The sequence below is a fragment of the Podarcis filfolensis genome, assembly GCF_964270895.1.
Source record: "Podarcis filfolensis genome assembly, chromosome: 8".
Lineage (NCBI taxonomy): Eukaryota > Metazoa > Chordata > Lepidosauria > Squamata > Lacertidae > Podarcis > Podarcis filfolensis.
This window is the reverse complement of record NC_139611.1, coordinates 4630594-4702682: the sequence shown is the minus strand read 5'-3', so window position 1 is coordinate 4702682 and position 72089 is coordinate 4630594. Positions and strand designations below refer to the sequence as shown.

The 72089-nt window shown below is 46.2% G+C and overlaps 1 protein-coding gene across 1 annotated transcript; it reads right to left on the bottom strand.

Annotated features, from left to right (window-relative positions):
• Nucleotides 1–23654: 23654 nt before the first annotated feature.
• Nucleotides 23655–71828, bottom strand: TGFA (transforming growth factor alpha). Its single transcript, XM_083629749.1, has 6 exons — nucleotides 71457–71828; nucleotides 52872–52925; nucleotides 35455–35572; nucleotides 34332–34481; nucleotides 29973–30082; nucleotides 23655–26736 (listed from the first exon to the last, which is right to left on the bottom strand). The coding sequence occupies exons 1-6, from the start codon at nucleotides 71497–71499 to the stop codon at nucleotides 26729–26731; spliced, it is 483 nt and encodes a 160-aa protein (XP_083485875.1). The 5' UTR covers nucleotides 71500–71828; the 3' UTR covers nucleotides 23655–26728.
• Nucleotides 71829–72089: the final 261 nt, after the last annotated feature.

Sequence of the window (72089 nt, the reverse complement as noted above, 5' to 3'; positions counted from 1 at the left end):
GAGCGGTTCCAACTGTTCTGGTGGCTGACCACAGTCATTTTCTTGAAGAATGTGCTTGCTTTTCCTCCTGACAGGGCAGCCATGCTTGCTCCTGACCTGTGGAGCTTACTTGTGTATTGATTTAAAAAAAAAAAACTTATAAGGTGCCTTTCAGTACAAAACCGAATAACATAAATATAATGAAATTCGGAATAAGGACAATCTGAACCCATAAATGCAGCTGGCGTAAAATCAGTCATGTCAGTAAAAGCCAGCAGAGCAGTAAAACCACAACGTATAGCCAGCTCCCAACTATATAAGTGTTATGAGTTTGGGGTGTTAAAATGTTTGCCAGAACCCTCTAGATCCAGCAAGTGTTAGAATTTGATCAAGGCATCTAATATTTGGAGTTGGCAGGCTAGCCTCCTAGTGACCTGAAAGCTTGGATGATGAGCCATTAAAGGGGACTAAGAGGTTTGGTGCAAGTTGGCATATGGGTAGGGCCCCCTCCCTCAATAGATAAAAGTCAGAATTTAGAGCAGAGTGTTTTGGGGAGCAGTGATGTGACCTAGAAGTAAAGCAGCAAGGTAGAGAGAGTCAGAGAACAAAGTTTGATGTCTCTTTGAATCCAAAGATGCAGTTACGGAAGAAACATTATTGGGGTGTTAATGCTGTGAACCCCTCCATCGTATTCTCAGGGTGTATATATGCATAAATAAACCATATATCACAAAGACACAACAGCCTCCGCTGTGCCTCATTCCCCAAAGGGAACACAAACCCTGGCAAGCACCTGGAACCCTGGAAGTGAGCTGCAAATATATACCTCAACTTTTCCTGCAAACTGTCTTAAACTTGTTACAAAACACTGCAAATAAAAATCAACACATTGCTGTTAAACAACTCGCAATACAGCCCTGTTGTTGTTGTTGTTGTTGTTGCTGCTGCTGCTTTAAGTTCTTACTACTATTTAATATCGTCCAAGAACTATTACCTCTTTAGTCCCAGAGAGAGATTCTGATAAGCACTTTGCTTCTCTGGCATGTTGGTATCTTCTTTCTGCTGTGAGAGGTAGCCAGATTCTCAGCAGTGAGTCATCAATTAACATAAGTACTGACACAAAGACTCTGCTCCCTCTTTGCATCTTCAGCTACACCCAAGCACCTTCTCTGCAAGGAAACAGATCCCTGCAAAATGCAAACCTTTTTCCAATACAAACCTCCATACACCACTGCAAACACAATGCATACAAACACAATATTTAATGCACATTCAACTTGTAGCTTTACACTCCCATGGTCGAGTCTGGCCTGAAAGTGGCAGGGCAGAACTGCCCTGTTCTGCTTTGCAGGCATCTGACTCTCCATCAGGGGGTGACTTGTGGCTGGGGAACAGCTGCCCGCATCTGATGGGGCAGGCAAGCAGTGGTCCAGTGCCAGGCCTCCTACTTTGCAGAGGGCAGTCGGAGTCCAGCTTAATGACAAGGAACTCTGGGAAGCGAGAGTGTGGGCAGCAGGTCTTAAAGTTTCCCTTCCAAAGTTAGCAAAACTCGGCAGTGGCGTAGCATGGGTTGTCAGCACCCGGGGCAAGGCAAGTAATTTGCGCCCCCTAACCCGTGGATTTGCGCCCCCTAGCCCGTTGATTTGCCCTAACCTCAGATGTTGCGCCCGGTGCGGCTGGCCCCCCCTGCACCCCCCACGCTACGCCACTGAAACTCGGACAGAAGCTTGAGCAAGCACACAGCTACTCACAAGCAGGGAGGGTGGAGGAACTTGATTCAGTTCACACTTGCAGCCGAATCGATCAAACCTGAGCTTTCTGAAACAAGATGATAACTGGAGTACAGAACCATCCTTCAAAATTTGCACTCACCCGAAATTTGTGATGCGGTACTCCAACCAAAAATGTATATATCAAGGAGGAAAGTGTATATTTGTGAAAACAGCATACAAACAAAAGACGTTGCTTGCGGAAAGTGGGTAGAGGATCGTTTCTCCCCAACTCTCATAACTCTAGAACTCATGGAAAGTCTCCTATTTAAGAGAGTAACAAGTTCCCGCCCTCCTAACATTAGAAGAGGAGCTGAATGGTGGGAGATTTGACACAGACGAAAGAGAGGACTTCTTTGTGCAGCACATAGTTAAACTATGGGACTCAGAAATCCATACAGAAATGCTGAAGAATTTTCATGGGTTTTTAAAATTAAAAAAATAGCAACTTGCTTCAGAAACGTGGAGAGCTGAATTTAATATTGGAAAAATGAAAAGCTTAGAAGAATGAAATAGACAGTTCTTTAATCTTCAGCCACGACCTTCCCTGCTACAGTGAGAGGTATTGCAGCTCTATTTAAATTAAAGCAACAACTTAAAATATCCACATAGCCATTAGCATATGCTATTTTTGTGTGATGCTCTTCCCCAACCAGCTGTCGCATGAGGCTGGCAGGAATTGCGCTCCAAAACATCTGGAGGACACAGGTTTGGGGGAGGCTGCCTGCTGATGCGCCCCTAATACCAGAAGGCCCCTTTGCAGCGATTCTGGTCTCGAAGCACAGCTGCACCAGATGTGTTTTCCATATGGCTTCTGCTAAAATGTCCTTTCTGGAGCAAAATGCGGAAGTTTCCACAAACTGGAATACTTTCCTTCTGCTTCATCCTGCAGCTCTTGGAGGTCAGTGTGACCACATTTGACATCTCCCCGGGATTGCAGAAGGACTCTGGGGCGCAGCCCTCTTGATGAGCCGATGTTTACTCCTTCTTATTACTATTTATTATTTATTAAATTTGTATAGCACCCTTTGCCAGAAGAGCACAGGTTAGTCCACAGCATATTAATACACGACGAGAACACAAAATACATAACAAAATGAAAACAAAGAAACCAAAAACTGCCCTCTTAAGAAACACATACAGTGGTACCTTGGTAGTCAAACGGATTAGTTGTCAAAGAAATCGGCTCCCGAACGTTGCAAACCCAGAAGTGAGTGTTCCAGTTTGTGAATGTTTTTTGGAAGCTGAATGTCCAACACGGCTTCCGTGGCTTCCAATTGGAAGCCGCACCTTGGTTTTCAAACCGTTTCAGGAATCGAACAGACTCCCAGAACAGATTAAATTCGAGAGCCAAGGTACTCCTGTACTATTAAATTTGATTAATTAATTTAATTATGATTAATTACTTAATCGATTAAATATATTGATCAGATAGAAAAGGGGTTTCCTTTCACCCCCTAAAGGAAGTCATTCCTGCAGAATGTGTCCCGGCCACCAAGGGCTGGATGAGATCTACTCTGCCCACCAAATGCCCTGGGAGAACCCCAGAGAGAACAAGCTGAATGAAGAAGAAGGTCATTAGCAGGTTTTGTGCAGAGGACCTTTGAACCAAGGGGAAAGGATTGTCTTCATACTTCCACCAGGAACAGTGGAAGTTGGTGCTCAGTGGTTCTGGTAGGATTGCTAGGGGGGGGCTGTGTGTGTGTGTGTGTGTGTGTGTGTGTGTGTCTGACCTCAAAATGGATTGCAACAGGCAACACAGTAAGCCTGTACTGTATGCAGGGATTACGGTCTGGAGATCATGCCTAAAGCCAAAATAGCATATAGTAAAAACACACTGGGTGCAATGGTGGGTGGGATCACCAAAGTATTTTCCCCCAGATGCCTCTGCCCCTTTTAAAAGAATTGCACCCCCCCAAATGCATGAAGTTGAATGTGTACAAATTAAATTTGTGTAAATTGCAGGTTTACTGTATATAAACACTCTCATATATAAAGAGAGCCAGTGGTGGTGCAGAGGTTAAAGTGTCAGACCAGGAACTGGGTTCGATTTCCCACTCGTCACGAAGTTCACTGGGTGATTTTGGGCACCAGTTGCTGCCTCTCAGCCTAACCCACCTCACAGGGTTCTTGTAGATTTTACATGAAGAGGAAGATAACCATGTACACCACTTTGAGCTCTTTAAAGGAAAAGGTGGGGGATAAATGCAAATGAATGAATGAAATAAGTGTGCAAAATTGCATTCATTAGCAGAAATGTACAAAAATAGAATTGCAAATACATTTTTTGCTGTGTTGCAAAAAAAGGTACGAACTGAATTTAAGTCCAGAAAACTGAAAACCTGAGAAAATCTGAGACTGACAAATTTGCCCATCTCTAGGACTATGCAGACTTTTTTTGGTCTGACTCAATAAAGGGATTCTTATTTTGCACCAAATGTCTCCTGAGATCAGACCACGCGGAGAGGTCATGTGAGAAGCCCCAGACACAGGTAACAGGGTGTGAAAGGCAGGGATTTTTTTCCCATGCCCTCTCTCTCTCTGTCTCTCTCTCTGTCTCTCTCTCTCTCTCTCTCTCTCTCTCTCTCTCTGGGGTGCAGATTAGTGCATTCTGTTGGACACCAGCTTCTTTGCAACACCCCTGCCAATAGTGGCCACTTTGTGGAGCCTCGCAGGCCTCTTCCCTTCCCTGCAGAGCAAATTAGCATCCCAGGGAACTAAGGTCTTTTGTTCCAATGGGCTGGAGCTGTAATTTGCTTTTAAGCTTCAAGGCTTTCCTCGACCTCTTTCCTGTCCCAGAGGGGTAGCGAGGAATAAGCAGGCCCATTCTTGATAAAGGGTTTGTCTTGGCAGGTCCCCATTTCCAAGGTGCAAGATCCTGTCCGATTACTAAGCACACGTCAAATGGAGAAGAACGGGCTCGATTGTCGGAAGAGCCAACAGCACTTTCCACTGGGGAGTGAAGAGGCTGGGAGAACCACCATCCCCAACGTGGCGCCCTCTGGATGTTGTTAGGGACTCAACTCCCCTTAGCTCTTGTCAGCTGGTCTTTGTGTGTTTCCCCCCCACAGCATTTACAGTGGCAGCATATTGGAGACTGGCAGAAAAGAAATACTTCTGTAATGAGGATCAATAGAAAATTGCCTCGTTTGCAGGAAAGGCCTCCACTTCTAGGAAAATGCATTTGGAATTGATCTTTGCTTGTTTTAGGGCATGCATAGACTGCTTGATAAAAAAATAAAAATTTCCATGTGGTGTGCAAATAAAATTAAAGATAGAATGCAGCTGAAATTCACATTCCACTAGAAACAAATACAGTGGTACCTCGGGTTAAGAACTTAATTCGTTCCGCCACCGATGGGTTGGAGTTTCTCCGAGATCTGTTTGTTAACACCAAAGACTACCAAAAAGACCGGCAGAGGGGACATGAAAGAGATTTAAGAGCCTCGGACTTAAGATCACCGGGTTGATGGTTTTTTGAGATTGATGGAACTATTGTAAGGGGCCGAAACCGGGGAGGGGAGTGGGTGAAAGAAAATTGGGAATCTAAAATGTATATATTATAATTTGTTTTTCTTTTTATCTTTTAAGGAGAGATGGGAAAATCGTGGAATGGAATTTTTTCTGACCTTAGGGGAAACGTTTTAAGAATAAGCTCAGACATATAAGTTTTAATGAGAAATAAGATTAAATAAAGTAAAAGTGGATGATTAATTGGGGAAAGAAAGAATGGGAAATTATAGTATAAAAAGATAAGATATAAGGATAAAAACAAAGTGAAGGATTTGCTGAAATATATATATGAATTAGAATACAAAGAGGGGAGGTGTGAGGAAGTCAAGGAGACAAGTTAAGAAAGGGAGTTATATTAAGGTTTGATCTGTTTTTTGTCTTTTATGTTTTTTGGACTGTGTCTTTTTTATTTTTTATTTTTTCCTTTTTTAGTTGTGTTTGCTTCTTTTATTTTTCTAGTTTTATTTTTTTCTTGGATATGCTTTGTCTTTACATATTGTGTTTTCTTTTGTAACCTTTAAAATTTGAATAAATATTTTTTTTTTTTTAAAAAAAGAACTTAATTCGTTCCGGAGGTCCATTCTTCACCTGAAACTGTTCTTAACCTGAAGCACCACTTTGGCTAATGGGGCTTCCGGTGCCGCCGTGCGATTTCTGTTCTCATCCTGAAGCAAAGTTCTTAACCCGAGGTACTATTTCTGGGTTAGCGGAGTCTGTAACCTGAAGTGTCTGTAACCTGAAGCATCTGTAACCCGAGTTACCACTGTATAGTGTTGCACGACACCCCAGTCTCTAACCAGTGCAAGATTCCAGGGCTTCCAGGCTCTTACCCAGGGTTCAGGTTTCCTTTGGAATGAGGGAGAACAGAGACTGTGGTGTCTTTATGATATATGGTTTATTTACACATATATACAACCTGTGGAAGGGAACAGAGCATTAACACCTCAAGAGGGTCTTGCTTCTCCCGTAGTCACAGCCTTGGATACCAACAGAAATCAGGCATAGCTCTGCCTCCCAGCTGCCCGGCCTGCAGCCTGCCAGCTTCTAGTTTCCAGCTCCTATAACTCACCTCTGAACTCTGGCCATTGTCTTTCTAACTACCAACCAATTGAGGGAGGGGCCCCCACTCATTTGTTTTCTAGCACAAAGCCACTTCCTTTGTTACCTTAATGGCCCATAGTTAGAGGGCCATTAGCTCACCAGGAAACTAGTCTGGCTATTCCAGAAATTTAATCTGTGCTGGATCCAGGAATTAGAAGACAGCTCAGGAATACAGTCTATGCTCTGCAAACACATAACACTACCTCCCCCTGCAAGCACAAGATGTACAAACATCTGCCCCCAGATGTACAAGCGAACAACGGTTTGTTTGTTTTTAATGCTTCGTGTGTCCATGTCCAATTGTGCCCCTTTCTAATAGTTATTTATTGGTGTGCGGTTTTCTTTTTTTTGTAAATCTGTCCCTATTTTCATCTAAGGAATGTTGGAAGGTATGTTTCCATACCCCGGACAAACACCCACGTAAGGTGTGACCGTACTTATACATATAACTATCATGGTTAAAAACAAACGGGATAAAAGATAAGATATATCTGAGAGAGAGAGAAAGGACTTTGCATTTTCTATTTTTTTGTTTTTACTCTTTTCTTTTCTTTAGTTTGTTTTTTATTGCATTATGAAAAGGTTTTTAATACGTAAAATTTCAAAACAAAAAAACAAACATTAACTGTGTAGATTCTGAGTTTTATGGATATCAGTTCACTTTGATATTTACCTATTGAACTCCAACAATCTCCTCTCCTCCCAAGCAGCCATCCTGGGACACAGAGAGAGGTCTCTTGGCCTGGGCTCCACCACCAGATTATCTGGTTTGCACCTCACACAAGGAGAGCCCTGAACCTGAATCCCCATCCCTGCTAGTCCTTGAGGGGGGGGGCAATTTCTTTTATTTGGCCAACATCTTATTCACCATGGCAGAAGGACCACTCTCTAGCTTCTGCACTGAGGGTCTTTGGGGCCCTGTGGATTGAGCGTCAGCCCCCGGGCACATGGAAGCGTGGGAAAATGTCCTGAATTATTTCAAAGTGCAGGATTTTTAGAATTCAAAATTCTGAGCATGTGGGAGGTTATTGTATGCATTCAGAATGCAATTTCAGGGTGCCTAGAAAGGTACAGAATCCTCGTCTCCTCTTGGGCACCCCAGAAATGATAATAATAATAATAATAATAATAATAATAATAATAATAATAATAATAATAATATATTTATTCCCCCTCCCATCTGGCGGGGTTTCCCCAGCCACTCTGGGTGACTCCCAACAGAATTAATGATAATAATAATAAAAAGTGATTAAAACATCAGACATTAAAAGCTTTCTTAAACAAGGCTGCTTTCAGATGTCTTCTAAAAGTCAGATAGTTGTTTATTTCCTTGACATCTGATGGGAGGGCGTTCCACAGGCCGCGTGCCATTACCAAGAAGGCCCTCTGTCTGGTTCCCTGTAACCTCACTTCTCGCAGTGAGGGAACCGCCAGAAGGCCCTCGGAGCTGGACCTCGGTGTCCAGGCTGAACAATGGGGGTGGAGACACTTCTTCAGGTATACTGAAATCCTTCTGTCCTTAAAATGATGACGACTTGATCTCAGTTGGGCGTGTGAAGATGCTAACAGAGGTCACTTCTGCTTGGTGTTTGCTCTTGACATTCTGAAGATTAGCTGTGATTCCTGCATTGCGGGGGTCGGACTCGCTCACTCTTTGGGTCCCTTCCATCTCTGCAATTTTACGAGACGCACAGAACGTCTCCAGGTCTAGGAAGGAGAGAGCTGCCGCTGGCAGAGCTAAGAAGTCGGGATATTGTGTCGGATGATCCTCCCCTGTCTGGCATTTAAAAGTGAATGGGCTTCGTTCCTGAGCGAGGTGACCCATCTGCCACCCCAAGGGGGGTCTGGGAGCCCTCAATTGGTTTAGGGGGGAAAGATGCCTTGTAAGCAGATGAAAAGAAGCTGTAGCCGCTGGGTAAGCTGCCAGCCTTGCGTTCGGCCCATTAATTTGGCACATTGTCTGCAAGATCCTGGCTAAGACGGCCAGGCAAAGACTCTTTATATCCGCTTAGTCACCCACACGCCATCTGTCACAAGCGGCTGGGGGCTGAAAGAGCAAAGTGGGGGTGGGAAATATGCACTCGCCCCATCCTCCAACATGGTCTCGAAGTGGCTCTTGGAACGCTTTCTCCGTTCTGTTATTTGAATGTAGCACCTACCCCGGTTAGAACAGTGGGTCCCTAACTTTTTTCAGCCACTGCCCACTTGGTTCCATGAACTCATCCCCAGTGCCCCATTCAGAATAAGGGTTTGCACAACCCACGAAGGAAGATAATAGCACAATACCATTCAAAACAGCATCAATTAATTGCAGGTTTGTTTATTTATTTGTTTATTTGTTTATTATTAATGTTGCAATACATATATGAAGGGGACGCGGGTGGCGCTGTGGGTCAAACCACAGAGCCTAGGACTTGCCGATCAGAAGGTCGGCGGTTCGAACCCCCGCAACGGGGTGAGCTCCCGCTGCTCACTCCCTGCTCCTGCCAACCTAGCAGTTCGAAAGCACCTCAAAGTGCAAGTAGATAAATAGGTACCACTCCGGCGGGAAGGTAAATGGCGTTTCCATGCGCTGCTCTGGTTTGCCAGAAGCGGCTTAGTCATGCTGGCCACATGGCCCGGAAGCAGTACGACGGCTCCCTCGGCCAATAAAGCGAGATGAGCGCCGCAACCCCAGAGTCAGCCACAACTGGACCTAATGGTCAGGGGTCCCTTTACCTTTAACTTTATGTATATGAAATCTTTACATAATGATACATATACATTATATTTGTAAATTCACATTTTCACATTTCATTATGTACCAACATTTATCCATTTCTTATTTCCTGTGTCTTCCCTCCACCTGTGCGTGACTTCCTTATTATTATTGTATAACTTTATTATTGAGATTGTATTTTTGTATCTTAATAATTAAACATTCAGTCTTATATATCTGCTTAGCTTAGCTTAACTTTGTGAAACCAGTCTATACATATTAATTAATTGCAGGTTTATTCAGCATTCGGTTTAAACTACTTAGCTTACCGTAATTCAACAAAATCGAGGAACGTGATCTTCCAGTGACACTAGCTTTATTATTGTTATTGATGTTCTGTTGCGAGCCGCCCAGGGTGGCTGGGGATTCCCAGCCAGACAGGCGGGGTATAAATAATGTTGTTGTTGTTCTTACAGTGGTACCTTGATTCTCAAACTTAATCCGTTCTGGAAGTCTGTTCCAAAACCAAAGCATTCCAAAACCAAGGTGCGCTTTCCCATAGAAAGTAATGGAAAATGGATTAATCCATTCCAGACTTTTAAAACAACTCCTAAAACAGCAATTTAACATAAATTTTACTATCTAATGAGACCACTGATCCATAGAATGAAAGCAATAAACAATGTACTGCAGTCACACAATCAATCAATCAGCAGCTGAACTGGGTTCCACACAGTCACAAAAACAAAACAAAAAAGCTGCAAAAACAAAAATGCAAAATAAATAGCAAAATCAGACAGACCTCAGCGTAACACTCAAATACAAAATTGTGGCACTCAAAATGGAAGTGTAACACTCAAAGCGGAGCATGTTCGGCTTCTGAAAAAAGTTCGCAAACCAGAACACTTACTTCTGGGTTTGCAGGGTTGGGTTCCAAGTTGTTTGAGTACCAAGGCATTTGAGAACCAAGGTACCATAGTATTATTATTATTATTATTATTATTATTATTATTATTATTATTAAGTCTGATATCCATTGACACTTCCAGCACCCTCCTGCTGCTCCCTGGAGGGTGGGGGTGGGGTGCTGCTGCCTCCTTTGGGAACCATTAGACCATGGAACTCCCTCCCACAGGAGGCAGGGATGGCCACCAAGTTGGCTTTAAAAGAGGATTGGACAAATTCATGGGGGAGGAGAGGGCTGCCAATGGCTGCAAGCCAGAATGGCTAAGTTCTGCCTCCACAATTGGAGGCAGCAAAGAGGTATCAGTTGCTGGAAACCACAGGAGGGGAGAGGACTCTTGTGCTTGGATCCTGCTTGCAGGTTTCCCATGGGCTGGCCCCTGTGAGAACAGCAATGATGCACTAGCTGGGCCACTGGCCTGATCCAGCAGACGCTTCTCATGTACTTAGTGTTGGACTAAGACCTGGGAGTCCGGGGCTTGAATCTCCACTCAGTCATGAAACTCAGAAGGTGCTCTTGGGCTGGTAACTCATTCTCAGCCTAACCTGCCTCCCAGGGCTGTTGTGGGGAGTATATGAGGAAGGGGAGATCCTTGAGCTCCTTGGAGGAAAAGGTGGGATTGAAATAAATAAATAAAATCCCCTTTTCCCATTCCCCCCCCCCCCCGACCTGGCTACTTGTAAAAATTGTGGTTGTTTAGAGCAAAGCATCGCCTGTCACCTGACAACCAGGTCACTCGGGGCCTGCCGGTTGCAAAGACAAGGCTGTTATTCTGTCCGTCAAAGTGCGCAATCGAGGCCTGGATTAATTTCAGGAGATTAACGTCATACACACACAGGGCTTGTTAACTTTCATCTGACACTGTTTGGACTGGGGTGGGGGCAAGGACAGGAGGTCCTTTGAAGGGGATTCCAGGCACCAGTTTCATTTAGTGTTTCTTGCTCCCTTCCCTCTGGGCTGTTTTTGCAAAAGACAGGTTTGCCAGTGTCAACACAGGGGGCAGGGTTCCTGCGCCAGGTCCTGGTGGAGACACTTCCCAAGCCTGGAGCCCTGCAGAGGTTTTGGACTACAACTCCCATCAGCCCCAGCCAGGACCACCATTTTCAAGGCTATGCTCACTGCCATAAGTACAGTCATACCTCGGGTTACAGACGCTTCAGGTTGCGTTTTTTTGGGTTACGGACACGCCAAAACCCGGAAGTATCGGAACAGGTTACTTCTGGGTTTCGGCGGTCGCGCATGCGCAGAAGCGCTAAATCGTGCTTTGCGCATGCGCAGAAGTGCCGAGTCGCAACCCACACATGCGCAGACGCGCCGCTGCGGGTTGCAAACGTGCATCCCGCACGGATCACGTTCACAACCTGAGCGTCCACTATAACCCTCTTTTCAAAATGAACTCTGTCCCAGTCAAATGCTGTGCCCACAAAACCATTATTATGTACTGACTGCCCATTACACCATGTGTCAAAAAACAGAATTTCTACTATTATCTTCCATTTACAGCCCACTGCTCCTCAAAGGGGTGCGCATGGTTTCCCCCAATCCCAGCTTTATCCTCCTCACAACAACCCTTTGAGGTAGGCTAGGCTGAGAGAGAGTAATTAGCCCAAGACTTCACAGCGGAGTCCCTCAAGCTGGAGCTGTGTTTTCCTGACAATTGGAACTTAAGAGACGAAGCAGAAATGTCCCTCGTTTCATTTGTCACCTTCCACATTTGTATCCCACCCTTCCTCTTAAAAGCTCAGGGCACCCAGGAAATGACTAATCCGGGGCCAGGGGCAGGAGCGGGGAAGGAGGAATCAAGTAATTAATGGGCTGGTAGCTGGAAGAAGCAGGCCTTTTCTGCCTCCGGCTTATTGGAGAAAGGCCCATCGCAACTCTCACAGCAAGATTTCTTGCATGATCTATATTATGAATGCAGAGCACATGGCTCTGAGCCTCTAAGAACCAGACCAGGAGCGGGGAGTAACTCACTTTGCTCCCATTAGCATTAGCAACCCCTCATTGGGCTTTCATGGACCACTTTGTCTAGGCAGGGCCGGTCCAAGGGGCTTTGCTGCCTGAAGCAAAAGGCAAGAAATTGCCTCTTCCCCTTCCACGTACAAAAACTCAGCAGATTGTTGAATGTTATTTCAGCACCCTCCATTGCACCTCAAGGGCATAGCACCTGCACAGAGCTTTCTCCATGCACTGCCCCTCAATATTTGCCGCCTGAGGGAGCTGCCTCACTCTGCCTCATGGCAGAGCCGGCTCAGAGTCTGTGCCTTCCACTGACCACCACCTCAATGGCCACTTTCAAGTAGAATCTAGTGCTGGACTTTGGCGTGGGCCACTTTGGTGCAGCCCCCATCCAGTCAGGCCTCCCTGCATATCTTCCTTTGAGGGTTTAAGCCTGTGACATTTGATTTATAACAGGCGTTCCCAAACTGTGGCCCACACACCACCACGGCCCCATGAGCATCATTCTGGTGGCCCACAGTATGCTCACCATGGTACTTTATTTTTATATTTATAGGACTTATACGACTACGGTTTTTTTATTTAAAAACTATGTTCAAAATTGTGGGTCATCTTATACACGGACACAATCTCCCCCCACTTTCTCAATTTGGAGTCCCCCAAAATAGGGGGCGTCTTATACATGGGGGTGTGTTATACATGGAAAAATACGGCATATTATTATTACTGTATTATTGTTATTATTATTAGGCAGTGACTGGCTCAAGTTCACTGAGTGAATTTTAAGGCTGAGCGAGAATTTGAACCCTGGTCTCCCAGGTTTGAGTTCAAAAAAAGCCACACCCCCGCCTGCTCTCCGCCCCCGGTAGTGGAGTATGCAGCTTTGCCACCGCCCCCTCCTTGAGTATTTTCGCTTGCCCTTGAACTCTGGCCACGCCTCTTGCTTGGCTGGATGGTGGATAGAGAGGGGTGAGTGAATTAGTGTAGAAACTAGAATATAGTGGATACTCGGGTTGTGAACGTGATCTGTGCAGGAGGCACGTTCGCAACCCACAGCATTCGCAACCCACAGCACCGCGCCTGCACACACACGGGTTGTGATTCGGCACTCCTGTGCATGCGCAAAACTCGATTTAGCGCTTCTGCATATGCGCGAGCGTGAGCACCGGAACCCGGAAGTAACCCATTCCGGTACTTCCAGGTTTGGAGCGGTGCGCAACCCGAAAACGCACAACCTGAAGCGTCTGTAACCCGAGGTATGACTGTACTGTCCAAAGGTAACCTGAATCTCAGCTGCCCTGCCCACCTTTACGCCCAAAGGGAATGCAGCCTTTGGATTGGAAAAGGTAGCCTTGCCTCCCTCTGGCTATAAATCTTTCACTTGTTCTAGTTCCTGGGCGCCTTCAGGAAGCCTTAGCCCTCTGTGCAAACAACCGTGTGTTGTCTGAGCTGAATGAATGCTCCCGGTGAGAGAAGGTGAATGAGTCCTGGGAACTGCCTCAGCCCTGCCATTGAGCAGCTTTCTAACCCAAGACTTCCCTTCCCACTAGGCAAACACAGATAACACCTGCAAACTGCAAAAGCGCCATCCATTGATAGGAATGGCCACAGCAAGCGATGTAAGCATGCCAGAGAGGTTAGGTTGCTGTTTCCCAGCTGTCAGATAGCTATTCCTCTCCTTTCTTGTCCTTCGAGTCCATTGGTTCGGATCCTTTCCTCTGGAGCAGCAGAAAACAAGCTCGCTCCATCTTCCGTCAGAAACTAAACCTTACGAGGGAGCAGGGTACGTTTAGCCTGGAAAAGAGGAGATACGATCTTAAGGGCTGTCACATGGAAGAGGAGACATGCTTGTTTTCTCCTGCTCTGGAGGGCAGGACTCGAACCCATGGCTTCAAGTGACAAAAAAGGAGATTCCGACTAAACATTCAAAATAACTTTCTGACAGTGAGAGCTGTTTGGCAGTGGAACAGACACCCACAATAAGTGGTGGACTCTCCCCTGGGGATTTTTAAGCAGAGGCTACCTGTCAGGGAAGCTTTAGCTGAGATTCTTGCATTGCGGGGGGGGGTTGGACTAGATGACCCTCGGGTCCCTTCCAGCTCTAAGATTCTATGATTTGAAGGTGGCTCTCATATCACCTCTCAGTCGTCTTCTCCAACCTAAACATCCCCAACCGATCCTCCTCTTAAGGCCTTTCCTGGGAGTGGACTATCCAAGCCCTTGATATGATGCGATATTATCCGGCAGCAGCCTTCCCCTTGGCCAAGATGCTTCTGTAATGTTTACTCATGAGTAAATCTTTTTCAGCAAAGATCCCGACTCCCCAGCCATATCAAGGGAAGCAGGCTTTGTGCTTTATGTCTTGCAGGTTGATTCCAGGACGATTCTCATCCTGAAGCAAAGTTCTTAACCCGAGGTACTACAGTGGTACCTCAGGTTACCACTGTGGGTTACAGACTCTGCTAACCCAGAAATAGTACCTCGGGTTAAGAACTTTGCTTCAGGATGAGAACAGAAATCATGCGGCGGCAGCATGGCGGCAGCAGGAGGCCCCATTAACTAAAGTGATGCTTCAGGTCAAGAACCGTTTCAGGTTAAGAACAGACCTCCGGAACGAATTAAGTTCTTAACCCGAGGGACCACTGTATTTCTGGGTTAGCGGAGTCTGTAACCTGAAGTGTCTGTAACCCGAGGTACCACTGTACATTCCCTTGAACTCCTTGGAGGGAAAGGTGGCATATACAGGAAATATAATAAGTAAAGCGGGCAGCCAGGTTCTAGGCAGGCAAGCTCCAAACGAGGGTGAAAGAGAAATCACTGCTCTTTTCCAGGGCCGAGATAAACATCTCTGTTATGTGTGCTATCAAGTGGGTAGGAAAGAGTCAACGATTGAAGGGAGAGCAGAATTTTAATGGCTTCAGCCTCAGCCCCACCCTGGCTGCCTCTGAGCGCCGCTTCTGCTGATCACCTGGCCTTCTGCTTGTAAAACCCAATCTGGGAGCCTCCCAGGGCTGCAGCTGGTCATACCCGAAAGTCTGGAACCTGCAAGGGCTTCTCAGAAGGCTGGACCTGATCTCTTGCCTTCCATCACCACCGCCCAGCAGGGGCTGTCCCTCCCTCTGCCTCCGGACCTCGGTCCTCTCTTAGGGATTTCTGGATTTCTATCAGCCCTTCCACAAATTTGCCCCCAGTGCCCCCTGCCTTATAAAAAGGATTATTCAGAACAGCGGCTTGCACGGCCGCTAAGGAAGATAATAATGTGATGACATTCAAAACATTAACAATCAACTGCACACTTGTTTGGAAACCCAACTCAAACCGCTTCATTTAATTAGTTCAGCAGTATGGAGGAACTTGATCTAGGGCTGCCAGCGTTTCAAAGTCCGGTGGTCATTTGCCCCTCCAGCACCAGGGCCGGCCCATCAATGAGCAGCTGCCTCGGGTGGCACAGTCCTAGGGGCATCCCTGCCAGTGCCAGAGAAGCGAGGAGAAGGGGCTGTGGGGGCTTCTGGGTTCCAGAGAGATCTCACAGGGTTCTGGTGAGACCCCGGCTTGCTCACACGGTGGCCCCTCAGGTGGGATAGCGGGACGGGTTGGCCCTGCCCAGCGACCCTCTGCTGCTGCCCCCTTGCCTCTTAGCACACCCACCCCACCTTGGGAGCCCCTGATTTAAATCAACACCTTCATTTGACACCTCTCAAAGGTTTGGAGTGGACCCACAAGGACACAAAGTGAGCCCTGAAGCAGGATTAGGGCTGAAGACCTATTGAGCCTGGCATCCAGTGTCCCATGAGGACCCAGCCTGATGCCCCACCAGGAAGCCCACAGGCAGGGAGGGGGAAGAGAGCAAGAGCCCCCCCCCCCCCGCTGCTGCCCCACCACCACCACTGGCACTCAGTTGCAGCCAAAGAATTGCCATAAAATGCCTCCTGGCCACTTCCAGAGAGCCACAGCCATATAAAGCCTCTTTAAAAGGCATCCCTAACCCCACCCTCAACTCTGAAGCTCTCTTGGGGGGGGTGTCTTTCTGCTGCCCGGAGCAGTAAAGCCTTTGCCTGCCTCCACTTAGAAGCATAGGATTGTAAATAATAATAATAATAATGATGATGATGATGATGATGATGATGATGATGATTTATTTATACCCCGCCCATCTGGCTGGGTTTCTCCAGCCACTCTGGGCAGCTTCCAATGGAATATTAAAATACAATAACCTATTAAACATTAAAAGCTTCCCTAAACAGGGCTGCCTTCAGATGTCTTCTAAAAACCTGGTAGCTGTTGTTCTCTTTGACATCTGGCGGGAGGGCATTCCACAGGGCGGGTGCCACTACCGAGAAGGCCCTCTGCCTGGTTCCCTGTAACTTGGCTTCTCGCAGTAAGGGAACCGCCAGAAGGCCCTCGGCGCTGGACCTCAGTGTCTGGGCAGAACGATGGGGGTGGAGACGCTCCTTCAGGTATAGAGCTAGAAGGGAGCCCAAGGGTCATCTAGTCCAACCCCCTGAAATGCAAGAATCACAGCTAATTCTCCCCAGACATCTTCCCTTCCTGTGGCCATCAGGCATCCATGGGGCAGGGGCAGTTTTGGGGCAAGGGAGACAGGGACTAGCCATTTGGAAACGGCCAGGGGTCCACCCCACTTCTTGGACTTGCTCTGCTGTTTAATTTCATCGCCCGGATTTTCTGAACCCCAAATGGAACCAGCGTGGAGTATGTCCCACAAGCCTGGGAAAAGGAGAAAGGCTTGGTTTTAGTTAGGGCTCACCCAGGACGCCATTCCAGAAATTGTCATCACTGCCGAGCTGAGAAGATGCAATGCAATTACAGGGGGTGGGGAGATTGCCCTGCACATTTGCAAATAATTTAAAAGAGAAAATAAATTAAATTAAATGTTGCACTATGGTCCATGCAAGCACTCTGCCTGTGCGGAGGGGGGGGGGTTGTGGGGAGGGCACTGGCTGACTCCAGAGCTGCTTTCAGATTAGGTTTGCCAACTGACCAGACAAAAACACGAATCCTGCTCTTCTTCTCCTGTGCCTTTTAGCAGTTCCTTGATGCGCAGAAATCAGCGTGTGGCGCTTTTCATGACAGATCAACCAGAGGTCGACAGGATCACCTGCCAATATCTGCACATCAAGCAGCTGTGAAATGCACAGGCCGGTTGGAAATTTGCCAACCCTGATCCAGATTAATTCTCCAGACATCCAAGTTGTATGACCCAGATTTTTTTTTGTCTTGAATAGGCTTAGAATCTACCAGCTGCGCTATAATGGGCATTGCCTGCCTCTAATATATTGTGGCTGCATTTATCTTTAAGAGGGATAAACTCAGCAACTCTTCTGATGAGATTATATATTATATGTGCACATATATAATGCAGCCGTATATCTCTTTTTATCTTGTGCTTCTGCCCACCCACCCTAATGCTCTAGAAAGAGAATATTGCGTTTTGTACAATTGGGCTTTGAAATGACAATTGCAGGCATTGCTGTTCTAGTACATCTGTATCTCTTGGGATAACAGAACTCCATGTGAGGACTGGAGAAGGCACGAAGGGCATCTGTGCCAGACAGAACGTCTGTCCCAAGCGCTTTGGTGGTGCTGAGCTCTCCGGTCCTTGGCAGAGACCCCCTCACACAGAAGTTCATTTCCAGAAAAAAGATTGCCTGCTTGTCTCCCTCCTACTGTCCTGGAGACAAAGACTGCCCACCAGATAAGGAGGCTTCAAGGCTAATCTCTTGGCTCTTTTGCATAATATGCAGAGTGAATTCTGTGCATGATTTGACTGTGTGAAAAGGAAATGAGCTCTGCACCTGCTCAGGGGCACTTTCAGATATCTCCTGCAGGGTTTACACCAGTGGTAGGCAACCTAAGGCCCAGGGGCCAGATCCGGCCCAATCGCCTTCTAAATCCAGCCGGGAAGCAGCATGTTTTTACATGAGTGGAATGTGCCCTTTTATTTAAAATGCACCTCTGGGTTATTTGTGGGGCATAGGAATTTGTTCATTTTTTTCCTTCAAAATATAGTCCACCCCCCCCCCCAAGGTCTGAGGGACAGTGGACCGCCCCCCTGCTGAAAAAGGTTGCTGACCCCTGGTTTACACAGAGTGGTGCCAGCTATCTTGAATTAAGCCCTGGGCTCACATCTTGCCCATTGGCTGGTTCTGCCCACCAGTTGCAAGGGATCTTTTGTCTGATCCAGCAGGGCTTTCCTGATGTTCTTTTTATCTTTTGAAGACTTTGTAGGATTTCCCTTTTAGAAGGCCAGGGGCTCCCTCTCTTCTGCTCTGTTTTCCTGGACTCTGCAGAGTAGTGGGGTGTATTTTATGCAACAAACGTCTCCTGATATGTTGGGCTGGGGCAGGTTTTGGGGCAAGGACACAGCCAGGTGGAATTAGGAGGCCAGCAGACCAAACAGCTGTTGTTGGTTTAAATTTTGTTATTCAATGTCTATTTTGGTGCATATTTTATTTTCTATTTTTAAAATGTTTAATCTGCTTTTAATATGGGGTTTTTGCATTCCAGGCCAGGCTTTAATTCTTGTTTTTCACAATACACAGATTTGGAATGAATGGCAACAATTTTTATTTCTCCTGACCTTTATAAAGAGCATTCTGCAGTGGCTTTTCAAAAAGGCTGACTATAGCTAAATGAAAACAAGCCTAGTGAAGTCCTTTATTGAACCAACTGGAGAATATTATTATTATTTTGACGCAAACAATGTAATCTGATTAGGATCTGTTATTCAATACATAACAGGATCCTTTAGCAAGGAGGTCTCTGGTAATGCACCAAACTTGAGAGTTGCCAGGTCACCAGGAAAAATATGGCCTTGTGTGCTGCTGTCCCTTGAAGTGCTGCTTGATGGTCAGAACTCAACAGAACAATTTTTTCACAGCATGGTAGTCACCTGCTAATAATGTCTGCAGACCAAACTGCCGCTGTAAAAAGTACAGGGGCAGTGGGCCTAAAAACATTGGCAATCTTAAATTTGTTGGCCTTCTTTCCTTAACTTCTGTGACCCTTGTCAAATTAAACTGGGATCTGGAAAAGTTGAGGACTGAAGCTTTTTCTCCTTGTCCCTTCTCCTTTTCCTGAGAAGAGAATAATTAATAACTCCTATTGCTTTTATTGACCTTTCATCCGCAGGAGAGTTTCCGCAATGCTTGCAAATTTGCTGCCACCCTCTCAATGCAGCTGGGATGTAGGCTGAGACCCTACTTGTCCACAGAGTGTCTCTCCAGAGTGGTGCATTCTCTAGTTATCTCCCGCTTGGACTACTGCAATGCGCTCTACATGGGGCTGCCTTTGAAGCTGACCTGGAAACTACAACTAATCCAGAATGTGGCAGCTAGACAGGTGACTGGGAGCGGCCGCTGAGACCACATAACACTGGTCTTGAAATATCTGCATTGGCTCTTTCAAGCACAATTTAAGTTGTTGGTGCTGACCTTTAAAGCCCTAAACGCCCTTGGCCCAGGATACAATGAAGGAGCATCTCCACCCCCATCATTCTGCCCGGACACTGAGGTCCAGCTCAAAGGGCCTTCTGGAGGTTCCCTCACTGTGAGAAGCGAAGATACAGGGAACCAGGCAGAGGGCCTTCTCAGTAGTGGCGTCCACCCTGTGGAACACCTTCCCATCAGGTGTCAAAGAAATAAACAACTATATGACATTTAGAAGACATATGAAGGCAGCCCTGTTTAGGGAAGTTTTTAATGACTGATGTTTTACTGTATTTTTAATCTTTGTTGGAAGCTGCCCAGAGTGGCTGGGGAAACACAGCCAGGTGGGCAGGGTATTAATAAATTGTTGTTGTTGTTATACATCCCTTTCACGGGCATTGGGCTTTACAAGAATGTACAAATGATCTGAGTCCCGTGAACTTGCTGCAGAAGATGGATAGGGCCGGATGTTTCAGGAACAGCAGCAGGTAGGGAACAGGCCAATTACAATGTGGTCCATCCCTTGTTATTCATTCTCATCTTCCCACAATCTGCACTTTGGAGAACACCCTGAGGAATGAGGTTACATGCCAGAACTATCTTGATGAATAATGACTGATGGGCTTCTGTTTCTCAAGGACATGTTTTGTCACGAATTGTACTTAGTTTCCTGTGATGGAGCCTAAGAGGGAGAATTTTCGGTTCATGTCACTTAGCGACAGTTCCAAAAGCTGGTTGCAAGAAGCCACAACAGTAAAACAGGCACATAGCACTGTTTCACAGTGGCGTAGCGTGGGTTGTCAGCACCCGGGGCAAGGCAAGTAATTTGCGCCCCCTAACCCGTGGATTTTAGTAGGGGCAGAGAGCTGCGAGTGCGAGCGCACCCCCAGATGTTGCGCCCAGTGTGGCCGGCCCCCCCTGCACCCCCCATGCTACGCCACTGCTGTTTCAGTAGTAGAAATCAACAATCTATGCTGACATTCTGTGTGTTCATTGACACCTGGAAGCACAGATCATCTCTGAGACTGTAGGAATATAATTATTGTTTATATACCGCTGTAATGAAGCCAGGCCATTAGGACTGAGGTGCTCCTGACCTCGTGGCCTGATCTTGTACTTGTCTACTTACAAGTAAGCCTGCCATTTCCAACGTTGGCAGCTTTTCTTTCCTTACATCAACACGATATAGGGATGAAGTGAGGTTACAGGGAACCAGGCAGAGGGCCTTCTCGGTAGTGGCACCTGCCCTGTGGAACGCCCTCCCATCAGATGTCAAGGAAATAAACAACTATCTGACTTTTAGAAGACATCTGAAGGCAGCCCTGTTTAGGGAGGTTTTTAATGTTTGATGTTTTATTGTGCTTTTAATTCTGTTGGCTGGGGAAACCCAGTCAGATGTACGTATAAATAAATAAATAATTTATTGAAGTTTACTGCTTGCCCCCTCTTGAGGACTCTGGCAAGACAGCAAGTAAAAGACCACAAAATTCCATGGAAACAGAATAAAATTTAGTCAGAAGAAATGCTGCCCCCCCAGCTCTCTACATATTAATTTGTATTTACAACATTTTCATGCTATCCTGGATTGTGGTTTCTCAGTGTCCTTTAAGACCAGATTCTACCAGTACCAAGACTTACAGGCCAAGAGAGGGGAGAGAGAGAGACTGAGAATTGAATTAGTAAATCTGATTTGACATTCTATTTTTCTCACTGAGAAATGCTATATTTTGCATAAAAGATTTCTGGCCCAGATGCAGAACAGCCTTCTGTTGTAAACTTACCCAGCAAAAATGTCCAAGAAACATGCAGTAGGCAGGTTTGCCAGGCAGTCACAGCAGACACTGTTCATGTAGGATAATATCCTGCCTGCTGGAGTTCATGGTGGGACTCATATAAGATTATACAAGAAAAAGGAACCGCTTTGATAATATACACTAGAATAATTATTCCTTTGATTTTAGGAGGGTGCAGCTGTATGTGGTCAGTGAATCACACCCTCATGAACTCCTTACTACATAATTACTAGCTTTTGTTCTTTAACTTAAACAAAGAAATTGACATCTGTTAATGAGCTGGGTGAACATCCGCCTCCCGTTTGTACTTTGTACTTCCTGGGGGGAAAGAATACACAATCCTAGAAACTGGGCTTTTAGTGTTGTAGCTCCAGCCTTCTGGAATGAGTGAAATTAGACTAATGCCTAGTGTCTTGGTATTTAGGTGGCCACTGAAGATGTTTTTGTTGGTTTCCCCTGATCCATCCGTCTTATGGAATTTTAATTGTAGAAACAGTTTTATCGCTTAACAGTAGAAATGGTTTTGTTGTGTTTAGAGCTTAATCTTTATGTCATTTTATTTTATTCTATGTCACTTTGATAGCTGCAGGCAGTGTCGTGGTTTATAAATCTGCAAAATAAATGAATAAGCAGCAGCTAAAGGAACTATGTCATTGATGAAATAACTCAGCAGATGCCAGGCTGATCTCTTTTATGTTGGTGGCCGCCGTCACGATGGTGCAGCTGCCAACTCCGACAGACACAGCATCTCTGCAAACACGCAGCATCCCTGCACACCTCATTGTCACCAGTCACAACACTGTGCACTGATGTGCCTACATCACCCATGTACAGAGGCACAAAATCAATGCCCAGTGGCCAAGCAACACCACATCGTCCCCCAGCCCATCCCACACTGTCTCCATGCATGACGAAGCAGCTTGAGTCCCCTGGGACCCCAGCACCAGGTGATGCACCCAGGACAGTTCTGTATTGGGCTCGTCACCTTCCCTCCTCGCAATGCTACACTTGGCCTTCACACAAACAGCTGCTGGGAGCTTTTGTCTTAGTGGATTCTTAATCATGACCCAGATTCCCTCCTAAGCCCAGGTCCTCCCCACCACCTTAGGCCAGAGCCAGCCTTTTATAGAGAGGTGTGTGTGTAGACCTTTGGCCACTAGGAGGTTGGGGTTGCCTGGCATTTCTTCACTGTAACCAAAGACCATTAGGACCACCGTGGTGGGCAGACCTCACTTCCATAGGTGCCCACCTATGGCTCCACTTGGGATCACCTTTGGACCTGGGGATGATGGAGGCCTTGCATTGTTTTCATGTTCACAGAACCCTTTCCTTCGGTTCATAATGAATGTGAGAATTCATCCGTGGTGCAGAGGGAGAGGGTGGGCACAGCTCTCAAGGCCACCAAGATGGAGAGAATGGGCACAGAATGACTACCCCCCTCCCGTCTCATAATACCACGAGTCAGGAACACCCAAGGAAGCAGACTGCAGCAGCAGCTGGCTTCAGGATGGACTAGAAGGACTTCTTAAGAACGTAAGTGGAGCCTTCTGGGTCAAGCCAAGGGGACACCCAGATGCCACAACAGGAAACCCGCAAGCGGAACTCCAGCATCTAAGAGCGCTCTCCTCCTGCAGTTTCCAGAAACGGGGATTCAAAAGCACTACCGCCTCCAACTGCGGAGGCCAAGCTGAGCCATGGCTAGCAGCCGCCAGGAGCCCTTTTCTCCACACAGTGCTGCTTCACTTATTAGCTTTCGATACTGTGAGAGAGGTGGCAGACCCCAGCTTTTGTAAAGGTGGTGTGTGTGTTTTAAGGGCTGGGTAAGTCTATGCAGGAGGTGAGGAACGCAGGAACCTGCATTGTACTGAGTCAGATATTTGGGCCCCCTACCTCCGTATTGAAGGGACGCGGGTGGCGCTGTGGGTTAAACCACAGAGCCTAGGACTTGCTGATCAGAATGTCAGCGGTTCGAATCCCCGCAACGGGGTGAGCTCCTGTTGCTCGGTCCCTGCTCCTGCCAACCTAGCAGTTCGAAAGCATGTCAAAGTGCAAGTAGATAAATAGGTACCACTCCGGCGGGAAGGTAAACGGCGTTTCCGTGCGCTGCTCTGGTTCGCCAGAAGCGGCTTAGTCCTGCTGGCCACATGACCCGGAAGCTGTACGCCAGCTCCCTCAGCCAATAAAGCAAGATGTGCGCCGCAACCCCAGAGTCGGTCACGACTGGACCTAACAGTCAGGGGTCCCTTTACCTTTTTGCCTCAGTATTGCCCCCACTGACTGGCAGAGGCTTTCTGGCAGTGGCTCAATGTGAGAGGCAGGTCGGCCACATAACACAGCACCAGACAAGGGCCACTTTGTGCATTAAAATCTGTGCAGAGACGGCCCTTATTTAAAGTATCCCCTTCAACCCATTAAAAACAGACAACAGCAAAGTATTATGAAAAAGTGTACTTCACTCATTTAAATAACTATAATTCAGCGTATTAAGGAAGAAATAACTGGCAATCAAATATAAACACTTTACGTAAATCAAATTAATTTAACCACACAATAAATTAATACATTAAATATTAACTTTCAGTGCAACATATACAGAAGAAACAAGTGTACCGCTGACTAAAAAATAATCTTCAGGTTGGTTATAACAGTAAACGTACTTACAAAAAAAGAGGGTGGGTTGTTAACAATATAACCAGAAGTCAACACACAATCAGGAAGGGGGTGTCTAGTTCATTTATCAAACATGTGTCTAATGTGAAAAATTGGCACAGTTCGTCCATTTATTTTTTAAGAAACATACATACTGATCCTGCTTCTGGTCAAGTATCCAAATTGAAACAGAAGCTCAGGTGGGATCAGATCACAAAGCTCAGGGTTAAAAGGCCATCTCTAATTTCTCAAAAGCATTGCAGGGTACAATTGCAGAGAAACGTACAAGCCAGCTCGTTTATTCAGACTGCAAGTCACTTTTCTGCCTATTCCTTCTTCCAGTGAAAAAAAGCACAGGGTCACATTCAGCAAAAGGTATTTAAAAACACTGTTTTCACACGGCTGACAAGCCACGGTGCAGCACAAATAAGAGCAAAGTCCTGGGACTGGGACTCCGAGGTTTTTTTAGGCCCAAAATGGGACTTGGGGTAAAGGTATCTCTTGAAGGAGGTCTGAGATACCTGGAGTCCTTACAGCAGCCATTTGCAATCTGGTGGCCTCCAGATGTTTGGGTCTACACCTCCCCTAGGTGTATTGTGCTGGGAAGGAGGGGAGATGTGGTCCAAAACATCTGGAGGGCGCCAGCTTGGGAAAGACTGCCTTTTGATGGGGAAATGCCCACCCAAGTTAATTGCTCTTCCTTAGTTCTGCGGCAATCAAGTGACCCTGACCGCACCTCAAGAGTGCAAAAGTCCAAGATGTTTGCCAAAATCTTGTGAACTTCATTTTTCAAACAAGCTGGAGTAATGCCCAGTTTAATAAATCAGCATTGGGGAGGAAAGGCGTTTAGGGACAATATTTTTTAAAAACTCATTTTTCCTTGAAGAGCTCAGTTCTCCTCCTCAGGACCGTCAAAGAAATATTTGTGCTGAATGACAAATAAAAAGGGATCGGGCCCTTTAAACGTAGCACAGAATGTCGTAAGCTTTAGAACTAAAACTAACCTGCCTATAACTATTTCTTGAAAGGTATCAATCAGATTGGCTCTGGCAGCAATCAGGGGTTTTAGACAACATCATCAAGTAGGAACATGGATAGGGAATGGAATGGAAGTAAAGGAAACCAAGCTGGCAGCATTGCTTCTGCCATCCATTACCGGGAGGTGGGGGGGGGGGAGGAAAGCTAGAAATTTCACAGAAGAGGTTTCAACTTGCATCTTAAATTTCAATTATTCTGCCTACTCAGAAAGAACAGCATGGCTTTTGAGTGATTTAAAAAAAGAATTTCCTTATATATTACTGCCTCCTCTCATTAGAAGAGGGTCCTGCATTAGAAGAGGGTCCTGATTCTTGCTTATCAATTCAGCTTATAGAAGAGAGGTTTCGGCAGAACGCGGACCTCCCAAATGGTGAACATCAACTTTGAGCCAACAAGAACAGCCCTCTTCACAACACACCTTTGGCTGCACACTCAGCAAGGCACCAGGACCCTCAGCAACATGCTACACCCCTCACACTCAAGAGCCAGCCCTCTTCCTGCAGAACAAGTATCGGGACATGGAAGCCCTTCCACAAATCGCCCCTGTCTTTGGAAACATGCGTTAGAATTGTCAGAGCAAAGATGCACAAGAAGCCCAGCTGATCCCATGGGATGTTTCCAGACACACAAGTATCTGTTGAAACGCTCCAGTCTCCTGACATTGTCCTGTTAAGGCAGCCTAAAAATCCCTTCCTATTTAGAACCACAAAGGGATGACATTTAAGAATCCATCCAAAAGTGATTTAAGTAGGATTCTTATCTATTTCAATGAGCTGGGCTTTTTTCAATTAGGTGCTAAAAACCATAACCCAAGTAGCATCCTTCCCAACATCTCTTGCCTTGTAATCAACACATTTTTTTTATGGTCTCTGCTTTTCATTCTTTGGGAAAATGCAGCAGAGCAGTCGGTTGTTGTTGTTTTGATCCAGTTACACAGAACGGGGGTCGGGTCGAAAAAGAACTTTCTAATTTGGAGGCACAGTGATAATGAAAGCTGGAAATGTGAGCTATGTTGCTGTCGTTCGGGCTCAAAGGTGTTGCTGCTCAGTCCTTACTTTTCTAAATCCAGGTATTCAAAATACGGAAAATGTTGAGTGCTGGTAGATACAAGTCATCACTTTGGAAAATTCATCTGGAGGTTTCTGGATACAAAAAGCTATTTTTTTCGGGGGTGGGACTTGCAGTTGAACCCAGCAGACCTTCTTCTCAGTTGGACAATTTAGCTCTCTCAAAATCACTAATGTAGCTCATCACTTCTTTTGAGTCGGATTCTGTAATGAGTGCAGGATCCTAAGACTCGAGTCCATGTTCCATGAAGTCTCAAGCAAGGAGGAAGATTATTGTGAAACAAAAGTTTACCCCCACCTGAACTGTACACAATTCTTTCCTGGTATTAGACACCCCCTCCATGTGCATTTCTCATAGCAACGTAAACATGAAGCTGTCCAATGTGCACTTTTTAAAAAAATGACCAGCCTGTACTTTTCCTACTCTTTATTTTACTATGTGAAGTCTTTTGAGATTCCTTGGTTATCCATAGGCTTCCATGTATGGATTGACCTGGTGTGTGGCGTCACGTGTCTCCACATAGCAGGGGCCGGATTCCCTCTGGCAAAGTTCTGGAAGCACAACGCATGAATGGAGGATACAGACAAGAAGCCGAAAGTTGCAGGGAGTCTGCTTGCCAATACTGTTCTGTCCCCAGGAAGCACCTGTGTCCATCTTAAGTGTCCCTCTGGAATATTGTAGGCCTCCTGTAAGATGCTCAAGTGGTCCCTTCTACACACAGCAGTAAGAATCCCAGCAGACCCCCGTCTCCATCAGACAACTGTGAAAACAGACATCAAAATAGTTTAAGGATAAAGGCTTCACTCTGACTAGGCTGTAGCAAAGCTACGGTATAATACAATTGCATCTTGCATGCAACTAGCTTGCACGATTGAACCTCACACAGCTGAAATTGGGCAAATTAATAGCATGCAAGGCAGACAGCTTAAAAGCTCTTTCGTGCTAGGTTTTCCAGGTGTGGAAGAGCTTTTAAGCTCTCCACCCTGCTTAATGGGTTCTGGGATGCTCACACAAGACATCGCAGGAACTTGGACAGCCCTTGCGGGAGTGTCCCAAAACCCGCATGCTGAGTGGGACTTGTCTGATAAGCAAGGCAGAGAGCATTTAAGCTGTCTGCCTTGCTTGGGGGGTGGCAAGGCTCACTTGACACACCAGCTCCAGAAGGTAAGGATGCTCATATGGGGCAGTTCTGGATGTGTGTGTCCAGCATGCAGTGGAACCTCGGTTCCCGAATGCCTCCATTGTCGTACGTTTCGGTTCTCAAACAGCGAAAGCCCGGAAGTAAATGCTTCTGTTTTCGAACATTTTTTGGAACCCAAACATGTGACGCAGCTTCCACTGAGTGCAAGAAGCTCTTGCAACCAATGGGAAACCACGCCTCGGTTTCCGAGTGTTTCGGAAGCCGAATGGGCTTCCGGAATGGATTTTGTTCGAGAACCAAGGTACCACTGTACGTATTTTTGCATATACACATCATACCTAGAACATAACCCCCATGTAAGGTATGACTGAGCTATGCAACACTGCATGGAATTAAATGTTGCCTTATAGGACATGTTCTCATGCAACAAGATGTCACTGTCCTCCGTGCACCTCCAAAATCTGTCCTGGGTGGCCCATCGACCTCCCAATTCTGAGGGTGTGAAGAGAAGGGGAGGGTGGTGATCCTGTTATGCAACTGGAGGTCTGTTCCGCTCACACACACAGCAATGGATATGACCCTAAGTCACAAGCTGTGGGGATGATCACTAAGATGGTAATAGGCAAACCCACAGAGGATGGACCACCAACAATGATGGCAAAATGGTACCCTATGTCTACCTCGCAATACCAATGTGGGGTTGGTGGGGGAAAGAACACAGGGGAAGGCCACCAATTTCTGCCTTGGAGCTTTCAGGTGTACCTGACTTCCCAGTGCTTTGGCCTCATCGCACAAGACAGTCCCAGTATCCTTAAAAGGCAAGACCTCCAGGCTAAACTCAGCAGGGCTAGATGGGCACATGGTGAATTTGATGCAAACTCTGCACACCTTCCTGGAGTAGCAAAGCAGCTCATAGATTATTCTATAGCTTGTAAGAAGAAGCAGCGAAGCTCCTTTCAATGCAGGGAGGGGCGTAAGTTTGTTTGCATGGAGCTCCAAATGAGGACACTCAGGACTGTAAGTCTAAATCAGGAGAAATATAAATCCTCCCATCTGACCAAGTTGGAGACCGGGCTGTAAAATCTATTTTGAATGAGCAGAATTCGGCCCATGCCTCAGAGGAATCTAATTTAAACAGTTGAGAATTCCTGCTGTCTTCTAGTTGTAAGACTGGGAAAGAGGCAGTGTCCTCTCACAGAGGACAGCAGAGTCAAAGGATGGCTCCGTTTTGCTTGGTACGCAGCTGATGGAGGACAAGGCTGTCAGTGGCTGCAAACCATCCCCCGGATCAGATCCAGTCTCCCTCGGGTTACGATCCAGTGGAGGACAAGGGGAGAGTGCAATTGCACTGCATTTGCCACTGCAAATCTCGCTTCTAGGTTCTGCTTGTGGGTCTCCCAGGGGCCTCTAGCTGGCCACCGTGGAAAAGAGGATGCTGGATTAGATTGACCCTTGGCCTGATCCAGCTGCCAACCACTACCTGGCAGCCCTGCTGATCTCAAGGCCTGCATTTCAGTATACAGTGGTACCTCAGGTTAAGTACCGTATTTTTTGCTCTATAAGACTCACTTTTTCCCTCCTAAAAAGTAAGGGGAAATGTGTGTGCGTCTTATGGAGTGAATGCAGGCTGCGCAGCTATCTCAGAAGCCAGAACAGCAAGAGGGATCGCTGCTTTCACTGCGCAGCAATCTCTCTTGCTGTTCTGGCTTCTGAGATTCAGAATATTTTTTTTCTTGTTTTCCTCCTCCAAAAACTAGGTGCGTCTTGTGGTCTGGTGCGTCTTATAGAGCGAAAAATACGGTACTTAATTCATTCCGGAGGTCCGTTCTTAACCTGAAACTGTTCTTAACCTGAAGCACCACTTTAGTTAATGGGGCCTCCTGCTGCCGCCATGCCGCTGGAGCATGATTTCTGTTCCCATCCTGAAGCAAAGTTCTTAACCTGAAGCACTATTTCTGGGTTAGCGGAGTCTGTAACCTGAAGCGTATGTAACCTGAAGCATATGTAACCCGAGGTACCACTGTACTGGAAATACTTATTTACAGTGTCATTTTGCTTGTTTACCTTCTGTTAGAATTGGTTGTTTATTGGTCCCGTTTACGTGATTTTGTCATTTTTGTGGATTGTTTTTTGTCTGTTTATTTTTACTACTCTGGGACTGAAACATTCTGTGAAGAGCGGGTTGCAAATACTGCAAATAAATAATAAATTATCACGTTCTTAACTCTCCAAGCTCTCAGTCAGAGGCCTCTCCAGTTTCTACTTCCTGAAATCCTTTGGGCTGGAAATGCTGGAGATTGAATCTGGGAACTTTTAACCTGCGAAGAGTGTGCTCTGCCACTGAGCTGGAAACTCAATGCAGGTTGTGGCTGTATGAACTATTGCAGGAGGCCACCCTGACCCTCAGGGGGACGTGGGTGGAGCTGTGGGTTAAACCACAGAGCCTTGGGCTTGCCGATCAGAAGGTTGGCAGTTCGAATCCCCGCAACGAGGTGAGCTCCCGTTGCTCGGTCCCTGCTCCTGCCAACCTAGCAGTTCAAAAGCACACCAGTGCAAGTAGATAAATAGGTACCGCTCTGGCGGGAAGGTAAACAGTGTTTCCGTGTGCTGTTCTGGTTCGCCAGAAGCGGCTTAGTCATGCTGGCCACATGACCCGGAAGCTGTACGCTCGCTCCCTCGGCCAATAAAGCGAGATGAGCGCCGCAACCCCAGAGTCGGCCATGACTGGACCTAATAGTCAGGGGTCCCTTTACCTTTACCCTGACCCTCAGCCCACGGAAGTAGCTGGTTTTCACCTTACTACCCTTCAGGTTAAATGCACCCCACCAAGCTGCTTCTGTAGCCCCTTTATTTACCTGTCTCTGAATGGCAGCAAGACGTTCCTCCTTTCAGGAGCCCGTTGGGCTTCTCATGTCTGCAGACAACAGTTCTGCACCACTCGCAGTGTTTCCGTATCCTACAGCAGCTGCAAAACATAAGCGTCAGAGGTTTAAGGCAGGGGAAGGCTAGGAATGACATCAGAATGCAGAGGCTCAGTGGTGGCGCAGTGGTTATTGTGTTGGATTAAGAGCTGGGGGACCAAGATTCGAATCCCCACCCAGTCTTGAAGTTCACTGGGTGACCTTGGGCCAGCCATTGTTTCTCAGCCCAACCTGCTTCACAGGGTTGTTGTGAGGATAAAATGAGGAAGGGGTAGAACCATGTACACCATCTCCAGCTATTTCGAGGGAAAGGTGGGATATAAGTGAGATAAATAAATGCGAAGGGGTGGGACATCAGAATGTCGTCCGTCCCTACAGTAGAGAGGGCGGCTGGCAAAGTGGGGCCCACTTTGTGACCACCTTCAGAATGGGCTGGCAAGGATGGGCCCTTCAGTTTGTGAACCTGGAAACCCAGGTTCACACACCTGGTAGCTCCATGCTAGCCCCTTGCACTCTGAAAGCTGATCGGCCTCAAGTCTTAGATTTGCCAAGTTTATCACAATTCAGCACTGCTGTAATCCCGTTTTATAAGCATCTCAGGCCCTGTGATTAGGCACTATAAAGTTTGTTGCTGGATTCCAGGTTTCCTGCTAAAATTCAGAACTCCCGAATTAGAGTGGAAAACTTAACAGCTAGAAAAATAAATCAAAATGGGGTGTGTTGTCTATTAAAATAAAAGAAAGACTGTTCGGTTTGATTCGAATCACTTTAAGGTGCTTCACTAATTTAAGATTAAATCTTTTGCACCAGCCTTATAAGAGACCAATAGCCTAGGGAGCAAAGGCCTAAAGACAAGAACAATCAGGTAGAACAATCCAGGTGGTAGTAGCTCAAAAAAAAAAACGGGTTTCTGTCTCTCCCTCTCTCTTCCTAAGAAGAACTCAAGCCCTTACATCCCAGCACAACCACTGCAAGCACAGAATCTGGGAGTTGGAAAAGACCCAAAGGGTCATCCAGTCTGCAATGCAGTAAATCATCCAAAAGAATCCTGCTACTGGTCCCCCCAGGGACGCGGGTGGTGCTGTGGCTTAAACCACAGAGCCTAGGACTTGCAGATCAGAAGGTTGGTGGTTTGAATCCCCGCAACGGGGTGAGCTCCCATTGCTCGGTCCCTGCTCCTGCCAACCTAGCAGTTCAAAAGCACGTCAAAGTGCAAGTAGATAAATAGGTACCGCTCCGGTAGGAAGGTAAACGGCGTTTCTGTGCGCTGCTCTGGTTCGCCCAAAGCGGATTAGTCCTGCTGGCCACATGACCCGGAAGCTGTACGCCGGCTCCCTCGGCCAGTAAAGCGAGATGAGCGCCGCAACCCCAGAGTCGGCCACGACTGGACCTAATGGTCTAATGGTCAGGGGTCCCTTTACCTCACTGGTCCCCTGTGTCTCAGGAGTCTGACCAGCCTCAACTAGAAGCCAGTCATTCACTGTTGCTGGTCCCAGGCTGTGCAATACTTTTCCAGCAGAGATTCAGCAGTCATCCTCCCTGTTCTCCTTCAGACATGCCCATTCAGCTGCTTAAATTCCGTTTTAGATAAGCCAGTCGTTTCTATGGTTGCCTTGTATTTATTTATGGCATTTGATGTTTCACTGTATTTGTATATATTGTTATGCACCAGCTTGATGTTTTCTGTGAGTGGGCGGTATAGAAATACTTTTAGAAATAAACAAAAGGTGAGTCAGGCTCTCTGGTGGCTAGACTTTGGAACTCCCTGCCTAATGATATCAGGCAGACACCTTCACTGCACTCTTTTTGGCACCTGCTAGGAACATTTCTGTTCAGACAAGCCTGAGATGCTTACAAAGTTCATGTGAGTTTTAATCTGTTTTTAAGCTATTGTTGTTTTAACTTTTCAGAAGTCTTAAGTTATTGCTGTTCATTTTTCTTAGAGATAATTTTATTGGCTTTCCTTTTTTTGTAAACTGCTTTGAGGTTTGTTTGTTTCTTTTACAATCAAGCAGTTTATAAATCTTAGGGAAAAAATTTAAAAATTCAGACTAGACTACTGCAATGCACTCTACATGGGTCTGCCTTTAAGAACAAATAAAGAACGGTCTGAAATTTTCAGCTAGTACAAAATGCAGCTGCCCTCATGACCCAATTTGTGAGCAAGGATGTTATTAAAACATTACAGTATTTACTACCAACACACTCCTGCATAAATACTTCTCAGCACCAAGAGAAGCGGCAGGACCTGGAGAAACCCGCTGTTGTCAGTGACTGTCCTAACTGGTTTGTTCGTTTTGGTCTCGCTGCTGGCAGAGAATGTTCCCCGAGCAAAGGTGAGAGGAGGGCTGGGGACTTGCTTGAGAAAAGGGATTAGGCAAGGCATCTCGCAAGGTGAGCCACGCAGATTGGGAAACCAACCACAACGACACTGCTGCCCGTCCTCTAAATTACACAGCAAAGACTTTAATTTTAGCTTAATGGGTGGCGTTCCAGTTGCAACACGCATGCCACCATCTCCCGTCCTCAGAACAAAAACACACCGGAGCACATGACCTCATTGCAAGAAAGAGCCATTCTAGGACATCCAGGCTGCGGATGGAGAAATTGCCAAGCGGAAAGGGTGGGGGCAGAGGCAGTGCAGGGCGGGTTTTGTTTTGCAGCAGACAACAACTGAAAACAAAACGCATGTCCAGTTCTCTCCAAAGTGTCTTTCTAAATTAAGGGAATCCTTAATTTAATTGCATTTTTTGCAAAACAGAATTAAATGCTGAAATGCTTCTGCAAATCTACACGAGGAATGGGAAGATGAGCAGGAGGGTGTGTGTGTGTGTGTGTAGGAAGAGACATAGTTTCATGCTCTTCTCATCCACAAAGTTAACAAAGTGGTTCAATTTACAACTAAAAATAAATTACGCAATATACTATAATGAAGAGACACTTTCAGAAAAAGTTCCCAATACTTCCAAAGCAGCTGTTCCAGACACTGGGTGAAAGTAAGACTTAATTCCACCAGCCTTCTGTCTATATCTTAAGCCAGGGTTTGTGGAAAAAAGAGATGATGCAGATCACAGAACCGTAGAGGTGCAAGAGACCCAAACAGTCATCTAGTCCAACCCTCTGCAATGCAGTGAAACATGGAGGATTATAAGGGTAACTTGCACTGAGTGCTCTTTACAGATTTGCAGGTCTACCTTGTTAAAGGAAAGTTTTCAGTGTTCTGCATTAACCAATATTGGTCAATGGCAGCTCCTCTGTTTTGAAGCTAGAGGCAGAATTAGGCTGAGAGAAGGTCTTCCCTTTCCATGCAATCAATTGCCTTCAGCATCCAAGAGGCCAAGTCCATATTCAATTTCATCCAGGTGTTACACTTCCCCCTCCCTGCTCTTCTTCCATGAGGTTCAGGATGGCATTCCAAGGTGGTTTCCCATCCAAGCACTGACCAGACTTTGGGCTGCACCACATGGACCACTCTGAGATGCGACAAGCTAAGGGACCGACCATAGCTCAGTGGCAGAGCATCTGCCTTGGATTCAGTGGGTGCCAAGTTCAATCCCCGTCAGCATATCAGGGCTATCATTGTCTCCTGCCTGAAATCCTGGAGAGCAGCTGCCAGTCAGTGTAGACAACATTGAGCTAGATGGACCAGGGCAGGACTCGGCACAAGGCAACTTTCTATGCTTCTAAGATCATGCACACTCTTTTAAACAAATTTCTGCCCTACTTTTCAGGGGTGGGGAAGGCTTCCCGAGAGAGACTTGTACCTTGCTACAACCAACAGGCTTACAATCTAAAAAGGCAGGGCACAAAAGGAAAACTGGTTGGGAGGGAGGAGGAAATAAGCAAACTCAGCTGCATATTCTTCGTTGAAAGTTCTTCCAATGATCAGCTAGGGTAGTCCAAGGAGAGGAGTCCAGAGTTGATGACCCAGCATCCCTTCTCTTGCCTGCTCTGCTGCAGCTTGATGCCGCGGTTACTGCCTGGTGACAGCTGTTGGAGGGAGGAGTCTGCTGCCTAGTATGCATTGCAGTCTATGCATGCAGCCTTAGCCACATGTCAGGGTGAGGTCTGCCTCCAGCCTTCCAAACTGGGAAGCAGGCTGGACTTGGAAAAGGAGATCCTTCTCTCCATCAACTGTTGCTGCCCACCTGAGCCTATTCAGTAGGCTGGCCACCTTTTAAGACATGCATTTTACATAAAACACATGCCTTGGTGCATGCACATGCACACACACACTTCATGCTTGCAGAGATGTCAAAGCAGAACATCAGTTCAAATGGAAGTTTCACTTACTGTATTAGGACGCAGACCATGATAAGGGCAACAGAGGCTATAACGGAAACCACCACTAGGGCGGTGATGGTTTGCTTTGTCTGGTTGGCAGCCACCACTGCTAGGAGGTCCGCGTGTTCACATCGCGCCCCAACGTACCCGGAATGGCAGCTGTGACGAGGCAAAAGAAAACCAAGAGCAGTGAGTGCACAGAGGAAAAGACACAAGCTATATATATATATGCATGCAGAATTTGAGCCAGATGCTGTTTTCTCACATTCAGAATTAAAATGGGATTTTACCTAAATCAGAGGGCTGGAACGTGCCTAGAGGCAGGGTGGGAAGCAGCTACGGAAGGCCTGGTTTGCGTTTCCCATTTAGAGTGAAGCGCAAAGTCCTGCTCTCCCTGCCTCACTCCAGAGTTTGCAGTGCTCTTTTGAGGCACGTGTTCCCCACGGGAAAGACTGCACAGTGTTCCCAATCAGGGCATTAGCCAGGCGTGATCCAAATAAACCAATGAATTCTACGTATTTATACTTCTGCTATGTAATGTGAAATTTTAGCTGCTTAGGAACCGTTTCAGCATATAAGTGGCATATACGTTAATTTTAAAACATTAATAAAATTATTGGTATTTTACTCTTCCCCATCTGAACACAGCATGTGCTCTGGATCACGTTGACATGTTTATTCTCTTCGTGCCAACTCTCAACATTCCAACAAGGCAAATCTTGCAGATGAAGGGAGCTTTCCCATAAGTCCCACATGGGCCCAAGAGCCATCGCCTAAGGCAGTCTTCTTCTACTGGACTCCAATTCCCATCATCCTCAGGCAACTTAGCCGATTGTCAGGGATGATGTGAGCTGCAGTCCAACAACATCTGGTGACCCAAGAGTCTAATGCAGGCATAGGCAAACTCGGCCTTCCAGAGGTTTTGGCACTACAACTCCCATGATCCCTAGCTAAAAGAACCAGTGGTCAGGGATGGTGGGAATTGTAGTCCTAAAACATCTGGAGGGCCAAGTTTCCCTATGCCTAGTCTAATGCATGGAGGCAGGGACACTTTCTTTCGTGACATGCCGACTGCACGATTACTGCTGAATGCAACGAGGTGGGAATTACAAGATGCAAGAGAGAGACTTACACGCAAGCTGGTTTTTCCTCTTGCACCAAGAACCTGCAAGTACCATGGAAGCAAAACTCACTATGAGCATCCGGACAGCTGTTAAAATGAGATCTCACAGCAGCAGCCACTGGCGGACCTAAGAAAGGATGGACGAGAGAGAGAGAGAGAGAGAGAGAGAGAGAGAGAGAGAGAGAGAGAGAGAGAGAAAAGACTGGTTAATCTTTGGTACCACTGCCAATACAATTCACAATACATACAAAGAAACATACTTGTTTGTTTTGCAGATACGAAAGGGGGGGGGGATGTAATTTGTGAGGTTTCCCTTATTCCCATTTTACCATAAGGATGAACTAATTTGTCAATATTGGTATCTCTCAAATTTAGTTTACCACATTTCCCCCATCAGTTTGTATTGTTTTAAAGAAAGATTTTCATGAGAATTCATCAGCAATGCTGTGCACCTTTATATACATTTCTACATGAAAGGGTACACGATATGAACATTTCAGCAAGCAATTTCCCTTAATATTGGGCTTTTCGTAAAAATAAAAATAAATTCACAAATATATGCATTTTTAGGCATGCTTGGCCTCAGTACAAGCATTTGTCTACACATTCCTTGGTTAGAGAGGTGCAACACAAAATATGAAGTGGAGCAAAATTGGAAGGGTAACTTCATTTCAGTTTGTGAATTGTTTCAGAAAGAAATTATTAGGTAGTCAAGCATTAAAATATAACCTACACCAAATTGCCTCCCCCTCCCCCATGGCCATCCTAAGGACACGAAAAGAGCCTGCTGGATCCAAGCATCTTGTTCTCACGGTGGCCAACCAGATGCCCCAATGGGAAAGTGGCAAGGAGGACCCAAGCGCCAGAGCAACACTCTCCCCTCCTGGGGTTTCCAGCAAGCGGAATTCAGAAGCACTGCTGCCTCCAACTGCAGAGGCAGAGCGGAGCCACCCTGACCAGTAGCCATCAATAGCCCTCTCCTCCACGGGTTTCTCTAATCGTCTTTTAAAGCCATCCGTTGGTGGCCATCACTGCCTCCTGCAGGCACTTCCATAGGATGGCGAACATGTTTGGGGTGCACAGAAGAGGATACACAGAGAAACAGAGGCCATGCTCAGTCAGCGTATGTTTTCACCCACGAGTTGTCCCTCACCTACCACCGAGGCTCGACTAGAACGCGATACCTAGAGTGCATGAACCAAGCCAAGGTTTGGCATTACTGTAAGGCAAGCGGAAGGGACAAAGGCACTTAATCTTTGTCTACATAAATAATCCGGGACGCGGGTGGCGCTGTGGGTTAAACCACAGAGCCTAGGACTTGCCAATCAGAAGGTCGGCGGTTCGAATCCCCGCGACGGGGTGAGCTCCCATTGCTCGGTCCCTGCTCCTGCCAACCTAGCAGTTCGAAAGCACGTCAAAGTGCAAGTAGATAAATAGGTACCACTCTGGCGGGAAGGTAAACGGCGTTTCCATGCGCTGCTCTGGTTCGCCAGAAGCGGCTTAGTCATGCTGGCCACATGACCAGTAAAGCGAGATGAGCGCCGCAACCCCAGAGTCGGTCACGACTGGACCTAATGGTCAGGGGTCCTTTTACCTTTTACATAAATAATCATTTAAACATTTCCATTGTTTCTGGATTGTATTTTTTGGTTTTTGTCTTATCAAATCAGATTAAGTGTAAGGTATTGGTTGTATTTAGAATAGCTTTATGAAAGATTTAGAAAACTTATTGATTAGAATATTTGTATGAGATTGTATGGGGAAAACACGGAATAACAGATACAATTTTGCTTAAAATGTATATAGGAAGTGCAGTGTAAGCGATGGAAGTCAATCAATGACATTTTATTATTGAGATATTTGTAGAATAAATTTGGAAGAAATTCTTCCAATTTTTCTTCTTTTTCTCCTTATTTTTTCTTTTCTTCTTTTTTTCTAGTTTTTTTTATATATGCATACTTATCTGAAATATATATGTATGCATGTATTTGCAGTATTTTGCTTGTGTTTTGTAATAATTATGTTAAATAAAATTTAAATAGATTTTTAAAAATTAAAAAGACGAAGAATGGACAAAGGCAGCAGTAACAGCTGTCAATATAAGGATACTTGTCACACATACTTTTATGGGGTAGTGGGCTGAGAATGTGCGCTGCTAAGAACACATCCATTTACAGGAAGAAGGTAACTGACCATGACATCATTCAACCTTTTTAGAAGCCATGTGTCTTACAACTTAAATAGTCGTAATAATAAATGAAGATATTTTTATGCATTTATGCAAGACATTCCTGGGCTGCCTTTCTAGACACCGTCCTCTCAAAGAGGCTCACGGAATATCACATGCCATAAAGCAATCTTCCTAAATTTGGCATCCTCCAGATGTTTTGGGTGACAGCTTGATGGGAGTTGTAGTCCAGAACATCTGAAGGGCATCGTGCCAGGGGCAGCTGCTACAAAAGGCCACCCTCCATACCAAGTACCACAGCCACCAGATTGGCAAATTCCATAACAACAACAACAATTTTATTATTTATACCCCAGCCATTTTGGGAGGTTTTCAGAATACAGTGGTAACTCAGGTTAAGTACTTAATTCGTTCCGGAGGTCTGTTCTTAACCTGAAACTGTTCTTAACCTGAAGCACCACTTTAGCTAATGGGGCCTCCTACTGCTGCCGCGCCGCCAGAGCACGATTTCTGTTCTTATCCTGAAGCAAAGTTCTTAACCTGAAGCACTATTTCTGGGTTAGCGGCGTGTGTAACCTGAAGCGTATGTAACCCGAGGTACCACTGTACTGGATAACCCTCATGAGCAATGCACGCCAGTGTATTATTTGCCGTTACTTGCAAAAAAAAACACCTGGAAAAAACCTTAGTGCAAGAATCGTAACATGCTCAACAGGATGTCTGCAGTAACCAAGGCTGCAATTTTTGCAACATATTCTTGTAAACTACTCAGAGACTATTGCAGCTGAGTCACATATCAACTGTAGGAGAGCCAATGTGGTACAGTGGATTGACTGTCGAGCTCTAGGATCTGGAAGACCAGGGTTCAAATCTCCACTCTTGCCATGAAGCTCAGCGGGTGACCAGTCACTGCCTCAACTAACCTACTTCACAGGGTTGCTGTTGTTGTGCGGATTAAATTAAAAGAGGAAGAAGAACTATGTATCCCACCTTGAGCTCCTTGGAGAAAATGTTAACAAATAAGAAATAATGATTTACGGTAAATAAAAAGAGTTTCATGAGAATTAACTACCTTTAAAAACAGGACATACCGGTTAAAAGCCTCTAAAAGGTTATTGAGACAAAAAGTATCCCTTGTTTGTGATAAACTAGAGAGGCTAACAGATCCTTTGAAAGCCACAGTTTGACTGGTCATGTAAGTATTTTCTGAGAGTGCTTTAAGATGGACATTGTTAGCACTGGTTAAAGATGCTGGCCGACATCTGAAAAATCTCACCCGGGGAAGACGGAGGCTGCAATATATTTTTCTGGAGCAAGCAACTTCCTTCAGACCAGTCTGCCTGCACTGTTGTGTGGGTGGCTTTGCTTTGCTCAAGTAAACCCTATGTTGCAGCAGGCAGACAAAAGCTGATGCCACAATAAATCTGCTAGTCTCGGTTGTTAGTGGAGTGCGAAGTGGTACCCTGGCTCCATTTCCCAAAGGCTTCCAGGCCCCCAATGACACGTGGTGAAATCGACGCAGCCGGGCTGCAGTCTGCACACAGCCTTACAACACGATCCTGAGTGTGTTTACTCACCAGATCCAATGTGGCCCCCGCCACCCAGACATCCACGCTTCCCCTCAGCTCACAGCAGAAGAGGTAAACAGAATAAGAAGGCAGGCCTTGTGTGAGAAGGTTTGAAGAACACAGCGATCTTTCAGATTTCGTACGCAGCAGTATGCAGAACCTAAGAGGTGTGCGTTTAGTGTGTCTAGTACGGTTTGGAAGGCTTAATTTCATTACATTAAGGTACATATGTCTGAGCAGAAACGGGACCAGCAGTCCAGCAGTCAGGACTGAACTGCCTCCTGTCGTCACTTGACCCAAACGCTGCCACGTAAGACCTGCCCCACATTTGTAAGAGCTCAAAATTATAGTGTGGCAGCACCTACCTCTGGAACTCCCTGCCTCTTGACATCAAGCAGGAGCCTTCGCTGTGCATGTTTTGGTGCCTGATAAAAACATTTTTGTTAGACAATCCTGTCCAGATGTTTAGAAAGTTGGTGCAAGTTTTAATCCGTTTTTAGTCTATTGTTATTTTAGCTTTTGGGAAAACCTACATTGCTATCAATTCTTCTTATTGATCATTTTATCTTTTTTTGTAAACTGCTCTGGAGGTTTGGTTGGTTTTTTACAATCAAGCAATGTATAAATTATATGAAATAAAGTAAGAAATAAACGCGCCTGACTTCAACATCTCTCCTGTCTCACCTCCATGAAGGCCTGGCCTTAACCCCCTAAGCCCACACTTCCAAATGGATAGAAATATACTTAGAAAAAGCATTTATATATCACTGTATCATTAAAAAATGTCAAAAGCCATTTACATATGTCTGTGTGATAAATAATGAAAAGCTCAAAATGAGAGATCATCAACTAACCAATCTGGAAAGATGTTCTCTTAATTGCCTGCACAATTTCCTGGCGGCACTGAAAAAGTTTTCAGCAGGTGTCTAAATCTTTTGCAATTATATTTGCCCACTCATAGCTTCCTATTCTTGCTTCTCTAACCACTGCCACCCCCACAACTCAAAATTTACACCACAGGTTCCTGAGGACACCAATTTCACTCCCCTCCAAAAAATGTAACCAACCCAACACCACAAACAGCAAGACCCCAAAGAGAACACAAAAACGTAAGAGCCCAATGAATCAGCCCATCTAGTCCAGCATCCTTTTCTCACAGCAGCTGACCAAACATTACTCCCTGTGACTGGGATAACTAGAGGCAGCCTATAGGAAGTTCACAAGCAGTTAAGGGGTATCCTGTAACTTTGCAAAAGGGATGGGGAAAACTGTGGTCCTCCGACATCTGGAAGTCCAACAACATCTGGTTGGCCATCAGTTCTCCAGCCCTGCCTTAGAAAATCTGCTTGCTGTGGGAATGTAAAAAAGCGAAAAACTTCTGGGAAATGATATATAATGAGATGAAAAAGATGTTGAAATATACATTCATTAAGAAACCAGAAGCATTTTTACTTGGCATTGTAGGAGATTATATTAATAGACAGGATTTTAAGTTGTTTTTATATGCAATGACGGCAGCAAGAATATTATTGGCACAAAAATGGAAGCAAGAAAAATTACCGACGAAAGAAGAATGGCGGATGAAGTTGATGAACTATGCAGAATTAGATAAATTAACTGGAAGTGTTCGAAACCTGCGGGATCAGAGATTCTTAGAAGACTGGAGTACATATACAAACTATTTGAAAAGTAACTGTAATGAACAGATTATGCTAGTAGGACTGCAAGAAGTTTTGAGATGAGGATTATCTGAAATATTGCAAGAAAGACTATGAGGAGAATTATTAGTTAATGACAATTAAGAGTAATAGAGAAATTAAGAAATGCAGAATAAGTGATAAAGAACGAAAAATCATCAAAGGTGTTGACAGAAGTCTAAAACATTGTACATGATAGGAAGTTATGTTATATGATTGTTGGAAATGATATGTTAAGAAAACCTAATAAAAATGTATAATTAAAAAAAGAAAAGAAAATCTGCTTGCTTTCCGAAGAGATGTAAAAAAATAAATCTATAAGCACAAGGAACAACCATAGATGCAAGAGAACTACTCTCTCTCTCTCTCTCTCTCTCTCACACACACACACACACACACATAGAGAGAGAGAGAGAGAGAGAGAGAGAGAGAGAACGAACTTTGCAAAATGGAGAAACTGTGGCAAAACTTTTGTGCTGGTTATTCCATATAATGAACCATTATTATGAAGAATGTTTGGTATTAAAGAGATTACCAATAAGTATGGTTAGGAAATGTTCAGGGAATCCTGATCCTCCTGCATTGTTACACAATTATTCAACACATCCTGGGCTGTTTTAAATTGTTGGCCAACAGTTGACATGGAAAACAACATCCTGCTCAGCAGATCGCCCCTTATATAGAAAGCCCACCCGTTCTCCATTTCAAAGCCCCATCAAGTTCCTGTTGCAGAAAGTTAATGGCAAACCAGGCAGCAAAGCTAATTAAAACCACAACTTTGAAATGTTTCAAATGAGACCCTGGAAGAAATTAAACATCGTCGAAAACTTTTCCTGCATTAAGTTAATATTTTCTTTGAGGAAAAAGGTAGCTTTGTTCCAGTTCTCAAAAAAGAACTGGAAAATGGAAATGAAATACAGTCGTTCTTAATTGTAGTCAACAAGAAAACGCATGTCACAGGTCAGGTCAAGAAACCGCGCTGGAAGGCCCCAAGTTGACGAAGAAAGCCAATCCCACTGGGAGGAAAATACTATGCAGGACACAAGTCACTTATCTTTTGCGAGACCCCCACTTTTTGCGTGCTCTTGAGTGTTTAGCTAGCTTGGTGGGTGGGACACACACACACACACACACACACACACACACACACACACACACACATGTTCATTCCATTAACGCTTTAGTGGCCACATCCCCTTCACCACCCAAACTTTGCATTTGGACCGAGGAGACCCAGTTTAATTCTCTGCACAGCCATGAAATTCACTGTGGGGTCTGCCTTGAACAAATCAGTCCCAGTCTACCACACAGGGTTGTTGTGAGAATCAATGGGGGAGAGGAGATGAGGAGGGGCTCACCAAGTACTTCCATGAAGGATATAAATAAAAAATACCCCAAACCACCACCACCCGACATTTTAAAATTCATTGTTTATTGTACTCTGATTTCAAACCGAACAAAACACAGCTGTAAACAGTGGGAAGATAAGCTCACTCGAGTTATTTTTAAAGGAACATGAGCTTAAGGCAAGGGAAAGAGGGATGTATTGCTGTCTAAGTGTTCCTGCTCTTAACTGTAGTGCTTGCTTTGCACAGATCAGTGACATAATATCATTTCATTCTGTAAGGATCAGCAAGATAATCTATTGACTCCAATTCCAATATTCGTATATGTGCTGTTTATTTGTATATATTTTAAAATTTTACATCTGGATGTTTTATGATGGCCTGTACAGTGGTACATTGGTTCTCAAACGTAATCCGTTCCGGAACTCCGTTCCAAAACCAAAGCACTCCCAAACCAAGATGTGCTTTCCCATAGAAAGTAATGCCAAATGGATTAATCCGTTCCAGACTTTTAAAAACAACCCCTAAAACAGCAATTTAACGTGGATTTTACTATCTAATGAGACCATTGATCCATAAAATGAAAGCAATGTACTGCAGTCACACAATCAATCAGTAGCTGAACTGGGTTCCACACAGTCACAAAAACAAAACAAGAAGCTGCAAAAACAAAAACGCAAAATAAATAGCAAAAACAAACAGACCTCAGCATAACACTCAAAACTGAAGTGTGGCACACAATTCAGAAGCATAACACTCAAAATGGATTTGTGGCACTCAAAACGGAGCACATTTGGCTTCTGAAAAAAGTTCACAAACCGGAGCACTTACTTCCAGGCTTGCAGTGTTTGGGTTCCAAGTTGTTTGAGTACCGAAGCATTTGAGAACCAAGGTACCGCTGTACTTGTAATGCCTAATAAAGGTTTGGCAAAGTAAGTAAGTAAATAAGTAAGTAAGGATGCGGGTGGCGCTGTGGTCTAAACCACTCAGCCTCTTGGGCTTGCCGATCAGAAGGTTGGCGATTTGAATCCCTGTGACGGGGTGAGCTCCCGTTGTTTGGTCCCAGCTCCTGCCCACTTAGAGTTCGAAAGCACATCAAGTGCAAGTAGATAAACAGGTACCGCTCCTGCGGGAGGGTAAATGGTGTTTCCGTGCGCTGCTCTGGTTCACCAGAAGCGACTTAGTCATGCTGGCCACATGACCCGGAAGCTGTCTGCAGACAAACGCCGGCTCCCTTGGCCTATAGAGCGAGATGAGAGCGCAACCCCAGAGTCGTCTGCGACTGGACCTAATGGTCAGGGGTCTCTTTACCTTTACCTAAGTATGTAAGTAGGTCTATTGACTCACTAGCATAGATGGACATTGTTTTAAGTTCAAGCACTGGATCAGGGAACTGGATCAGGGCTCACTGTGCAGCTGGAAAGCAATTAATGAGCCATAACGAGACAGCTGTGATTTACAAGCTGATGAAACAGCCCCTTTGATTGTCCCAGGCTTCCACATCAAAAAGAACTTACTTGCTCCTTTGGTTCTCCTCCTACACCTCTAGTCTGATTAATTAATTAATTTTGTTAGTTAGTATGCTGCCCTTCATCTAAAAATCACAGGGTAGTTCCCAACATAAAAATACAAAAAGAAAACACAAAATACATAATGAATAAAAAACCAGAGAATGTTAATAAGCCAAAGAAACATTTTTGCCTGCCGCCCAAAGATATGTAATGAAGGCACTAGGCGAGTCTCCTTGGGGAAAGCATGCCACAAACGGGGAGCCACCACAGAATAGGCCCATTCTGGTGTTGACACCCTCCGGACATCTTGTGGAAAAGGCATACAAAGAAGGGCCTTGGACAATGATCACAGGGTCTGGAGAGGTGGTCTTCGAGGTCTTGCTGTCCTAAGCCATTTAAGGCTTTATAGGTCAAAACCAGCACTCTGAATTCGGCTTGGAAACTAATTGGCAGCCAGTGCAGTCAGGCCAGGATCAGTATAATATACTCAAGCCATCTTGCCCTGATGTGCAGCCTGGCCACCGAATTCTGCACCAGCTGAAGTTTCTGAAACATTTTTAGAGGCAGCCCTACAAAACAGAGGATAGATGAGAGAAATTAGACAATCCTTGTCCAGATAGGGCCACAGTTGGGCCACCAGCCGAAGCTGATGGAAGGCACTCTGTGCCACTGAGGGACCACCACCCCTAGTTTTTATCAGCCAAGAGGCGCTAGTGGTTGCCACTACGACCCAAGCCCCTTGTCCACATCCTCAAGCCTTACCAACTGAAACTCATCCAACACAACAGGATTAGACAGTTGCTTTGGACACCGCTTGAGATTCATCTGCTGTAATAGAAGAGTCAAGATCCTGGGGCAGACTTTGTGACCACCCAATTATATTTAAATGTGCACCTCAATATTTGTACCTCAGCATTTCTAACATTTTCCATTGTGTTTTGGTGGTTTGGGGCAGGAACTGACTGTGAAACTCAGAAAAGTGCAAAACCCAGAGGAGACTTATGTTCCAACCTGTGCATTAGTTAAGAAGGTGCAAATTTTGGCAAGAGCACATCTGCAAGCGCCAACAGCTCACAGCTGAGCTACTGGGCCCCAGCAGGGAGGAGCTGGATGAGGGTTCAGAAGGCTCATAACATCTTAGAATTGCCTTTTTCTACAAGGCACGGGGACAGGACAGCGACAGAGCAACGCAGCTCAGTCTACTAGAGCTTCACTTCGCTAATGTCTGTCCCGACATGAGGAACTGGCATTGAGCGTCTTCTAAGAAGGCGGAAATCTTCCCCTCCAAGCTTGGAGATTTGCAGAGCCTCCTATAATTTTGCGCCTGCCATTTTGAAGTCAAATTGAACACCAGCCTCTTAGAAAGGAGGCTTTATCCGGCTGCCAGGAGTGATATTTATAAGTTCACCTTCCAAGAGACACAAAATGCCTTTCAACAGGCTGCCGTGTAAATAACCAGGGGATGCATGAATTGGCCCCTTACAAACCTCCAGAGCCGTTTTGCTTTGAACCTGGGCAGAAACGTGAAGAAAACACACACACACACATATACACAGACCCTAAGACATCCGGCTTTTTATGGTCCCACCATTCCAAGTAATGGATCATGGGAGACAGGTTTCCCTTGCCACACACCTCCACACACACAGGTATTCTGCACAAGCCATATTTCTTACATTTCAGTGCTTTCCAGAAAGGCAAGTGTTGACATGTAATCTCTTTCAATTCAATCCATTCATAAAATCTACTGAACATCCTATGAGGTGGGAGGGATAGACACAAGACAAAGAATAGAGTAAAGAAGAAAAATAATTCAATGCCCTTTGATTTACTGGGCTATTCCACACATTATGGAAGAAAGAGCTGATCCAGCATATTCCACATAGCGCTGCACCAGTGACACCAGAATATCAGTGCAGGAATAGGGAGACCTGAGTTGGGGAAACCCCACGTTCAGATCTCTACATCTGCCTCCCCTAACCTGGTGCCCTTCAGAGGATCTGGCCCAGCCAGCACAGCCATATGATGCTGGGGGTGATGGGAGTCGTAGTCCAAATCCTCATTGGGAAACAACTTGAGGAAAGTCTTTAGGTGACCTTTCAAAGGCTCATGCCAAGATGTAGTTCAAGGTGAAAGCCCCAAGCCCTCTCAAGCAGCAATGCTGAGGCCATCAGAGACATACCTGAAAGGGAGTTTCCATTCAAATTCCAAAAGCTTCCCAAAGGCTTCACAGCCTAAGACCATGCAGTGTGAGATGTGGAGCCAGCGGGTGGGGGAGGGGAAGGGAAGCAAGCCTGGAGCAAATATGCTGGAGAAGTATGGCTGGATGGGTCACTGGAAGTTCACTGGATGCCTGCACTGGAAGCACTGCAATGGCCAACCAATTGAAAGCTTGGGGTGCTATGCAACTATGTTTTACTCAGAGTTGACCCACTGAAATTAATGACTATGACTAAGGTCCATTTTGCTAATGTTCCTGTAATATATATGAAGCTAGTTATCCTTGCACGCTGCCTTTCAAATGCATTACCACATTGGATAAGTGAATGAATGAATGAATGAATGAAATAATACACAAGGCTCATCTAGGATTCTCAAGTCTGACAAAGATTACAAGGGTTTGTCAGAGTAATTAGCTTCTGTCAAAGTAATGAGCGGCTGTTTTAAAGATGTAACATTCTGAATTGTTACAATTCCAGTCACAATTCAAGAATGGTAAAAACAAAGCTATATCTATATATCCAAGTTACTTAACTGTTACGAAATCACAACACCCAAGTCTATTATTTATAGCCAAGCATGTTAGCAAGAGATTGAGTTGTTCTCTTGGCGAAAAGCCAAGAACCCAGACAGTTATAAATGCCATTGAAAAACCACACACCCCTCTATTAAAAGACAGGAGTCAGTTTAAGTGTGTTCATTTCACAGGGCAGATTGAGGTGGATCCAAAACTGAGCATGTACACACACCTGCGAGACAAGGAAGCAAGCCCTTGCCATTTGAACAGAGGAATGCCAGGTGAATACCTGGCAAAATACAGCCAACTGATAATATTTAACCAGACAGTTGACCAGAAGCTCCATCCTAAGAGACAGGGAGCACCCAGGTGCATCAGTAGTACTTTGTCAATAGCAGCTGAAACTCTTCAGGATTTGGGCATTCTCTATATGCACAGTTATACTTCATCTCCTCAACTTGTAGGCACTTTGGAATAGTCCAAATCACTTCATAGATACTCAGAATTCAAGACCTGAATCACAGGACTCTGTTTGCTTATGAAAGGACTGTGGAAAAACACCAGGAATAGGTCTTCAGATCACAACAGTTATTTGCCTTTGAATTCATTGAAATTGATGCTAAGAACAGGCCAGAATCACACATTTGCATCCCAGGAAGTCTCTGTGGCACAGAGTGCCTTCCATCAGTTTCAGCTGGTAGCCCAGCTGTGCTCCTATTGATAACCTAACATTTGTTGTCTATGCTCTGGTACCCTCTAGGTTAGATTATTGCAACACACTATATGTAGGTCTGGGACGCGGGTGGCGCTGTGGGTTAAACCACAGAGCCTAGGACTTGCCGATCAGAAGGTCGGCGATTCGAATCCCCACGATGGGGTGAGCTCCCGTTGCTCGGTCCCAGCTCCTGCCAAGCTAGCAGTTCGAAAGCACGTCAAAGTGCAAGTAGATAAATAGGTACCGCTCCGGCGGGAAGGTAAATGGCATTTCTGTGCGCTGCTCTGGTTCGCCAGAAGCTGGCCACATGACCTGGAAGCTGTCTGTGGACAAACGCCCGCTCCCTCGGCCAATAAAGCGAGATGAGCGCCGCAACCCCAGAGTCGGTCACGACTGGACCTAATGGTCAGGGGTGCTTTTACCTTTACCTATATGTAGGTCTGCCTCTGAAGATGGTTCAGAAACTTCAGCTGGTGCAGAATTTGGCAGCCAGGTTGCTTACTGGGACAATATTTGGCATTAACAAAGGATATTCAGTCACCGGATGTGCAACCATTTGCTTTTCATGAGAAACACAAACCACCTTGCAAAGCAGTGTAACTGTGCAAAACTGCTAGTGTAAAAGTAAAGAGAAGTTTGATTATTTCCCTCATCCTTGGATTTCCTCAGTGCTCCTCTGCCACAAACAACAGTTAAACCCGAAAGCCACATTCTCGCTTGCCAGAGCAAGGGGAATCTGAATTTTGGAAGGTTCAGGACAGACAAAAGAAGAAAGGACTTGTGGCCGACCTGCCTCTCACATTGAGCCACTGCCAGAAAGCCTCTGCCAGTCAGTGGGGGCAACACTGAGGTAAAAAGGTAAAGGTAAAGGGACCCCTGACCATTAGGTCCAGTCGTGGCCGACTCTGGGGTTGCGGTGCTCATCTCGCTTTATTGGCCGAGGGAGCCGGTGTGCAGCTTTCGGGTCATGTGGCCAGCAGGACTAAGCCACTTCTGGTGAACCAGAGCAGCGCACGGAAACACCATTTACCTTCCCACCAGAGTGGTACCTGTTTATCTACTTGCACTTTGAGGTGCTTTTGAACTGCTAGGTTGGCAGGAGCAGGGACGGAGCAATGGGAGCTCACCCCGTTGTGGGGATTTGAACCGCCGACCTTCTGATCGGCAAGTCCTAGGCTCTGTGGTTTAACCCACAGTGCCACCCGCGTCCCCTAACACAGCTGTAGTGACTATGTATTTTTTTTTTACTCTTTCTGGTTTGAATTAGGCACGCTTAAGACAGTGAACTGTCAAAATGTCTTACAGATATGGTACCTCCGCAGGAAGTGTGTCAAATATCTAAATGGCCAAGAGTTTATGAGGAAACGCGCACATGTTCAGAAGCACTTGCAGCTCAAAAGGGTCAAGAGGCATTGTTAGTGCCAAGGACAGACAGGTCTGCGAGAAGGTATTTCACCCAGGGTAAAACAGAGTCACCCGTTTTTACTACACACCTAGACAGCTGCAGGCTGGGTTGTAAAGTTGCCTTTGGATTTTATAGCTTCACATAAAAGAACAACTGGTCTGCATTCATCCAGCAGATCTCTTGATCATCTGCAAAGTGACACCTGGGGTGGTCTCTCTCCAAGGGCCAAAAAGTTTGATACAGAGTGCAAGGCTAATGGTCCCAAAGAAGCAGAACACGCCACACACCATGACGCCACTGCAACATAGCGGGAGTGCAAAAAAAAACACAGAATGTGGCACTGAGTGGAGAAGTCCACTTCCTTAGAACCTAAGTTTTCATTTAAGGAGGAAAAATATGTTTCTAGTCCTTAGGGTTGCAAGGATTAAAGGGGTCTGAACAAGATCACAGAGAGGGGCTTTGGTACCCAAATTTAAACAAACTTGCTTCATTTGTGTAATTTATATGGCTTTGTTTTCTTGGCACAAAGTTTTTAGTGCTTTGAGGAAACAGAGTCTGTGTTTGCACACAATCCTAAACTATGGCTTGTTCTAACCATGGTTTGTTCAATCGTAAGTTCTGTTACAGGCAAGGAAAACAAACCACGGCTTGTTTCTCCCAAACTTGGTTTCTTTTCCAGCTGCTTCTGCCTCATGATTCTGCATCTTGCTGAGCATTTGGTGTGTGGACAAACAAACTATGGTTAAGCAGGGCTGTTGGGTTCGGACAACTCACAGCCCACTGGAACAGGTCCAGGAAGACATGAGAACCAACCATGGCTTAGTGTTTGTTGCAAGCAGAGCTCTGAGTGACATTATCTCAAAAAGGATATTGTAGAGTTGGACAATATTCAGAAGAACCAAAATATTCAAGGGGGTGGAGCAGCTCCCCCATGAGGAAAAGTTGCAGAATTTGGGACTATTCAGTTCAGAGAAAAGGTGAGTAAGAGGCAACATGATAGAACTTTATAAAATTATGCATGGCCTGGAGAAAGTGGATCGAGGAATGTTTTTCTCCCTCTCATAACACTAGAATTCATGGACATCTAAAGAACCTGAATGTTGGAAGATTCAGGACAGACAAGAGAAAGGACTTCTACACACAGCAGGTAAATTATGGAATTTGCTCCCACAGGAGGCAGTGATGGCCACCAACTTGGATGGCTGTAAAGGAGGGTTAGACAAATTCATGGAGGAGGAGAGGGTTAATGGTGGCTATGAGCCACAGTGGCTATGGTCTGCCTCCATGGTTTCTGAACACCAGTTGCTGGAAGCCACCGGAGAGGAGAGAGGGCTTTTGGGCTCAGATCCTGCTCCTGGGCTTCCCAGAAGAGGCATCTGGTTGGCCACTGTGAGAACAGGATGCTTGGCTAGATGGGCCATTGGCCTGATCCCGCAAGCTCCTCTTATGTTCTTAGCTTTGGCCCAATTATGCTGCATTACTGACTCCAACGTATTTTTGTTTTGCCAGCGCCCAGGAGAGGTTTGAGGAACCGTCTAGCCTACCGTGGCAAACTTCCCTCTCCAGCAGCATCACTTCAAAGACCCCAGGATTACCTCCCCCTAAAGGCTGCCGGTTGTGGTTTCAAGGGAGCAAGAAACCCATGTGCAGGATTCCCATACGTCTCAGGCTTGTCTGCACGGAAGGGAAGAAGGGAGGAAGGAAGGAAAGATCCTTTGGCTCCAAAATGCATAAAGTGTGAAGCAGCCACATATGACACACCGCACAGTGCTGGAAGCCCCTACAGCCAGGACAGCAACGAGGAGACTTCCTCGTAAAGCACTGAAGTTATTATCACGCCAAACTCCTCTCTCTGCCTCCACAGCTGCGGAACATCCTCCTCTTCTCCCACAACTGCAAAGCATCATTAGGGAAGGCTGCCGCCTGATTAGTAACAGACAGAAGCATTTCAGCAGAGATCCTGCCTCCTGTAAAGCTAAACTGCCCTTTGATCTCAGGACCCGCTCACGCTTTGCATATCCCTCCATGGAAGCCACCCTAACAGCCCAGGGCCAATTTAATTCGCTCCAGGAAGCATCTCATTGGAACAAGGCTGGCCATGTACACAGGTTTAATCTATATAGGAAGGGCGATTTCTGTACATCACAAAAGCTCGGGGTTAATAGCCCAGTGGATTAGAGGATTGCAGAAGCAGATCCCACTCTTAACCCCAGGGCACTGCAAGTTAAAAGGGAATCAGGCCAAGGGCTGAGGCTCCAGAAACAGAGTAGCTGGTTCTGCGTCCAGCCTACAGCTGCTTAATGCTCTCTGTACCACAGCACTAAGCAGCTTTCTCCAACCCGGTGCCCTCCAGATGATTTGGGCTTCCACTCACATCAGCTCTAGCATCATACAGCTGTGCTAGCTGGGGCTGATGGGAGCGGTAGTCCAATAGAGGGCACCAGGTTGGGGAAAGGCTGGCGCCAAGACCTTCCTTTGCAAAATGTCTAGGAAGTTTTAAAAACCTACAGACAGAAACACCCCAAACCTACACCCAAAAAAACGAAAATGCAACTGCTTGAATAAAGGCTAATAGAGAAAATACATATCCAGGCAGAAGAGCAAAAGGAAGGCGATTTTCCAAAGACAGTTTTGACAACAGCACATTTGGCAAAACTGAGGAGCAGGAACAAGAGGCTGACCACCCCAAAAAGACGCCCAACTGCTGCCTCCTTTCCATTCTCAGTCAGCCATACTTTAAAAAAAAAAAACAAAAAACTATTGGATGAAATATTTGGGAAATCCATCACCGCCATGGTCCTTAGAGATATGCAGTGTGACCCATTTTGGGTTGATGCAGCAAGTAAATTACTAAGTTCTTCGTATTCTAAACTGGGGAAAGACCAGAGAGCTCAATCTATCTACTGGAGAGAGATTGATGGGAGTCAGGTGGGGGTGGGCAGGGCGGGGGAGAACAAAAATACATTCCCTGGGCACCCCCCTTCTCCCTCTCCTTTTCCTGCTGAAAATGAGGAGGGAGGTCCCATCCCTTTTGACCCAGTATTACGATCCCTGCTGCAAGAGGAACAAAATGTTGCAAGGCTGGACCAGCTCTGCGTCATTACCTGTCCTCGAGACCAGAAAAAGGAAGCTTAAACAGAAGAGTATAATTTTATAACTAGGCAGCTGTGCAGTCCATTCTTATCAAGCCCTGTTGGAATGAGGAAAGGTTTTTGTTTTTTAACTGAGCTGCCACCAGATACCACCTCCTTCCCTTTTTGCCAGCAGAAAACCAGGTTAACAATGCTGGAGATAAGAGAATCTCTCTCCTTGGTTACATCAGCTCAAAATGGGAGCAGCTGAACAAGAGGTGGCATAAAAGTGGTTTAAATGAGAAACCCCAGTCACAGAGATCCTGGCAGCCACACCTCCTGCAGTCTCAGAAATTAATCAAAAGAAAGTTCCCATGTTGACTGCTGGAGAGGGGGAGACCTCCAAATGGAAGTATTTGTATGTATTTATTTGTTTGCAAGGATTAGGGGAATTAAGAGTGTGCCTGCAGACAAGTGGAGGAATCTGTGCCAGCAAGCAGCCACCACAGGGCAGAGGCAATGCGTTGCAGTGGTTAGAGTGTTGAGCTGGGAGAGGGGCTGCCACTTAAATAGTCACCCTGCAGGAGTGAACAGCAGCCCAAATCCAAGCTTTCACACACAAGGCAGATTGCAGCCTTGGACCAAGAGGGACTCATAAAGGTAAAGGGACCCCTGACCGTTAAGTCCAGTCGCAGACAATTCTGAGGTTATGGCGCTCATCTCACTTAACAGGCCAAGGGAGCCGGGGTTTGTCCGCAGACAGTTTTTCCGGGTCATGTGGCCAGCATGACTAAGCCGCTTCTGGCAAACCAGAGCAGCGCACGGAAACGCTGTTTACCTTCCTGCCGGAGCGGTACCTTTTTATCTACTTACACTTTGGCGTGCTTTTGAACTGCTAGGTTGGCAGGAGCAGGGACCGAGCAATGGGAGCTCACCCCGCCAACCTTCTGATCGGCAAGTCCTAGGCTCTGTGGTTTAGACCACAGTGCCAACCGCATCCCATAGAGGGACTCTTACTGGTTTGTTATTTATTGCATTTATAGCCCAAGAGGAGCTGAAGAGACCAAAGAACCAAGACCACAGAGAAGTGTTTGACACGTGCTTTTTGACTGACTCCCAGCCACACGGGAAGGCAAACAGTGGCAGGTGGCATCAAGCATATTTCATTTTACAACTTAATGAACTCACCACTCAAGGCGGACGTTGTGTTCTCCACGGCCTGGCACACAGCTAATACAATACCTAGAGAAGGAAAAATAGCCAGGTTTGAAAACAGGGATCATTTGAGAGCGTCAAGAGTTTACTTTAAAAGCTTTGGCTACTGAAAATCCCATGACAAGCATTTTCATATTGTGTGTCAACCCCCCCCTTATTATTCAAGTACATCTGCAACCCAAAGTCAACACCCAAAACGCTCTGGTGAAAGTTTAGGGTTGTGATTCCATGCTGACTTCCAATATATTTACTTCCAAGTGAACGTACAGAAGACTGGGCTGCATGGCTCAAACTATGTTCCCCCTTCTGCACATGATCAAAGGCCAAAGAGTGGATCTTGCAATCAGCTACTTCGTAATCAAATTAACAAAAATGAATGGATTTCTTGGCAAGAGCACATGCGGGGGGGAGCAACTAAAGTCAGAGCTATTCAGACTTTAATCCGGTCTTCAACCTTCTCAGATTCAGGAGTTACTTTTTAACTAATAAAATGGGACTTGATTTTAATTGCTCTATGCAGCAGTTGAAGATTATACAAAGAAAAAATAAAAGTGTTTTGTTTTTTTTAAAAAAAGAGTAACTTGATGGGTTTCAGGAGCAAAGAAACCTCATCTGATAGTGTCCCTGATTAGGACGACTGCATGGGATGGAAGTAGGATTGGGGGAGAAATTTGTTCTGTTTGCATTTTAATATGCACCAAATTTGCAAATGCAACTGAAATGCAGCTCTCTTTCAAAATTCATACACCCAAATTTTGCAGTGCAATTCTCCAACTAAAAAATGCATTAAAATATGTACTGTATGGTAAGGAAAAGGCATACAAAATTGGGCATTAGTGGAAATAACATGCCGGACCAACTTCATTACATTATGGGAAAGTGCTTGCCAAAAAGCGTATACCAGGCAACAAATTCCGTCTGTTAGGTGGGCAGAACCACAGGCAGAAGTGGACACAGGAACTTTCACTAGCAAGTGGGGTGGGGAAGAGCATTTGCTTCACATTGTTCCTTTGATGTTGCTGGAGGCGCCAGCTGGGAAGGAAGAGGAGTTGGGGGCTGACCCAATCCCTGGAATGGCTCAGAACGGCACCAGCGAGGACACTGGCTCAGATCCCGACCAAGGCAGCTCTTGGCCGAGCCAAACAGCGACCCATAAATATGCCAACAGCATCACTGGGCGTGATGGGAAAAGCTTTGGAAGCGCTTTCGCCGACCTCATCCTTGGGATCGGTGCCCACCATGATTCAAACTGGGGCAGAGATTGTGGCATTCCCCCCGCCCCACAGAAGAAGCACCTCTCCAGCTCAGCCGGGGTTCAGCACCCGCAGAAAACACACACAGAGAACTCATTAGCTCAGCTGGGAATTCTGAGTTATTAAAAGACTGATGGGTCCACGCGGTTCAAAGGAAGAGTCCTTGGGGGAGTCAGAAGGCACAGGAATGCCTGGCAAGGGCTTCCAGTGGATTCTCAAAACACTGAACTACAAAAACTGGCTTTCACACACAGCTGGTCTTAGTGAAACCCCCCTGGGGGGGCAGGGGGGTATTGGCCTAATTAAACAATCCATGCCATTGGCCTAATTAAACAATCCATGGCATTTTAAACTGTGGTGGGGCAGGGGGGTTATTGTTTTTGTTTGTTATTATGGTATGCATTTTTGTGTTTTTATATTATAAAACTGGGATCTTCGGATGAAGGGCGGAATAGAAATTCAATAATTAAAATAATAAATCAATAAATTACACAAACATACATAAACAGTGAAGGACACCAGGCTGAACAAGGTTGAAATACTGGTTTGGTTTTGTTTTAACTGGAGGTGCCACTGTGGTCCCAAGTCCCCGGAGCGATCACTACAAAGCGCCCTTGCTTTTTAGTGCAGGGTTGGGGATATCAGAAGCTACCAGTACAGTCACCTCAGTGCTATCAACTCTGACCGGCAACATCTCTCCTGGGTTTCAGGGTCTCTCTCCCAGCCATCCTTGGAGATGTTGGGGGTTGAACCTGAGATTTCCTGCAGACAAAGCCAGTTCTGATCCGGGGCTAAGGCCTTTCCCTACTGACAGAAAATCCTACAGCACCCCATATTTCCAAGGGGGCTCTCGTTCAAACACTAACCAAGCCTGCCCCCTGCTTAACTTGCAGCTGCTTTCAAGCTGGTGTGCCTTTGTGGGTGGTGGGGTGGGGGGAAGAGGGGTGCTGAGGGAGGGCTGGGAATTCCAGAGCAGGGGGAGTAAGAGAGATTGCTTCTCATGCCCCAAGACAGAATGATCAGGTCCACCCAGATGCAGGGCAAAGCCCACATGAGTCACCCTGGTTCGGTTAATCCAGAATAAAGGCCCCTCCTTACTTCTGCTCTTGAAAGAGACACGGGTGGTTTTGAGGAAACTTCTCTGGCAATCTTCTTGGGACATGGGAGTCCATGCAAGGAAGCAAGGGCAAGCCACTACAGGCTGCTGTCTCATTGCAGTCTTCTTCATCTCTCTCCCTACCCCCCAGCTTGAGTTCACACTCTGACTTCTCCTCTTAATCATCAAATAGTCGCAGTGCAGGAAGACTCCCCAAGCTGACAGGACACACTTTCAACCAGAGACAGGCGATGTCAGCTTCCACAAAACAAACACAAGCGCCATATATTCATGGAACAGAACTGTTTAAGTCGTGGCCCTCTGCTCTTCACCCAGGGTCTCAGACACATGAGCCAATGGTCTGACTCTAGGTTGCTATCTACATCCCCTTCAAAATCATGGCACCCTCAGAGTTCAGAAGCTGCCCGATTCCCCAAGAAGGCGTGGCATGTGTGTGACTCTGGCTCTCTGACCAGCCTGCAGTCACTTTGTCAAGAATGCAGGATTGGGCCTTCGGAACTGAGAAGGCAGCACTTTGGGCTCTCAATCAAGCCTCTTGCAGAAGATTCCACAGTGAAGTACAGTAAGGTCACAATTTATGCCCATTTAACAGTCACGAATTCGACCACATAGAGTTGTAAGGGGTCCCAAGAGCCATTCAGTCCAGCCCCCTGCAATGTGGGAACGTAAGAAAATAAAGAACTTCTGGGAAATGATATATAATGAGATGAAAAAGATGTTGAAATATACATTTAAAAAAAAAAACCAGAAGCATTTCTAGTTGGTATTATAGGTCAGGATATTAATAGGCAAGATGTCAAATTGTTTTTATACGCAACAACAGCGGCAAGAGTATTGTTAGCCCAGAAATGGAAGCAAGAAGAAATTCCGATGAAAGAAGAATGGCAGACGAAAAAAATGGACTATGCAGAATTGGACAAAATGACAGGAAGGATTCGAAAGCTGCGGGAACAGAGATTTACAGAAGATTGGAAGAAGTATACGAACTATTTGAAGAGCAATTGTAATCAACAAATTACGCTAGTAGGACTACAAGAAGTTTTGTAGGAAGGAATATATGAAGTGCTACAAAGTAGATAAAGAATAGAGGTATTGGTTATGAATTTTAAATGTAACAAGGAAAATAAGAAATGTATACTAAGAGTTTAGATTGGAAAATTTTCAGACTGGACTGATGAAAGTCCAAATATTGAATACGATGTTAAAATATGTTTAATTACTGCTGAAAATGGTATGTTAAAAAAATTAATAAAAATTTATAAAAAAAATAAAAATCCAAGCAAGGGCAAGAGCTTAAAAGGTCTTGCTGTGTGGCGTCTGCTTGGGCTACCCAACATGGAAGGAGTTTTTAAGCGCTTCTTCTTACTGGGAGGGTGGGGGCAAGACTTGCTCAGTGCACCGGCTCTGGGATGCTCTCCCGAGATCTTGAGGGGCATCTGAGTTCTTATGAGATCTCGCAGGAGCATCCTTCCAGAGAGGAGGGGCCAAGCACACCTTGCCCCCCAAGCAGACCTGGCGCGGAAAGAGCTGTTAAATTCTCTGCCTTGCTGGGCAAAGCCCGCTCAGCACTCAGTCCCTGGGAGTCCTGGGGATTCGCTCTCCCTCCCCTTCACCCACTAAGTAGCTCCAAGGGTTTGGTATACATGGTTTTTGCGCAAACATGGAACCCTTGGACCCAGACCCCACGTAAGATGCAGTCCCACTGTACCCAGACGGAGGTGATGGAGGGAGCGGAAAGAAGAGAAGGGTTGGCGATCCAAGGCAATTATTCCTTTTTTTGTTGTTAAATAATTTTTATTAGTTTTCAATTATAAAAATCCAATACTGTATATGCCACATTGTATCAATACCATATTACCCCGCACATTTCTCATTAACTTCAAAAAATATCCAAAAAGAAAACACACACACCCACACCCAAATCCCCAGACTTCCCTCCACCCCCTCTTCTTCTGGTTCTTTAAATAAACCAAATCATCTTACATTCCAAATCCTTTTACCCAATTTTCCAACTACTAAACAATTAAATTTGTGATATACTGCACAGATATTTTAAATATTCAAATTGTTTTATGCATTACACATCTATGCTTGCAGACTATTTGACCATTTAAAATTATCCTTATTGTTGCTTTTTGCAAGCGTTTGTAATCCATGTCTGCGGATGTCCTGATTTATTTACAATCGCTGGCCCCTAAATAAAAACCATTTCCCAGACAGCTACCCATTCTTTTTTCTTACTTTGGCATATTTAAATCTCCTCCGGAAGAGCCTTCTCATTAGGACAATTCCCAATTTCAGCCCCCCTTCCTTCCAAATTTCTCTCTGTCTCCACGACTGTGATTTCACCAAAATTTCTCTAACTCAAGGCAGTTTTTCCTACAGCATATTGAGAACTGTGCAAACGCAAATGTGCGCGCGCACACACACTTTGTTCTACTGAATTACATGGGGCTTCCAAGACAAAACAAGCAACAGGCAATAGAAGCACAACAAAGCATTGAGCATTGAGCAGCACCAGGGAACATGTTCGCTCACCAGCTCCCCAATCACAGCCACATACAAGGGGACGTAATTGGAAGCAGGAGCAAGGAAGTGCAACCACAACAGAGGTCTGCCTGCCTGGAAGGAGACCCGGCAGGACCACAAAGGAGGAGGAGCGCTGCTGGAAGGAGAGAAAACTTCGTTTCCCAGCTTGATTCAGAGGAAGTTCACAGCAGCTGTTCCAAAAATGGAAACGGCACAATGCAAGACAGCAAAGGTGATCCCACCGTTTCTGTCCCATTACTAATTATCTGTAGTATTATTAGTATTATAATGTATTATAATACATAAGTATTATGTATTATTACTAATGTAATTATCTGGACGTAGTTGGGGCTGGTTTGGGGGTGGGGTTAGGGGAAAACTGTATTTGATTGCTTGTACAGTGGTACCTCGGGTTACATACGTTCAGGTTACAGATGCTTCAGAAATAACCGCTAACCCAGAAATAGTACCTTGGATTAAGAAATTTGCTTCAGGATGAGAACAGAAATCGCGTGGCAGCAGCAGCGGGAGCCCCCATTAGCTTAAGTGGTGCTTCCAGTTAAGAACAGTTTCAGGTTAAGAACAGACCTCCAGAACGAATTAAGTACTTAACCCCAGCAAGTTACATTTGCAGGGCATCAAACCCAACAAGGATGGCATCCCTGAGATGCTCCTGTGCTGCCTGTTTTGGTTGCACAAAGTCACTTTGCACCACACTGCTAGGCTACCTCTCACAAACTGGGCTGTGTGCACACCATGTTGACAAGATTCCAATTCTGAAACCAGACACGCCAAAGTCTCTGGCGAGAAAAGAGGCATCTCACAATCACAGTGAGCAAATTGTCCCCGGTGTAATGAAATATCCAGTGTGGTACAGTGGTGTTCGACAATGACAGTAAGAGCTGTTCGACAGTAAGAGCTGTTCGACAGTGGAATTTGCTGCCAAGGAGTGTGGTGGAGTCTCCTTCTTTGGAGGTCTTTAAGCAGAGGCTTGACAACCATATGTCAGGAGTGCTCTGATGGTGTTTCCTGCTTGGCAGGGGGTTGGACTCGATGGCCCTTGTGGTCTCTTCCAACTCTATGATTCTATGGTTAGCAGAGTGTCGGACTAGGACCTGGGAGAGGACAGGGTTCCAATCCCCACTCAATCATAAAGCTCACTTAGGATAGTTGCTGCCTCTCAGCCTAACCTGCCCTACAGGGTTGTTGTGCGGAATAAATGAGGAGGGTGGAAAGCATGTATGCTGCCCCTTGAGCTCCTTGAAAATAAAGGTGGGAAATAAATGCCATAAATAAATAAACCAAGTTTATTGTCATGCAACTCTATCCTATGTATGTAGTGTGATGGAGGCAGCAGGACCCTGGAACAAACACACATCCTGCTCACGTGGACTGGCACTCATGCCAGCCCACCCCTCTGCCTCCAGCAGGCCACTTTCAAGCCTGTCGCTGCCACAAACACTTGAGGGCTGGAAGCATTTACTTCATCTGAAAGGGTTCTGATCTTCTAGCTGCAGAATTCAGGCCCATGAGGAAATTCTGCCCTCCCTTTGAATTGCACAAGATGAGCAGAGCTACGCAACGTTAGGAGCTGCTATTACAGTAACGTACGTCAGTGTGCTAATACCATGTCCCAGTTGTCTCGTAATGCTGGCATGACAGCACAGATTGTGACTTCATGCCTTGGCAAAAGGAGCCTCTTGAAGACCATCTGTGGAGAGGACCAAGAAGGGCTGGTGGGGTGGGACAGGGGAATGAACACAAGAACATACAAAGAGCCTGCTGCATCAGGCCAATGCATCCTTTTCTCACCGTGGCTGACCAGATGCTTGAGGGAAATCCACAAGCAGGATTCGAGACCTCTCCCCTCCTGTGGTTCCCACCAGCTAGTCATCATGGCTAGTAACCATCACTATTCCTCTCCTACATGTCTTTGTCCAATGCTCTTTTAAAGCCATCCAGGCTGGCGACCATGACTGCCACCCATGGGAGAGAGCTCCACAGTTAGGTATAGGAATGGGACCAAACCCTGGGGATTCTGCCTAAAGGGGAAAGGGCACCAACACACCTTCCTCTCTCTCAAAAAATTCAAGGGTCCATCTTTTTAGTCGAGGACCCACGTGACTGTGCCATACGACCACGATTCTACAAAACAAGCACAGCACTGAGCGATTGTGCAAGCAATTTGCAAAGTCAAATTAGGAAAAGCACAATGAGTAGGAGCAGACCAAGTCAATGCAAAGCGATTCTGTGGGATGTCAAGGCAAAACATTTGCAGCTGAAAGAAAAGAGGCCCTTCCCAAGTTCTTCGGAAGAGGGTGTGTGTATACACACCACCCCCACCCCCAGCCCTTGCCCTGGGAAAAAAACCCCTGGGCTTTGCTTAAGCAATTTTGGGAGGCAAAAAATGAGCAATGAACAATACAATGTGTTCCTCTTTTTTCCCCTCAAGGCAGCAAAATTTTCTGCTTCAGGAGCAGTATACGGTCATTCTAGTTTCATTGATGCAAGTGGCAGAGAGAAGATGAACTATGAAGTCCAGAATGTTCTGAAGCCAGTGTGTGACCTACAGTGTGAACCTTCTGCATTAATATATGAGAGCCAACCAGGTACCCTCCAGATGTTTTGTACTACAACTCCCTCCAGCCCCAGTTGGGCTCCCACCAGTGTGAGCATTGCATGGTCATGTTGGCAGGGGCTGGTGGAAGCTGAAGTCCAAAACATCTGGAGGGCATCTAGTGGGAGAAGAGGGCACTACAGGGCCATGGCCTGATCAGAGATGGTCTGTAACAGCAATGTGATCACCATACCAGCCTAAGAACCAAAAAAGAGCCTTTTAAGGTAGTTCAGCTTGAGCCTCCTACTAAACTGAGTGAGGAGCAGGCTAGCAAGTGAATTGGTGATAGAAGGGAGGTGTGAATTGGGGGAAAGGGGTATTCTCCAGTTCATCCTCTTTCTACAAAACTATACCAGCAGCCTTTCTGAACATTACCTGGGGTTCCCACAGGGATGGAAAAATGCAGAGTCTGGTAGCATTTCCCAAAAGTATGCCACAGCCAAGGTGAGCTTCTCAAAGTCACCTCCATCCCCACCCCCCAACAACTCTGGCCTCCCAGAGGGAAACAAAAGAGTAAAGTCACTAGATGGTTTGTTTTTCCCACAGCGAGGTCTCCATGTGTTGCCATGGGACGCAAATCCTGATTAGACTATTCAGAAGACCAAGATGCACCCAAATATACCATGAGACCACCACCAAGAAGGCAAAGGGTTCAAGTAGATCATGGGTAGGCAAACTAAGGCCCGGGGGCCGGATCCGGCCCAATCGCCTTCTAAATCCAGCCCGCAGTCTAGGAATCAGCGTGTTTTTACATGAGTTGAATGTGACCTTTTATTTAAAATGCATCTCTGGGTTATTTGTGGGGCACAGGAATTTGTTCATTCCCCCCACCAAAAAAATTAAAATAGTCCAGCCCCCCACAAGGTCTGAGCGGACCAGCTCCTGCTGAAAAAAATTGACCCCTGAACTAGAAGTGTATTATATTCTCAAGTCAGATGGCTAGACAGACAGCAGAGGAATGATGAAGGGAAGCGCCAAAGAGGCAAAGTCACTGCAAAAGTTTAAGAATGGCTAAATCAGTGGTTCAAAAACTGAAGGTTCCATAAACTCATCCCCAGCGCTGCCTGAGAGAGAGCAACAATTCAACATCTATTCAAACCCCAATTAAACCTGTTTAGTTTAATTAATGCAACAAAGCTGATGAACTTGATCCAGCGATATCAACTTTTCAAAGTCTGATAGTCATTCACATCTCCAGTGCCCCCTGCATCCCCTTGCCTCTCAGTGCCCCCCTAGGTAACCCCACTGCCCCCCAGTGGGAGGGATCACTCGCTTTGGGAACCCCTGGGCTACATCCCAGTCACCTGCAGATGGTGGGGCTCACAATCTCTCCCACCACCTCAGTGCCCGCTGGGTGTTTGGGACTGCAGCCCCCGTCAGCCGTTGTGGCTGAGGTTGATGGGAGTTGCTCTTCTCTAAGGGTCGTCAGGGGAAGCTGCCCTGTATATATAATAAACAGATATAACAGATGGTTTTATACTATAATAATACTGCCTACCAAGGGAGAAATGCAGTTCAAGAGGAGCTGCAATCTGTAAGGAACTGGCTGTGCCTTCTCACTTCACACATGGCCAGTTGGCATCTTAAGCTCCCAAATGCACCTGAAAGTCTCTTTACTCAACTAGCAAAACTGACAAGTTTCGGTGGCATGAGAGAGCATTGTGTGCCAAGAGAAACCCGGCTGTGAAGGGTGGAGCTGCTCCTCTCCCTGGATCGGCTGGGAACAGAAAAGCGAGCAAGAGGAAAATGTAGCAATGCAACAGGATTTCAGCCTCCTTTTCCTAGGAAAGTCTCACACAAACATGTCACAACCCTTCCATGCAGCAAAGAAGGGCACAGTTTGGAAACCCACAATAATCAGCCCTGATTTTAGCTAGAAAGTTGTGTGTAAACTGTGTGCTTGGGTAAAAGGCAGCAGTGGGTATAAATTCAATAAGGGAAATGTAAATTAAAAGAGACTCACCACTTGTTCTTCAAAACACAGTCGTACTTTGGTTATCAAACGTCTTGGTACTCGGACGTTTTGGCTCCCGAATGCTGCAAACCTGGAAGTAAGTGTTCCAGTTTGCGAACGTTTTTTGGAACCCGAACATCCAACGCGACTTCCGCGGCTTCTGCTTGAGTGCAGGAAGCTCCTGCAGCCAATCGGAAGCTGTGCCTTGGTTTCCAAACCGTTCCGGGAGTCAAACAGACTCCTGGAACGGATTAAGTTTGACAACCAAGGTACCACTGTATACAAAACCTCAGCTGCAAGCAAACACTGCTCTAGAAACCTTAAAAAAAGAATCTAACAACAATTTTCAATTGCTCCATTTTCCTCCTTGCCCGTTTCTCAGAACTATCACATGGATATTTTAAGAGATCAAATGAACAAACAATTAAATCCAGCGACTCTGAGATAACTTGCTGCCCCCAAGTATATGCTGGAAATACAGCTGGAAATTCTGGGACATGTGTCCTAGGGCTATGTGTTACTTCATGTGGGGAAGGGCTGTAGCTCAGTGCACCTGCTTGGCATGCAGAAGGTTCAGTTCCTGGCATCTCCAGGTGGGCTGACAGAGACTCCAGCCAGAAGCCCTGCTGAGCCACAGCCAGTCAGTTTGGACAATAGTGAGGTGGATAAGGCAGCTTGCTATGATCAGTGGCACCCCCTAAAAATACCTCTGCACCCCAAGCAGCCAGTGGGGTTCCTCATGCAGTTAGGCTGGCCTCATTAAAAGCCAAAGCGATCATCAGCACACACGGACAATTAGAGACGCCGTTCGTAAAAAACAAACCAGACACTCAGCTAATGCACTCAGGAATCGTTCCATGTTCATCTAAGCATCTCTTGAGGCAACACTGAAAGTGTTCCTGGTCACTAACAGACTCTGCTCCTCAAATACTATTCTGAAAAAGGAAAATCCAGACCTGAATAAAAAGGTGGTTCAAGGGTGATAAAGATCACTTGCCCACCTCGTTTGGTGCTATATGTGGTATCAAAGGGTTTTTTTTTATAAAAAAAAAAAGCTAGTAGATGAATATTCCATGTTCTTTCATCCAAAGAGCTTGACGTGGCCTGCTCAAAGTGGTTCTCCTTCTCCCCCTTTTTATCCTCACAACAACCCTGCAAAGGAGGTTAGGCTGAGAGGCCGTGCCTGGCCCCAGGTGACGCAGTGATCGCCATGGTGGACTGGGGATTGGGACCCCGTTCTCCCAGGTCCAGGCCCAATGCACAAAGCACAAAGTGCTGAGAGGCACACAACTGGAAGATTGCAACACAGTGGACAAGTATCATTGCCATTGCATACTTTTCAGCAAGGTTTACAAAGAACCAGAGAGCACAAAAATGATTGTTTTGGTACTGAAGAATGCTCTGAGCAGCAGGTAACAGACAGCCTTCCCAATAAGGTCCTGTTTCGAATATCTTCCCAAGCTAATACACACCTCAAAAACATTTCAAGGCCCTGATTGCAGTTTTCACAACGGGGAAGACTCCAGGAACGTTCCTCTCGCCAAGTAAGTTACTCGATTCCAAGAGGATAACACCACACAAGGGTCCAGAATTATATGCAGGTTATTAAAGAGAACTGTGCCCTTGTGTGTGATTTTGTATTCCAACACCACTACAAAAGAGCCTGCTGGATCAGGCCAACATGGCCCATCTAGACCAGCATCCTGTTCCCACAGTAGCCAGCCAGATGCTTCAAGCGGGACCTGAGAACCTCCTGTGGTTTCCAGCAACTGGTTTGCTGGAGGCACAGAATAGCCAACCTTCTCCTCTTCCATGGATTTGTCTAATCCTCTTTTAAAGCCATCTAGTTTGGGGGCCAGCACTGCCTCCTGTGGGAGCGAGTTTCATAGTCTAAGTGAAGTCCATGTAGTCCATAGATGACACTTCTTCCTGGAGGTGGGCATTATGTCTTAAGCAACATTATGTCTACAGGAGCTTTTGCAGAACAAGTTCTGCTTCAACCTCTCATTCTGCTCTGCTGTAACAATACCTGGTCAGCTCCCCAGTGTGAATCGATATTGCCAGGGTGAAACACACACGCCTGCAACAGACCAAGGTCAGGTTAACTGGTGGGCTCAATGTACTACAGAGGACACCCTTTGCAGGCTTCAGGATTCCTAGCCAGGAGAGCAGCTTGAAAAGGAAGAGGTGTGACAAAGTGCCTCAGGGCACTCTCTTAGCTCCAATGCCAGTCAGTATCTACAAGAAGCTGCTGGGAGCAGCTATTAGGAGTTTGGGGGAGGGGTGCCATCTGTACGTTGACGGCAGTCGGCTTGGTAACATCTGAGCTGGGAGACGCCATGACAAGCTGAGCTTGAATCCTGGCAACACAGAGGCCACTGCGGGTGAGTGGTTCCCATGTCAGAAAAACTGGTCAAGTGCCTACCCTCAAAAGAGCAGGTTTGCGTTCTGGAGATGCAATTCTGTCTCTGGAGGCCCAGGAAGTGGTTAGAACTTAGAAGCACCTTCTACTAGCAGAAACTGGTACAGCAGCTATGACCATAGCGGTCAACCTTCCCCTTTTTTGCAGGAAATTCCCTTATTCTAGCACCGTTTCCCGCTGCTTCCCACTGCTATCCTGGATTGTTAGATATCCCGTAGACTGTCCCCGGGACAGGAGAGGCTGCTGATCCCATATTTTCAAATCTGAAAGTTGACAGCTATGGCTGTGACTGTCCCTCGACTGGGAGGGTTTGGCCACAGTCATTCATGCCATGGTTGCCTCAAGACTGGGCTACTGCAATGCACTCTATGTGGGGCTTCCCTTGAGCCTGATCTGGAAGCTGCAGTTAGTGCAGGATGTTGCGGCACAATTGGCAACAGGAGCAAGACCCTGACAGTATATTAACAGGTGTATTGTTCTCATCTTACCCCATATATGCCCACTTGACCACTTTGATTCACGGAAGTGGCACTACTACAGGTGCCCACAATACCTGTTCCGCAGTTGTAAGAACTCAGTCTTTTAGTGTGGCAGCACCTACACTCTGGAACTCCCTGCCTCTTGACATGAGGCAGGTATATTCACCATACTCTTCTTGGCACCTGTCCCAAACATTTTCTGTTTGGGTATCCAGACATATAGAAGGTTGATATGTGTTTTAATCCGGTTTTTAGTTTGTCATTGATTTTTTTTTTAAAAATCAGTGCTTTAAATAGTTGTTTTTAATTGTTTTTTACTGATAGTTTTATTGGTTTTGTAAACCGCTTTAAGGTTGTATTACAATAAAGCAGCATATAAAGCTTGTAAAATAAATAATCCAGTTTCCAAGGCAGTAGTGCAGCCTTTCCCAACATGGTGCTTTCAGCTGTTTTGGAACGCAACCCCCACCAGCCCTAGGCCATGGCTGGGAGGATGATACTGCAGCTCTCATTCCCCACCTCTCTTCTTCCCCAACCTTAAACCATGTATAACATTATACAGTTGTACCTCATAAGTAAAACGGAATCTATTCCGGAAGTCCGTTCGACTTCCAAAATGTTTGGTAACAAGACGCAGCTTCTGATTGGCTGCAGGAAGTTCGTGCAGCCAATCAGAACCCACATCAGATGTTTGGGTTCCAAAGAATGTTCGCAAACCAGAACACTCACTTCCGGGTTTGTGCTGTTCAAAAACGTTCGGGTCGCAAGGCGTTCAACAACCAAGGTACAACTGTACTGTCTCACATCAAATATAACTGATCTGTAGAAAGGATTCTATGAATGGAAAACAGAAACTTTTGCAACCCAATAAAATATTTAATAAAAACAATCTGAACAAGAAAAGGGGGGAGCAGTTCAGCAGCAAAACAGGGTTTAGGACTTATGAAGTCCAGACTATGCCAGTCTCTGCTTCCCAAAAATTTAGTCAACAACACCCAGGCCGTGCCTGCTACACTCAAGTTTGCTGAACAGCTCAGCTGATTCGGCCCCCTGGTCTCTCAAGATGTTCATTAAAATGTGGTGGTTCCGCTTCCCATGCAGGAACGCTCAGCAGAAACTTCTGGGCGCTTTGATCCATCGCTCGATTTCAGAGCCGACATTTTATCCAGATGTTATTTGCCAACCATTGTGCCTCTTTTAGCTTTTAATGAAAATAAACAATCCTATTGTGAAACTTAAACCAAATTGCTATTTCTGGTCTCATTAGTACGATACTAATTTTGACTCCCTCCTCTCATTTTTGCCAGGAAAAAAAAGGAATAGGATGTCCTTGTCTCCTGGCCTCAGCTACTGTTTTCCTGGGGAACTTCCAGTCCCCCCGCAAGTGAGGGAAGCCCTTTTCGTGCAAATCCTTTGATTTAAATTCACTCTGAACTCTTGGCCCTTGAACCTGCACAGGTATGTCTGGGACCGATTCACAACTTTCAATACAGAGTAGTGACAGGGCAGGGCAAATAAACTGAATAAGGCTTTTGCAACAGTCTAATCTACAAATCAACTGATAATGCTGGCCTGGGGTTGGTTGGTGTACACCGTGTTTTGCCTTGGGCTACAACTGCCTGCAGAGATTATGTGACACTCCTCTGCTTTTGCTTTACTGAAGCTGCAAGAATACAACCCAAATGTGGCATCAAGTGACCTTAATCACACTCACTTCGGAAGACAGCTAAAGTCACAAGGGCCCCTGAAGGACACTACATACTGTGTCCGTATCCAGGTCAGATAGTTAGAAGCTGCAGCACAATTTCAGTTCCCTTACCAGAGCTCATCGATACCTAGAACTGTAAAAATTAGGTATGGTACACCTTGAGGGCGCATCTTAGTTAGTTACTGTGCTAGTGTACCAAACAGCCTTTAAAGGTAAAGGACTCCTGGACGGTGAAGTCCAGTCAAAGGCGACTATGAGGTGCAGCACTCATCTCACTTTTAGGCCAAGGGAGCCGGCGTTTGTCCACAAGCAGCTTTCCAGGTCACGAGTAAACTGCTTCTGGCGCAACAGAACACCATGACGGAAACCAGAATGCACGGAAATGCCGTTTACCTTCCCGCCAGAGTGGTACCTATTTATCTACTTGCACTGGTGTGCTTTTGAACTGCTAGGTTGGCAGGAGCTGGGACAGAGCAATGGGAGCTCAACCCATTGCAGGGATTCGAACCGCCAACCTTCTGATCAGTAAGCCCAAGAGGCTCAAGGGTTTAGACCACAGCGCCACCCGCGTCCCATCAAACAGCCTTTAGTTACATCTGACTATTCCAGCGCTGCAAGATAGATCCCTCTTAAGCAGGCAGGGAATGGCTTGAGGTGAGCAGGAATCCTCACTCCAGAACTGGCTTCCAGAAGCAGCCTTGCTCTCACTAAACCCAAATATTAGGGTATATGTGGCAATTCCAGTTATCATGACAAAACATGCACTTAAGAGACATCATGCTGAAATTGGAGCCAAGCAAAGAAGTGGCTGAAGATGAAGATTCTCCCTTCAGATTTTTGTGTTGAATAAGCAAAAGTTGGAAGCATGTTCCATGAGAACATGGGAATGGAGCACTTGCCAGCATAGTTTACACCTGTATACCTTTGGCTTTCACCCAAGTTAAAGACATGCTATAGACTATAGTCCTATAGCTATGCTATAGCTATAGTCCTATAGTCTTCTCCAACCTGACACCTTCCAGATGTTTCGGACTACAACTTCCATCAGCCCCAGTCAGCACAGAGGCTGATGGGACTCGTAGTCCAAAACATTTGGAGAGCACCAGGCAGGATATGTCCAACTTTTGAAATAAAAACAAAGCTGCAACAAAATGTATGTCTCTTGCATTCTTTGGGGCCCCCAGAAGGGAAACCGCCACTGATGAGGTTCATCAAGCAAGGCTGCAACATCAGTTGAGCAAGAGGAGCATTTGTGAATTGACCCTTTCTGATACAATGCCTGGGAATGCGTTTCTGCATCACCTCAAGTACATTTTGGTTGTGTCTCTTTACACGTTCTACTTCCAGTCATCAAAACACAAGAGACTAGACTGGCAGGATTGGGGTAGGGGTCATATGCACACGTTCTCTTGAAATGCCCCAAAGATTCTTGATTCAAGATCCAGTCCTGTTCCAACCTAAGTCAATTTCACTTTAATCAAGTATAGCTTTTCTTTTTCAGTTTTCCCTCAAACATATGCAACCAGGACACAGCCCCTCTGCCTTTTCCTAGTGGATAGGGCCCATATTCTTTACATGAGTAATCATTCAAGACTTGATTTCTTGCTGCTCAGTGTTTGAACTGACTCTTTTGAAAATGGTGTGCTTGACAATACTATTGCGAAGCACAATTAAAGCTCCACCTTCAGCATCTGTCCACGATTACACATTCACACATGCAATTAACCACCTGATGGTACAGGAATCAGCAGGGCATGCATGTGTGAACTGCCTGCAAGAGAAACTGACTAGTTTTATGAGCCACCATTCAGAACCCTGCCGCCCCTGAATTTGCTCTGTCTTTACACACCAGCCACAGATAAACAAGACAACCCCCACCCCCGGGACACACACCCTGAAGCCTATTAATCACAGCTTCAATTCTGCAACCTAATCCTAAACATGTTTACTCAGAAGCAATTCCCACTTAATTCAGCAGCACTTAGGAAATGAGCAATCTGGATAGTTCTGTATTGTGGAAGCATGCACTATGATTTCAAGGAAGCTCCTTGGGGCAAGGACCAGTCATTTTTGACATATTAATCTAGAGCACCATGGTCAGGGATGACACCACCTCGAGCACTCAGCTCTTGGTGTATTTGTGTTGCAAGATCCTTAAGGCAATTTTCAAGTTCTTCACTGGGGAAATCCTGCGGTTCCTTGATGAGAAGATCTGCAACAGCACGTCAAGGGTTCCTGAAAGGCAGAGTGGCCCAACATGTAGCTTCAAGGGGAGCACTGGATGCAATAGGGGGGTACCCTCTCCATAGCTTTTTGGCCAGTGCCAAGACTTATTCCACATGTGCCAAGTATGCACCCTAGAAAAGCCTTCCCCAGCCTAGCACCCGCCTGATGTTTTGGACCAAAACTCCTATCAACCCCAAGCAGCACGAGGACTGCAGTTCAAAACATCTGGAGGGCACCAGGTTGGAGAAGGCTGACCTAGAACACGACCCAGGTTCTCCCGTAGGGTTTAGGGATTCCATGATAGTCAGGCTGCTGTGGAAAGATTTGAGAGCCAGTGTTTTAAGGAAGGTGGCCTCTGACTTACATACATGGGTGAAAAACTGACTGATGAAAAGGAAGATCACCAGGAGATTATTTAAGCATATGCCTGATTAAACAACCTTCATTCATAACACTGAGCTGTTAAGATTTCAAAAAACAGGAACTGGGAGCAAGGGAGATGTCTTGAACCCGGGAAAGAATTACGATAAAGCCACAGAGTAAAGTGTCTAGCCTTTCGATCCAGAAGGTATCTCCTGCGTCTGGTGTCTCATAACCGAAAACTATCCAAGCTCCTGGTAACTGGAAGCCAGAGATATAACAACCGAACACTAACACTACAATGCCTCTAACCTGAGAAGATAATAGCTGAACTTTTAATCCTTTGCTAAAACCCACTTGCGCTTCTATAGGCCAGGTGCCTCCTTCTTTCCCGAAACTTCACCTGTGGCTCTCAGGGCCCCTTTCCAAACCCAAACAGGTCGGTGTCACACATGAAGCCAGACCCCAAGGGGCCCTTCTCCTCCCCCACTTGACTGCCCGGCTTTTATCAGTCTCATTTTAACCTATTATTTCCGCAGTTGATCCTTAGCAGGATTCAGTCCAAAGAACAAACTTCTTAACTGCAACACTTGCTAGTTTTTCTGAGAGTGCGCAGAGAGAGGGGGGAAACTGCTCCCTGCTGATCTGAGCTTCTGGGAGAAGCTGGAATATTGCTTATTCGGTTTAATTTATTACAAGTTACATAACCTTAATGCCCATACAGGAGTTTGGACCCAAGTCAGCCTTCTTTACACCACAGCAAATCCCACAACAGCACAAGCTCACACCTAGCAGCAAAAACCCATCAGTGTTTTTAAAAAGTGCCGTTTGTTAAATTCTCCAAAGCAGCATCTCTGTAATTATCTGGCTATTTCACATTTCAAAAAGATTGCTAATCGCTCGGAACAAAAACAGCCCCAGTCCATATTGTGCGTTCAGGCTGCTTTTGCCGTGTAATTAAAAGGAGGACATTCACAGGTAAGCAAAGTCATCCTAAAAGGCATTTATTTGCCACCCCCTTTTTAAAAAACTGTTTACAATAAGACAGAAAATACCATGGAGGGTCTAAATGCCTCCAGTTTCTACTGTTCAGCCACCAAAGCAAATCTAGTAAGGAAAGGGGAGGAGGAACAGCAGGCAGCAGAGAGAAGAAAATACCCCCAAAATGGGGGGGGGGGGGCGGAGGCGGCAGGGAAGCAGAGAAGGAAGAGAGAGGGGACAGATAATCCGATTGCTTTGCTTTATCAGTCCGTGGTGAAGTCCTGAGCAGAGATGGATTACTTAGAAAGCCTTGTATGTATTCTAAAGCAGGTAGCTCTCAGCAGCCACTATGTACTTTCAAGCAGGTAGTCCTCTGTGAGGCGGCTTGCTGCCTTCTCCTCCTTTCACTGTTTTCCTCTTGGTTAAATAAAATTTCATTTATTGCATTTCTATCCCACCTTTGTCCTTCAAGAAGCTCAGCGTGGTGTGCGTGGTCCTCCCCCACCTCATTTGACCACCACAACAGCCCTGTGAGGTAGGCTGGGCTGAGAGGCAGCAAGTGACTGGCCCAAGGGCAGCCAGGGAGCTCACGGCCAAGTGGGGGGTTCGAACCCTGGCCTCTCCCAGCTTCTAGCCCGCCTCTCTCTAACCACTACACGGCACAGCCTCCCATCTACTCTTCTGGAGGGGGGGAAAGCGGGTCTGCGAAGGAGGGGAGCCTTTTGGAAAGCCGCGGCCAGAGACCCCAAGACTCCGCGCGCCAGCTCGACGGGACGCGCGACACTCGCCGCTTCTTCCATCCCATCCCAGGTAAGTTGACTCGCGAGGGTTCCCGGGTGGTTTTCCTGGCGAGCAAAGGCTCAGTTGGGAAGGGGAGACGGAGCCGCGCCCGGACGGGAGGGGGCCACTTACCGAGGGTGAGGAGGGCCACCTCGGCGGCCGCCGCGCCGACCATCTTGCCCGGCCAGCCGAGGAGGAGGAGGAGGAGGGGGAGCGGCGGCGGCAGCAGCGGCGTCGGTGGACTCAGCTAGCCAGCCCTCGGCCCCCGGCGGCGGCGTCGAGCATTCCCGGCGGGGCGGGCGTGGAGCCCCTTCGGAGGGCGAGCGGGAGGCAGCGATGCACCTGCGGCGGGCGGAGCAGCAGCGAGCGCCTTCCCGGGCCGTCGGACGCGCAGGCGAGCAAGGGCGTCGGTGCGCTCCTCTCGGCGCGGCTCCTTCCAGGTGCGCTGCGCGGCCCCGAGTGGCCGAGGCGGCGAGCAGCGTCCGCCCCTCCTCCTGGCGCTGCGCCGGCCTCCCTCCCACGCCCCCCGGGCGGGGTGGCGGCTCCGGCCCCCGGGACGCCCTGCAGAAGCGCCCCGCGGGCGCTAGGCGGCGACGGGCAGCCGCCAGGGAGAGGCTGCACGTCGGAACAGCTGGAAGTCCGTCCCCGCGACCCGCCCGGAGGTGGTCGCGCTGCGGGAAAGCACCGCTTGAATGCCTCATTTCGTTTCTTTTGGGCAGCAGGGGGCGGGGGGAAAGCTCATTTTCCCTCGTCGGAATGAAAACC

Bases quoted from the DNA above. Each gene is read 5' to 3' on its own strand.
- TGFA (XM_083629749.1), bottom strand. From the start codon at position 71,499: ATGGTCGGCGCGGCGGCCGCCGAGGTGGCCCTCCTCACCCTCG. The intron at 34,482-35,454 runs GTAAGTCTCTCT...GCCTCGTCACAG, and splicing joins GAGGAAAAACCAGCTTGCGT to CTGCCATTCCGGGTACGTTG. The intron at 30,083-34,331 runs GTAAGTGAAACT...TATGTTTTGCAG, and splicing joins ATGGTCTGCGTCCTAATACA to CTGCTGTAGGATACGGAAAC.